A 56377-nucleotide genomic window follows, 5' to 3' on the forward strand; every position below is an offset into this window, starting at 1 on the left:
AACGCCTACAAAGCAATAAGAAAAAGGCAGACAATTCAATAGAAAAATGGGCTAAAGAGTTGAACAGACAAAAGAGGATACCCAAATGGCCAAATAAATACATGAAAAGGAGTTCAACTTCATTAGTCATCAGGGAAATACAGATTAAAACCACAATACAATAGTATTATACACCCACCAGAATGGCTAAATTGCAAAAGGCAGAAAACGCCAAGTGTTGGCTAGGATGTGAAGCAATCAGAACAGATGGCAGGATAAATCATTACCATCACTTTGGAAAGCTCTTTGTCAGTTTCTGCTAAAGGAGAACATACGTAGACCCTTTGACCCAGCAATTCGACTTCCGTATCCAACAGAAATGCGTACACGTGTTGGCCAAATGGCATACACTGCACTAGAAGAGTCATAGCAACACTATTTGTAATAGACCAAACCTGGAAACTACCCAACGTCTGATGGATAAAATACAGTGTGACAAATTCATGCAGTGGGGTACTACACAGCAATGAAAATGAATAATGTGTGGCAGACAACCCCATAGTGAATCCCATAAACACTAAAGAAAAGCCAGGCCAAAAAGCAGACCTACTGCACAGGATTTCCTTTACATAAAGGACAAAAACAGACCATCTGAGAAGTCAGGACAGTGGTTATTTGGGGAGCTGTTGGAAGGGGCCACAAAGGGGACTCATGGGGAACTAGGTATGTCCTGTGCCTTTGTCTGGGTGCTAGCTTAACGGTAAGTTCATTTTGTATACACTTAAGATTTGTCTGTAAAACTATATTTCAAAAAGCAAGTGTAAGTGGCCATGGTAGCTGCTGATGGTAGGGAGAGGGAAGAAGAGGTGTGATGTTGGGGCATTTTCAGGATTTGGAGTTGTCCTAGTGGTGCTGCAGGGACAGATGCTGGACATTGTGTGTCCTGCCATGGCCCACTGGGTGGACTGGGGGAGAGTGTAGACTACAATGTAGACCACTGTCCATGTGGTGCAGCAGTGCTCCAAAATGTATTCACCAGGTGCAGTGAATATGCCATGATGATGGAAGAGTTGTTGATGTGGGAGGAGTCGGGTGAGGGGGGTGGGGGGTATATGGGGACCTCATATTTTTTGAATGTAACATTTAAAAGAAAATAAAGAAGAAAAAAGTAAGTATACTTCTAAATGCATAAATTTAGGTATTCATATGGAATAATTGCTGAAATATCATTTAGTGGCAAAAGCAACATACGGAAATGTATACTGTATACCACTGTTGTTTAAAAAGAGAGGGGTGAATATATACTATATATGTGTATATCCATGTCTACATGCAAATGTCATATATTATCGCTGGAATATGGAAGAAACTGTCATCAGGCACTGCCTTTCAGAAGGGAACTGGAGTCCCACATAAAGTTTTTACTGGTAAGAATATAGTTTAAATTGCTAAATAGTTCACATATATGGAAATGTTTAGAGAAAAATGGGAACACCAAAAAAAATTTTTTAAAAGACCGGTGTTTGGAAAGCACATGAAAGCAGAGAGACCCACAGGGCAAACGGCCCTCTGGGTTCTCAGGGTTTCCCTCCGCGTGGAAGAATTGGAAGGGGCCGGCTCGAGGCTCATCTGCCCCACCCCTGTACAGATGAGGACACGGGAGACCCTGAGAAGCCACAGAGGTCCGCGACCTCCCACCCCCACCCCACGCACATCCGGGCTTTGCTTATGCGTCAAGGCAGTGCAGCTTTGCAGTCAGAGGGGAGTTGAAGGCTGTGTGACCTTGGCAAATCAGTCTGTCTGCGCCTCCGTCTGCTCCCCTGAGAGAGGACGCGTGCGGAGCGGCTGGCGACCACAATCGGATCTCTGTAGGTGGCCGCTACTGCCTTCAGCAGAGCAGGGACGGGCTGGAGCCTCCGTCTGCACTGCTCCCAGGTGGCCACACGGTGGCGCCCGCGCCCTGCAGGTCCCGCGCAGTCCCGGCCTCTGCGGTTGGGAGATGGGGAGGCCGGTCATTGGCTTGGCACAGTGCTGGGCCCTGAGGGTGGAAAGATGAAGGCAAAAGGCCCGGTCCCTGCCTTCAGGGAGTCTGGACTGGAGGGTCTGGGAGGCCCGCTAAGGAGAGGAAAGGGCTGAATGCTCTCCATACGGGCTGTAGCACTTGCCTGGGATTTTGCAGGGGGTTGAATGGCCCGCCCCCCCGCCCCCATAAGATATGTGCACCAGGAGCCTGTGACTGTGACGTTATTTAGAAAAAGGCTCTTTGCAGATATAATTAAGTTAAGCACTTTGAGAAGCGATTATCCTGGATTATCCGGATGTGCCCTAAACCCTATGACAAGTGTCAGAAGAAGAGAAGATTTTTTTTTAAAGATTTATTTATTTATTTCTCTCCCCTTCCCCCCCACCCCGATTGTCTGTTCTCTGTGTCCATTTGCTGCGTGTTCTTTGTCCGCTTCTGTTGTTGTCAGCGGCATGGGAATCTGTGTTTCTTTTTGCTGCATCATCTTATTGTGTCATTTCTCCGTGTGGGCGGCGCCATTCCTGGGCAGGCTGCACTTTCTTTGGTGCTGGGCAGCTCTCCTTACGGGGCGCACTCCTTGCGCATGGGGCTCCCCTACGCGGGGGACACCCCTGCATGGCAGGGCACTCCTTGTGCGCATCAGCACTGTGCATGGGCCAGCTCCACACAGGCCAAGGAGGCCCGGGGTTTGAGCCATGGACTTCCCATGTGGTAGACAGACGCCCTAACCACTGGGCCAAGTCCACTTCCCAAGAAGATGTTTTTTGTTAAATGAATATGAGTTTTGGTTTAGGGTGATGAAAATACTCTGCAAATAGACAGTGGTGAAAGTTACGCAGTATTGTCAACCTACTTAATGTTAAAGATTCATATGGTAATTATTCCATATGAATACATAAATTTATGCATTCGCGGGTATACTTGCTTTCTGAAATACAGTTTTACACAGAAATCTAAAATGTATGTTTTTACCATAATTTAAGAATAAATTAGTTTTAAAGAGAGAGAGAGAGAAGGAGGAGCGTGGAGGAGAAGGTCCTGCGGAAATGGGGCAGAGACTGGAGTGACAAGTGATGCTGTCCCGAGCCAAGGAACACCTGGGGCCACGGCAGCTGGCAGGGCCAGGCAGGGTCCCCCCCCCCCCCCCCCCCCCCCCCCGAGAGCCCGCAGAGGGCGCCGGGCCCCGCCCCGCCTGGGGTTCAGGCCTCCGGCTCCAGAACTGCGAGAGCGCATTTCGGCTGCTTTAAGCCACAAGCTGACGGGCAGTTCTTCCCGCAGCTCTAGGAAACGAATACAGATTTTTCGGCTCTCTTCCTGCTGTTCAGCCTGCTGAGCCCGCCCCCGCCCCAAGCCTGCAGGGTGGCGCCCAAGGCCCCCAACTTCTGGCCCCACCAATTCCTCCAAACCCAAATCCCACCACGCCCCCTGCTCTCCAAGCCCACAGCTCTTTCACACCCCCACGCTTCTGCCCTGGGTGGGCCACCTGTCTGGGCTGCCCTTCCCAACTGAGAACTCCTAAGTACCTTCCGAAACCCTCCTTAAACACCCTCTCCTTCTAAGTATGTTAGAAGATTCCGGATCAGTGGCTCCCGGCACACCTGAACTCATCGCCCTCGGCTTACTGAGTTCCCTCGCTCACTGCTGCTGTCAGTTCAGCTGCGTGTCTTCCCACCAGGCCCCGCCTCCTGGCCTCTCCACCCCCAGCCACTGCCCTAGTTCAGGCCCCCGCATCCCTCACCAGGAGCCTCGCGCCACCTCCCCACTCGTCTCCCTGTTCCAGTCATCACCACTCTGCAGCCTCGGTGCGCTGACCTACCACATCACCCCCCCACTCGGAAGCCTTCCATGGGGGAGCAGATGTGGCTCGAGCAGTTGGGCTCCCGCCTACCACGTGCGAGGTCCCTGGTTTGGTGCCTCCCAAAGGAGACAGCGAGCTGGCATGACGGGCAGGCATGGCAAGCTGATACAACAAGAGACACAAGAAGAAAAACATTATGAGACACACGACAAAGCAGGGAGCAGAGGTACCTGGTGCCTCCTAAAGAAGAGGAACAAGACAGTAAGCTGATGCAACAGGCAGGCGTGGCAAGCTGACCCAACAAGATGAGGCAATAAGAGACACAAGGGAAAAAAAAACATAATGAGAGACCCACAATAAGCAGGGAGCTGAGGTGGCTCCAGCGATTAGGTGCCTCCCTCCCACATCGGAGGTCCCGGATTCAGTTCCCAGTACCTCCTAACGAAACAAGGAAGACGAACAGACGCCACAAGTGCAAAAAATGAGGGGGTGGGGAGAAATAATGCTAATCTTTTTTTAAAAAAAGCCTTCCATGGCTCCCTGCTGCCCTGAAGAGAATGTCCAAAGAATGACAGTTCCTTCAACCTTCCTGCACTTTTCCACCTCTCACTCTACCCGTTCCCACACACCCATGTGCTGCCCCTCGCACACGCAGTACGCTTCACCCAGAATGCCCTCTCCCCATCTGCCAGGCGGGCTCCCACCCACGTCTCAGACAGCTCCTCCCCAGCACCCGCCACTCAGCAATCACATCAGCTAGCACCTCCAGTCCATCCCGAGGCTGCCCAAAGCCAGGCGCTCTTCTCTCACACGCTCAGCCCTTTGAAACTTCTCTTAACAAGTGCACCGCTGTGTCCAGCTCACAGGCGCAGAAACTGAGGCTGACAGGAGAGAAGACACGTTCAGGAGAGGCAGAGGGATCTGAACAGAGCCCACGTGTCATTCTTCCTGAGAGGGGCCCCAAGACACGGGAACTCCCTGGTCTGTACCCCAACCACCCGACTTCTAAGTCATTGCTCCTGCTCCCTGTGGGTTCTCAGCTGTGTAAACACCCCCTCCACGCAGGGTCTCTCCCCTGGGAAGCTCCTGGAAAACTTCACTTCTCTAGATAAGGAGGTAAACCCCTGGGGCAGTGCAGGGAGTGGAATGAATAAAGTGGAATGAATGAGTGAGTGGATTCCAGGGAAGTCAGGACCTGGGGACTTCGAACTTCCTGAAAGAAAAGTAGAAATTATGCAAATTATCTGATCAGGCCCTCTGCCTTCTCCTCCCTCTCGCCAGCCTCTGTCCCACCCCACCAGGTTTCTGGGAGAGTGTCTGGGCTCACCAGAAAGTGCCCCAGGCTCTCTAGTGGCCCATTTCCTGATGACAGCTGAAACTAGGGTTTGAGGCTGGTGAATCACAACCAGGGCGGGTTGCAGAGTTGTGGGGGGGGGGCAGAAGGGAGAGCCTGGCCCCCGCCGACACATGCGCCCCCAACCCTGGCCTGGCTCGCCTGCCCGGGCTCCCCGGCAGTGCAGTCTCGGTGACACGTGGAGGGGCAGGGTCTAGCCCTGGAGAGGTCCAAGCCCCTGCTGGACTGCTCCAGCCCCAGCCACGAAGAACGCATGGCCTGGGCGGTTCCCACACCCCCCCCGCCATCCCTGGGCTCAGCTGGCTCAGTGACGACACCAGGGAGGGGCTCTACGCGCATGTTAGAGGTAGGGAAACCGAGGCTCAGGGAGCAGGGACGACCCGGGACGACCGGACACAGGACGCTGGATGCCCGTCTTCTGCCTTCTCTGGCGGGGGCTGAAGCGGACTGACCATTTCTTCATTGGAGGGTCAGGACGTTGGAAAGCCAGCTCCTGCCTCAGGAGGCCTGGAGGAATTTTACCAAGTGCCCTGGGGCCCCTGAGGGCATTGGGAGAGTACAACACTGGGGTTAAAAGAACACAGCCCAAAGAAAGGGAAGGAAGAAGGGAAGGAAGGAAGGGAGTGAGGGAGGGAAAGAGGACCTGGCCAGGTTCAAATTCCAAATCAACTCCTTACAGGTCACAAGGCTTGTGTGCCCTTGGGCAAGTTTCTTAACATCCCTAGGCCTCAGTTTCTCCATCAGTAAAATGGAGCCACCTAAGTACTTAACCGCGTCTAAGGACTGTTGGGAGGCGAGGTAAGCTAACACGGAGAAGGCTCACAACAGCACCTGACACCGTGTGTGCTCCGTGAACAGGTGTGCTCTCTCACTCTCGTTCTCTTTTTCCCAGAGAAGAAACATTTGGAGCAAATCCTCGTCATGGGAGAGGAATGTTCCCCACACCTGCCTGTTCTCAGGCTCAGGCCTCAGGCTTGGTAATAAATCCAGAAGCCGTTCCCGCCCCAGACCTGCCCCAGCAGAGTTTGGGGGAGGGCAGATGATATTTTTTAACAAGCACCCCAGGGGTTCCTTGAATCAGGGGTCTGGGAACCCCAGGGGGCTGAGGATCAGGTCTTTATTTGAAGACACTTTCCACCCACTTGTCCACAAGACTTTGGGGGAGAACCAACTTTCTCTTTTTCCCTAAATGATAATGATACTCCCTAACCGCGAGTGAGCGCCCACTCGAGCCCCCCGCGCGGTGCTAACGTAACTCGCGCGACCCACCAGCAGCCCCGAGGCAGGCACCCTTGGCCCCGGGAGGCCAGTGACCCCGCAAGCCGCGGGGCTGGAGCGGCCGAGCGGGGACCGCCTTCGGCCGCGCCGCGCCTGCGCACTGGGGAGGGGCCCACGGGGCGTCGGGTGGGGCGCGGGGTCCGCTGCGGCCCGAGGGGCTGGGGTCCCCTGGGGCGCGGGGCGCGGCTCCGCGGTGTTGGAAGCCGGGTCGCAGCCCCATTCCGCGGCCCCGCCACTCGCGGGCCACACCGAATCGCGGCTGGTCTTGACCTGGCTCCTCTCTGTTTTCGGGTCGGGGACCAAAGAGGGCGCTCCGGAGCCACAGGGGGAAGCCGGGGCTGCGACGCGGCGGGGGACGAGTGATCTCACCCCCCCACCCCCACCCCTCCGCGCCCGCAGAGCTCCCCTTGCTGCTTGGCCTGCGCCCTTTCCAACCCCATCATCTCGCTAGCATTTCTCTGGAAATGCCAGTCATACCATTTCCCGACTTCAGGCTCCCATCTGGGTGGGTGGCCTCCTCCCAGAAGCCCTCCCTGACTGTCTCCTCTGGGCTAGCTGGCTCCTCGGGGCCTTCACAGCCCTCCAGGGGCAGTTACACTCAAGCTTGGCACTGCTCACCTTGTGCCCTAAGGGTCTGTCTCCCAGTGCTCTGAGCTGGGGTGGGGCCAGGAGCGGGGAGGGGTAGAGGAGGGAGGCTCCCCAGCCTTCTGGGTTGGGGGCAGGGGCGCGGGACGGGTCTCCCTCGGCCGGTCTCTTCTGGCTGGACAGTGACCTTCAGGCTTTCGGTCAATACCTGTTGGGCAATACCAGGGCTGCCTGGAGGGGGGGGCCGGCAGGGCTGTTTGCTTCCCCGAGGCACTTTTGGCCAGTCCCACCCCTCCACCTGCCGGACCTGGGGCTTTGAAAGTGCTGGAGAGGTTCTTTGAGGTGTGAAGTGACATCTCGGTCACCCTTGCTCAGGCTCCCTCAGTTTCTGGCCCCATCCTCCCATGAGTGGAGGCCGCAGGGAAAAACGATGGAAAAGGGGAGGAATGAGGCTGCTGGAGGCGCTGGTCCATCCCCTGGACCCAGGCCTGAGCGGGATCTAGCTAGAGCTGAAGCCTCTTGGCTCCGGGGTGGGGGCTGTCCCCCAGCCCCTCCCCCAGCAAAGCAGGGTGGCCCTGGTGGGGGGGGGGTGGGAGGCGCGGCCCCCAGGCTGGGGCGGGGTGGGCTGCTGGGGCCCTGGAGCCACAGAGGCTTCCTGCCGACATTTGACTCCCACATTCCTGGCCATTCCAAGACTCCTCCGTCCTCCTCCAGGCCCCCCACTTGGGTGGGGGGAGAGGTCTGGGGCTGCACTGGCTGCCCCGAGCCTGGAGGGGGCGCGTGGGGACTTCTGGGGCAGGACTGAGGTGTAGACTAGACCAGCTGCGGGTGGGGCCCACCCGGACACCACCCTGGGGGTCCCGAGGAGTCTTATAAACAGGAAGCCCCCCTCCCCTCTGCCACAGACAGGCCCGGGCGCTGGGCTCAGGAGGCCGGTGACCTCTCCACTCCGTTTCCTGTTCGCGGAGCCAGAGGAGCAAGAGGGAGACTGCAAAGGCCTGAGACGGGAGGCGGGGTGGGGGGGAAGGGGGGAGGCCAGAAGGAATGTGAGAGCGAGCAGAGGAGAAAAGAGCAGGAATGCCGAGAGGGAGAGGCCAGAGCGGACCTAGCACATAGTAGGCCCACCAGGAATCAAGTGTGCCTGGGGCTGGCTAAGGAGCAGAGGTGTCGCTCTGAGGGGCAAGAGGCTAGAGGTACCCACACCGCTCCCACGGAGGCCTGGCACACAGTAGGTGCTCAGTGAATAGTTGACCTGTGGGGTGGCTCCGGGGAGAGCGGTACTGTCGGGGGAAGGGGCGAGTGGAGCCCCCTGGCCTGGCTGTCCATATGGGTGGACAGCCCCCAAGCCTCAGCACTGCCCCCGACATTGTCCCTGTCTGGCCCCTGCCCCTCCCTGGGCTGGCTGGCCAGGCCACTGTCTCAAGGCCCTTTATTTTTAAAATCCCTGCGGTGTTCCCTCCCCAAACCCAGGGAGCAGTGCCAGCCGCAGCTCGGCCCCGAGGCTTCTCGGCTCAGGGCCCGGAGCGCCGGGGGTGGGGCATCCGGCCACCCCGCAGCTGCCACGGCAGGGCGGATAGGAGGCCCCTGGGACGCCCCAAGCTGCGCCCGAGGCCTCAGCCCTTGGTGGAGGCGCAGTGGCCCGCTAGGCTGGCAGGCGGGTTTTGCATAATGTATTGAATCCAGTGGCTTATTTTTCAGTAAAATGAGTCTTTGTTGCCCCACATCCCACCAGATAACTGTGCACAGCACCCACTGGGTAACGAGGGGGGCATGGGGCTCGGCTTTGGGGTGGCAAAGAGGAAGACACGTTCCCGTTTCCGGAGAGGCGGGGCCTGCAGAAAGCGGGCCGTGCAGTCATGGCGTGGTTCTGGAAAGGGCCCTGGACTGAAACCCGGGACGCCTGGCTGCCCTTCCCGGCCGTGTGCCGCTGGGAAGGCCATCTGGCCTCTGGAGCCGCGGGCTCCTCCCTGTCAGATGGGACAACACAGCTCCCGTGGAAGACTGTGCTCGCTGCCACCAGCAGCCTTTCTGGGCCTAGAGGAAAGAGCCAGGAGCAAAACAGTCCCCACAGGCCCTGCTTACCTTCCCAAGGAAGGTGGTCTCCCCTGTGAACCAGGTCACAGCAGTGGCAAAAGACTCAGAAGGGGGAGGTGGGTGGGACAATGCTGGGGGGGGGTCAGTTGAGGTGACGTCCAGGTAGGCCTTTGAGGCTGTGACACCTGAGCTGGGAAGGAGGCAGCTTGCACATATCTGGGGGAAGGGTGTTCTGGGCAGAAGGAATAGCACTGCAAGGGCCCTGAGGCAGGCGGGGGCATGGGTGACCTGAGACAATGCCTGTGGCAGGCCTTTGCCAACTGTCAAGGGCTGTGCCTGGGAGGGGCGTCAGTGTCATTCCATCCAGTCTGGGCAGGAGACTCATGCCAAGGCCAGAGCGGCCGCTGCATCCTTTCCCCTTCACTTACGCCACCCGGAGAACGCCAGGCTGGCCGGGCGGCTGACGCGCGTGGGCCTTTGAACTTCTAGGGTGCTGACTCCACCCAACACGTTTCTCCTGTGATCCTCCCCACAGCCGGAAGGCCGCGGGCGGGGGTTATTATCATTGTACCCATTGCTCAACGGGCAGAGGGGACGGAGGACGCAGGGGTGGCGGCCTGCTGAGCCCTCCTGGGCCCTTAGTGGCGGCGCCGAGCCCCACTCCAAGGAGCCCAGCTCCCAGGCTGGCCCATCCACCCTGTGGTGGCCCCAAGTGCCCAGACTGACCGCTGACCACCAAACCCACTTCCCAGCCTCACCTCCGCCTCTGTCCCAGCGCCCACAAACCAGTGAGCTCCTCTCGAGCACACAGACTCCACCAGGAGGTGCCAGCCACCCAGCAGGCTCCCGCCAGGGAACGAGGCCCGACGCTCCCCACCGGTGCTCTGGCCAGCAGGCCTTGGCAGCAAAGGGGCGGCTGAGTCAGCAGGCGGCTGAGTCACAGACGAGAGGGGGCTGCCCGCTCCCCAAGCCTCACGCTGCAGGAGACCCTCCCCCTGCACGCCCGGCGCCAGCCAGCCCAGTTAACCCCTGCAGGCCCAGCGGGCCCACGGCCTGCAGTGGATCAGTGGACGGTCGCCCGGGAGAGGGGCTCGTCCTCGGGGAAGGCACTCACTTTTCTGGGCCGGCTTCCTCACTGGAGAGCTCCTCTGCTCGCCCACGAGGACGTCAGAAGCTTTATCAATTGACAAAGGCGCCTCTGCACAGAGCACCACGCCACCCCTCGCGTCCCACTACTGCAAACTGGAGCTGGGTGTGAGAATTCCTGAGCTCCAGGGCCGTGGCTCTGCCCTGCTGCCACGTGCTAGTAGGTGCTCAGTGGGTGCTTGCTGGGCCGTGACAGTCAAGTCCGGGACACAACTCACAGAAGGACCAGGAGCCTGAACCTCCGCAGTAAGTAGATACACGCCCCCAGCCTATGTTGCTCAGCCATGTGCTTCTATCACAGGCTTTATTATTCCCATTTAACGGATGAGAAAACTGAGGCCAGGGAGCCTAGGGGCTAGTTGGAGCCAGGCCTTCTGGCTCGGGGACAGACATTTAGGAAGGGGGAGCAATGGGCCGAGGTAAGTCTGCCTTGTGTCACGAGAAAATTCTCGGCTGGCAGAGCTGTCCTTTGGGGAAATTAAGTGGTGAGCTCCCCGCCACCAACGGGCGTGAGTGGGGTGACACCCCTCAGCCAGGGATGCTTCGGATTTCGGCCCCGGGGGGAGGCGTGTGCAGCGGGGAAGTCCCTTCCTCACCCCTTGACCTTGAGAGACCCAGGATGCCCTCTGCGTGTGGCCGCAGAGCCCGGCCCTCGAGGCGGCCTCGGACACCCACCGGCGTGACCCCCTCCAAGCCGAGAGAGGTTAAGGAAGTGGCTTCCCCTCCCTGGCCTCGGTTTCCTCATCTGCGCCATGGTGTTTTGAGGATTAGAGCGAATGCCAATAAAACACCAGCAGTGCCTGGTCCTTCGGCGGTCCTCAGTTGATGCTCCCTCCCCTATCTCTGATGGTTTTACTCTTCCGTCCAAGAGAAGAAGGAGGGAAAAAGGAGCAAAGAAGCAGTGGGGGTGAGAGGGGAGTCACTGGATGAGCTCCGTCCGGTCTTGGAGCCAGGAGCTCCGACGTTCAGCTCTACACCCAACAGGCTGTGTGTTATAGGGAAGTAGCTTTCCCTCTCGGAGCCTCGACCACGCAAAGGCAATAATGTACAAGAAAGCCCGTCACCAACCCAAGTAGGCAGGCTTTTGTCAGAAGAAAACGACAGGTCCATCTGTCCAGGAAGAAGCCGGTGGTCTGGGGGATTGAGAAAAGAGCCCCACCCACCCCCAGCCCCAGGCAGCGCCCTGTGAAGCCCCAGGGGCTGGGGAAGGTCTGAGAAAGCTAAACTGCAGAGGGTCGGGCCGAAGCAGGGCTGGCCTCCGGCCCACGGACCTATCTCCCCGGCCAGGCTGGATGGCAGAGAATAAGCCATTGTTTGGGCTCCCGCACACTTTTCCTGTCCCGGCCGCCTCCCCTTCCCCCCCCCCTTCGCACCCACCCCCCTTCGCTGCACTGAGAACAAAGGTCTCCTGGAGGACCCCTCCCCGCCGCCCCCAAGAACGCAGCCCCCCCCCAGGATGAGGCGCCGCTGGCCTGACCCTCGGCTGCGCCTCCCCGCCCCCCGCGGCTCCAGGCGCCTCGGGACACCCCCATCCATCCCTCTTGTCCTCCTTAGGGGTGGGGCCAAGGAACTGACCCCACATCCTTCCTCCGCCTCATCCAGCTCCTCGTCCTGTTCTCCAGGAGAAAGGGAGCCTGGGGGGGCGGGGAGGGGGCACCAGGCCAGCGCGCGCCTGGAAGGCTCCGCCTGCATCTCTTCCACAGGGCCCTGTTCCCAGAGCCCGGAATTCCAGAGGCGTTTCCGGCCCTGACAGCTGTCTCCTCCCGGAGCCGTGCTCCCTCTGTGGGCCTCGCGGCCACTGCCTCCAAAAAACCCTCAGGAATTCTCCCTTCTTCGCCCTCCTGCCCCCAAGAATCCACTCACACCCAGGCACTGCCTCGAGCAGGGGCCAGGCGGCGGACAGCCGGGGCTCCTCTGCCACCACCCACCCCCAGTCCCAGGTCCGCGCCCGCCCCCGCTCGCCGTCATCACGTCGGCGGACACCCACGGCCACTGGTCTCGTGGCTCTTGCACCCTGTGCTATGTGCAGCCTCACACATCTTAAAAAATCCCATCCCGCCTCCTCCAGGCAGCCATCCCGGGAGCCCCGCCTCTCTGAGTCTTCACTGTCAGGCTGTTTCTTCCCGCTGGCTGGGAGCGAGGACGCCCTGCTCCACTGCAGACTCCATCCGCTGTGGGCCTCGGGGTCCCCAGAAGCCTTCGGGGACCCTGAAGGCTGCCTCCTCTCACCCCGAGCATTGGCTCTTGGCGCTCAGGGGTAGGACGGAGGGACTAGAAGCCTGAAGTTTCCTTTAGGAGTCTCTAGCCCCTCAGAGCATGTTCCTGTGCCTGAGCTTAGCAAGGGCATCAAAGCTAACAAGGAACACCTAGTGAAGGCTCCTGAGCAGCCCCGAGGCCGGGGATCCCCAGGGCGGCCATCGCTGGGGGAGGGGCAGTGCCCCTGCCACAGCAGGCCCTCCCACCCACGTCCCTCCCCGCCGAAGCCCCCAGGCATTCAGGGCCCCCTTCCTGCCCCCGCCCTCCCCAGCAGAGCCTCCCCAGCTACCTTCTACCCCGCTGGGCCAGAGGACTCCCCGCCGCAGGTGCAACGGCGCCCTGTCCCTTGCGGAGGTTTGCTCTCTCTCCACCTCTGCCTATGGACTGTCTTACCCAAGACAAGAAGCCCAGCACAGATGCCACCTCCTCCAGGAAGCCTCCTTGGACCTCCTCAGTCTTCTGCCTCCCTGGCCCCTTCTACCCCTATTTTGGCCCTTCTTCCCCACTGAAAGTCTGGCTTGTGTCTTCCCCCCCAGACCGGAAGCCTCTTGGGGGCAAGCACTGAGACTCCCTCACCACCGCTTCCTCACCAGGTACCCAGCCCAGGGCCTGGCCCACCCCTTATTCAATGTCTGTTAAATGCAGTTGCCTCCTTGGAAAAGGAAAGTGATAATGATAGCGGTAATAATAATAGCTACCCTTCCTTGACCAGATGCTACCGGTCAGGCAGTGAAATAAGCACTTAAGATGATGCAACTGAGGCCCAGGCGAGGGAGGGACTTGTCCAAGGCCACTCTGCTAGTAAGAGGCCAAGCCAGGGTTGGTACTTAGGTCTGTCTGACTTGGAAATGCATGCTGGGTCACAGAAGTGAGAGCATGGGCTCCAGCCCTCAGCCCCACTGCCAGCCTGCCCTGGGCGAGAGGGCCTCTCTGAGGAGCCAGTCAACAGCAGGAACCTCTCAGAGGACCCAAAGGCACCCTCTTCCCCTGCTACACCCAGGTGTGTCTGAGCCCCTGCCAGAGTCCAACCCACCACGAGGGGCCCCAAGAGGAGGGAAGCTGCCCTCATGGTGGTTGAGGGCAGTGGGGGCCAGAACCCCCCCGGACAAGAACAGCGGTCCTGACCATTCATTTCCCAAATGTGCCAGGTGCACAGAGCCGGCCCAGGCGTCACCGTTTCACTGGAGAGCTCATAGGAATAGAGGACTGGCCAGGCGCCGGGCGAGGGGGCCTCCCTCGGAAGGAGGGCCTCCAGGAGGAGGTGGCTTCTCAGAGCAGCCTTCAAAGATGCTTCACCCAAGGTGATCCCCGGCGGGGGTGAGGGAGGCGTAGGCACGTGAGCATACACACGCAAGATGAGCTCCTGCTCGCAGGTCTGTGCTGGTTGGCAGAGGCCAGGTGTGGGTTGGTGTAAGGGGATCACAGACTGGAAAGGGTGGGCGTGAAAGCATGGATGGACAGATGGATGGATGGATAGGAGATGGGTGGGGGCAGTGGATCAAGAAATGATGGATAGATAACAAAAAAAAGTAAAAGAAAAGATGATGGCTGGATAAAATGGGTGAGTGGGTGTGTAAGTGGATAAATGGAGGGGGAAAGGATGCATAGATGGATAGGTAGGTAAATGGATGGGTGGGTGGATGGATGAATGGATGAGTGTAGGCAGTGGGTCAACGGAGGAATGAGTAAGTAGATGGCTAGACGGATGCGTGGAGGGGTGGGTAGAGGGATGGGCAGGGGTGTGAGCGGTGGTAGATGGATGGATTGGCAAGTGCATACGTGGGTTGTTGGGCCAGTGGACACTTGAGAGATAGATGACTGGGCAGACCAATCGCTGGGCCAATAACCAGATGTATAAACTGACCAAAAACTCTGACTTCAGGATGGAGAGGCCGGGTGCTCCCTAGGGAGGGGCTGGTGTGGGGACTGACCTCAGCGGGGCCTGACATGAGTTGATACGAGCTGGCCAAGCCAACTCATTCAGCTCAAACCTCACTGGAGCCCGGTGGGCAGCCGCTGGCATCCCTGGCTCCCCAAGAGGGGAAAACCCCTTTCCAGACCAGCCCGACCCCTCTCCCCGGCCCGGTGGAGGACTCCCTGCCCAGAAGTTGCCTCCTTCCCTTAAGCCCCTGCCTCGGCCCGCCGCGTCTGCAGAGGTGAGCTGAGGGGGCAGCTGGGGTCTGTGACAATGGTCCAAGGGGTTTCCTTCCCCCAGGACAGGGGAGGAGACGGGGCTCCTGAGTCTGGGCAGCCTATCCCACCTCGCAGCCCCCAGTTCCCAGCTGGGAGGCATTTGTTCTGCATTCTGCACGCTGACTACAGCTCTGCCCGAGTTAACCCCTGCGCTCCTCGGTGCACAGCCTCTTGGCAGAGGAGAAGGCGAAAAAGGAAATTGGGGGAGGAGAAAAAGCATGGGAAAGGGGGGCTGCCCAGCCCTGCGGTCTTCACAGGGATGCTCAGACCTCTCCCTTTCTCCCATTTAAGGGTGAGGTGCACCCTTAAGCCAGGAGTAGACCCAGGAACAGGTATGTATCCTGCACGCAGGAGGCACTTCCATCTGGGGTCAGGCTGGGAATGAGGAGAGAGAGCTTCTTTCAGTCTCAGTTTACCCATCTGTAAAATGGAGCATAGACTTCCTGCTTCACAGGGTTAGTGGAATCAGTGGGCTGGCAGACAAAGGAGGGAGGTTTTCAACCACTGGTGGTTCCCCCTTCTTCCCTGCCCCTCCAGCCAGGGAGTAAAGAGGATGGAGTGGGTGGGGGCTGGGCCACCTCATTAGGACCGCTTTCTTGACCATGTCTCTGGAGCTTGCAACACACCCCCAAGTAGTTAATACCCACACCGGTGTTATACCCATATTATAGATGAGAAATTTAAGGCTCAGAGAGGTCAAGTGACTTGCCCACAGTCACACAGCTGGGAAGAGGCAGGGCCAGGATTTGGGCTCACGGCCTTCAACATCACACCAAACTGCTTCCTCTGCCAACTGCCCCAGGGACCTTCTGACTTGAGTGATGGATCACCCAGTATATATAACCAGGTCATCTTTGAGACTGAAAGGAAGAGCTATTAGCAATTACCCTGGGACCATCTTGGGCAAACTGGGAAGTAGGGCCATGCTGCCACAGCAGCAGGCTTCGGGCACCTTCCTTCTCTGCAAAACGGAGATGATGACAGTATCCCCGAGGCCCTCAAAAGGATTAGCTGTAGCAACGCGTGGAGGGGCTCCATCAATGCTGGCCCCGGCCCCTGCTCTTAAAGGTGATAACCACGGGAGCGCCGGGCCACCTCCACTGCGCTTCTGCCAGTCCATTCTTCACCTCAGCGAGGCTGGATGTCTGGCGCACGCTTAAGCCCCCAAGACCCGGCCCTGTTCCCTCCCGGCCTTTGCCTGTGCCCCCACCCACACCCTCCCTCTCCGGGGGCTGCCCCCCTTCCCCCTCGCCCCATGCTCTTCCAGGTCTCAGAGACTTAGACTGTTCCCGCCCCTCCATGGGACGAAACCCCGCTGGGCCTGACCCCAGGGAAGGAGCCCCTGGCCCACTGGACTCTCAGTCCTACCACAGAGCCACGTGGGCAAGCGCGGGAATTCTTTGTGCCTCAGTTTACTCATCTGCGCAGCCGGGAAAATGACTCCCTCCCTTGGGGGCCGGCTTGAGGATTCAGAGGCCAGGGGAGGAGCCTCAGGACAGAGCCCGCCGCCCCCTCGGGTGTGTCAGTCCAGCTGCGTGTCTCCAGCCCAAGCTGCTCAGGTGCCCTCCAGCCACGCCTGCTTCCTCCATGGTGCGGCAGGTGCACTCCCACTGCCCTCTCCTCTGCCATCCTGTCCTGCAAAACCTAACTCAGGTATCATTCCCTCTAGGGGACCTGTCTGAGCCCCTTCCCCTCTCCTGCATCCTGGCTTAGGGCCCTTCAGTGCCTGTCCCCAGGAGCTCAGAGGGGACGAGGCGTGGTCAGAGGAGGGCCACGAACATGGGGCATCCTCGAGGACGGCAGAAGGTCCTGGGCGGGGCCAATCCCCTCCCTCCATGCCCAGGAGTGGGATGGGGATTCGAGCCAAGGCTTCTGAACCCACATGAGGTGTGTGGCCTCAGTCACCTGTTCAGCAAGCCTCCCAGGTGTTGGCAAAAAGGGGAAGACCTAATAACACCACAGCTGCTGACCCCATTTTACAGATGGGGAAACTGAAGCACAGAAAGGATACGCCGTAGCTGAGGCTGGACAGGCGCCCGGGTTGCCCAGCGCCAGGGCCCACCGACGTGGCCGCGCCACCATACCACACTGTGCACGTGGTCTGCAGGGCCCCAGGCCCCAGCTTGTCTCAAGTGTGTGTCCTGACCCCCCACGGAGCCTGTGTCATATTGAGGGGAATGGAAAGGTGGGAGAAACTGGAGGTCTAAAGAGACCTCTTGGGCATTCAAGGCCTCAGAGACCCGGCTTCCCAGTTCCCCAGACTTCAGGAGGCAGTGGCCGGAGAGCCCAGGATGACAATTCTCAGGCCCAGCACCCCAAAAAGCCCGGGGAAGCCGGTGGGGGAGGCAGTCGGAGGCCGGGGACCAAAGTCACCTCTCCCGTCCCTCCCCCGGCACAGTGCCAGGCGCGCCAGCCCCGAGCGGCCTTCCGGGCCCCGGCCTGGAGCCCCGCACCGCGCGCCCGGCAGGCGCGGACGGCGTCCTGGAGGGGGCGGCCCCGCCCGCGGGCGGGAGGAGGGAGCGCGCCCACACCCCGCCCCCGCCCCCGGATCCGGCCCGCGGAGCCCGCGGCCAGGGCGGCGCAGACCGGCCCAGCCACTCTCGCGGGCTGCGCGCCTGGTCCCGCCGCCGCCGCCGCCGCGAGGCCGCCCCTCACCCCCCGCCCCGGGGCTCGTGGAGAGAAGGTAACCGCGCGCGGCCCGCGGGTCCTCGGGCCCTGGCTCGGCGGCGCCCCCGGGACCCTGCATCCTCCTAGGCTCGCGGGAGCTGGCGGGGAGGACGCGGGCCTGGCCCCCGGAAGGCGCCCTGGGTGCCAGCGGGGAGGCCTGGGGCGCTGGCCGCCGCGCGGGGAGGCTCCTCGGGGGTTTTTGTTCCGTTCCCAGCGGGAGGGCGGAGGGGGCAGAGGACGGCAGGGGTGCGCGGGGCCCGGGTGCGGGCGGAGCGGGGAGCGCAGGGCCGTCCGGGCGTCTTCCTGCGCCGGGAAAGGAAGGGACGCCGAGGGGCGAGGTTGGGGAAGGTCGGACCCCTCGGCCGAGGCTGGCGCCAGAGCGGGGAGTGCAGGGCTGGGGGGCCCTGGGCGCGGAGGACGTGGACCAGGCTCCCTGCCCCCCTCCCCAACTGCCGCATACCAGGCCGAGCGATGAAGTCATCCCGTCCGGTTCCCCCCCCCCCTCCCCGGCCAAGGCAGCCAGCTGTCCCCTTCTTCAGCCTAGGGACCCTCGACTTGCTGCCCCCTCTGTCCCCAGAGGGAAAGTTTTATAACTTTAGCCTTTCTCAGACCTCCCCGATCCCTGCTGCCGTCGATCATGCCATATCCATGCAATTTGAAGCCCATTTTCTAGACTGGGAAACTGAGGCTGGGAGAGCAGACGTGCCTGACTCAGAGACCGCGGTGGTGTGAAGCTCCGTGCTGGGCCTGGGAAAGCCCCGGGCCGCAGCCACTGCTAGTTGCCAGTCAGGAGTTGAAGGCTGATTTGGCTCTAACCTGGGGTGGTGGGGCAGGAAGCACGTCCCCCCTCCCCACCGCGGGTCTTCCCCCACAGCCATGGTTCTCTCTCCTCGTCCCCTGGGAGTCTAGAAAGCCTCTCCCGGCAGTGTGACCACCGACAGCTTGCTAGACAGCTTGCTAACCCTTTCTGCCCTCAGTTTCCCGTCTACCTCGAGGCGGCTGGACATAGAGGGGTCCGTGCCTGGGGAGTTAGCCCCTTAAGCCAGGGTCCAGAGCTGGCCTGGGCAAGCCCCGTCCCCAGCGGGAGGAACGGGTGTTATCCAGCTGGCCTTCCGCGCGGAGAGGGCAGTGTGCCCGCAAGCAGTGGGGAGGAGCCGCAGAGCTACTGGCGAGCACCGCCTGCGGGTGGCCCCCAGGTGAGCTCCAGGGCACGACCCAGGCACCTGCGCCTCCTCAGCAGCCCCTACGGGACCTCAGGAGGCACGATCCCTGCCCTGGACCTGCCGCCTTTGCGTGAGCTCCTGCCATGTGCCCGGGCCCCAGCTGTCCTGCAGGTAGCTGTTGGGACTCTCAGCGGCTGTGTGTGGCCGTTCTGGCGTGGGTCACAGGCACTGACCGCGGAGCTGAGCCCCTCCTGCCTCCCACACTGGCCCTCCGTGTGCTCTGCACCGGGACATCCCGCCCTCCCAGGGCTCTCCTCTAGTCTTCACCCCCTCCCCTGGGGCATTTGCTGTTGCTAACAGGACAGTCCCGGCCAGGTCCCAGCCACCCCACTTGTTTCGCTCTGTGACCTGGGACAAATTACTCCCCTCTCTGGGCCTTGCTTTTTCATCTGTAAGCTGTGTGCATTAGCGGAGTTCTGGGTGGTGTCCCTGAGCTGGGGGTGGGCAGGGGGCGTTGCACCTCAGCACCTAGAGCCCTGCTGATCCCAGAACCAGGTGGGGCGCATCTGATTGCCAGCAGTATCCTGCAGTCACCTAAAGTGCCCAGGGACTGCACTGAGGGTCAGGGTCGCAGGGACCCTGGGGTGAGGACATCAGTGTGAGGGGGTTGGATTTGAACCCAGGGCTGCTGCGCTCCCATGTCTGGGGGTTTCACTGCACCGCCCTCCACCTTTACAGCTCTCCTGGGCGGAGACCCCACTCCCATTTCACAGGTGGGAAGGCAGGCCCTGAGTGGCAGCGCCCTACCCTCAGCCCCAGAACATGGCGGGGTCTTACCGCAGTGGGCAGGATGCGGGTGGCCACTCCTTTTGGGGGTGCTCAGAGGCTTTTGAGAGATGGAATTGTCACCAGATTGGGGGAGAAGCTGGTTCCCCAAGCCCAAGTGGCCATGGGGTTGGGTGGGGCAGAAGCCCCCTTTGCTGGGAGGGGCAGGGCTGCCTCAAAGCCAGGGATTGGGGGCGGGGATAGGGCAGTTGTGGCCACATGACAGCCCCATGGCGCTTCACAGAGTGACCCTCAAATTCCATCCCCTAGGGATTTATCCTTGACCTCTGTTGAGCAGAGAAGACTGGCCCTGGCCAGGTACCTGCTGTGTGACCTTGGACAAGTCCCTTGCCTCCAGACCTCAGCTCTCCTGTAAAATGGGCCAACCCTCCAGCGTGGCGGCGCTGTTGGAGGCTCAGATGACATCATGTAGTGGCTGGCAGGCTGCAGAGCGCTTCATAACTTCAGCAAACATTCCACAGGACTTCTCCGTGCTGGGGGTGCCAGGGGAAGGGATGATTCAAACCCCCCCCCCCGGGGGGGGGAGGAGTTAGGGGAGGGGGAGGATCAGTGGTGGGGAGGGAAGAGAATGTAGTCAGAAAACAAAGCGAGCTTTGTCCTATTGCCCTCTTTGTTTTTATCTTGTTATTTAACCTATTTTGAAATTCAAATAACTTTAGAAGGGCAGTATTGAGGTTTTTATGGTTGGAGGTGGCAGCAAGGGTGTTTAAAAAAAAACGTGGGTGAAACTCAGTCTAGTTGTTCTTATTAAGGGTCATTATCAGCCTTATCAGCTGAGGTCCCAGGCTGCCGAGGTACTGGACTCGCCCAAGGTGACCTCGAGAACAGTGAGTCCCCAGCTTGTCCTCACCATTTTGGGAGGTGGCAGGGGGTGATCCTCTGGCAAGAAGGTTATCACAAAGCTCTCCTGTGATTAAACCCTTGTCGATTTAGCAATTGTTGTGTGCAGAGGCCAAGCTGGGTGCTGGGACCCAGGCAGGAAAATCCAGCCAGCGGCCCCACCCAGTCCAGGGTTGTTCATCTGGGGAGACCAGACCCGGCTCCTTAAGCCAATTAGGGTGACATGAATCAGAGGCTCTGAGTTCAGGTCTCAACTAGCCCTCTCCGTGTGGCTCCTCTTAGACGGCCAGAGAACACAAAGGGTGGACATAGGTACCCCTCCAGCTTGGCTTTTTGTTTTTTTTTAGAGGCCGGGGATTGAACCTGGGACCTTGTATGTGGGAAGCCAGCTCTCAACCACTGAGCCGCATCGGCGCCCTGACTTTTCTATGATACGCATATGGATGGGCTCAGTCCAAGAGGATTGAGGGGCGTAGAGAAGTGTGGGGAGGGGTCAGGAGGGGGCAAAGAATAGCTATAGGCACCAACTGAGCTTTTTCCAAACTATTTGTCAAACTGTGATACAGTCCTTTCTCGCAGGCCTTCTTCGAACTTTGAATGAGCTCAGGCCTGCAGGAGGCAGCTGGGAAAAGCTACTTTTGACCACAGGATCCTTTTTCCAGGAAGCACCTTGAAGGAGAAGGGTTCCAAGGAGCCTCTGTGCCGGCTGTTTACACAGCAGTTCGTGATACCTTCCCCGGGCACCTCCCCCCCTCCTGCCCTCTGGGAGTAGAAGAGGCTTTAACTCAAAGAAGGAAAGTGACTGTCCAGTAGCCAGCAGGAGGCAGTCCCCCGGCTCAAGGCCGTCATGTGTGTGAAATGAGATGCTGCCTCAGTGGCCCCCGGGTAACTGCAGTTTATACCTTTTACTGAGGTCCTAATACCCATCTGAAATACACAGCCCTGTGAATGCTTTGTGCTCCCAGTCACTAGGCACTCAAGGGCAAGCAAAATTTGTTGACCCCGATTTGTTCAGCCTGTTCTTGAACTTCCTGGGGGTGGAGCCACATGGCGTGGACCCCTTTGCATCGGCTCGCGCTCAGCATTGTGGCAGTGGCTCCGTCCGTGCTGCTGGGTGGCATCATTGTCCTCTGTGGCTCTTATCCGAACCCAGGAATCCCTCCCCACCAAGCCTACCTTCGCCTTCCTCTCTGTCCTTCCAGGTCCTGGCGCCTGGGCAGGAGAGGGGCCGTCCTGACTCCAGGCCCCCGCAGTCCCTGGAGAGAGCACCTGCCGCAGCTTCTGCGGGGCCGGGAGCCGGCGCCGGGGAGAGATGAGCCCCGCGCCCCACGCAGTGCCAGCACTTGGAGGAGAGCCGCGGGCCCGCGCCTGCCCGCCCCTGCCCGCCGGAGGTAGTTGCTGAGACGTGGATCCCGAGCCCAGCCCTCCTCACCCCGCACCCCGGGAGGGCGCGGACCAGCAGGTGTGAGGGAGCAGCCGGAGCTGATGCCGGGCCCGCAGGGGGCCGGAGGAGTTCCCGCCATGAGCCTGGGCAAGCTCCCGCAGGTGGGCTGGGCGTCCGGCTCGCAGGGGAAGAGGCGGCTGACGGCAGACATGATCAGCCCCCCGCTCGGGGACTTCCGCCACACCATGCACGTGGGCCGTGGCGGGGACGTCTTCGGCGACACCTCCTTCCTCAGCAACCACGGGGGCAGCTCGGGGGGCACCCACCGCTCGCCCCGCAGCTTCTTGGCCAGGAAGCTGCAGCAGGTGCGCAGGGTCGGGGCGCTGCCCCGGCGGATGGCTTCCCCACCAGCGCCCTCCCCCGCGCCGCCCGCCGTCTCTCCCATCATCAAGAACGCCATCTCCCTGCCCCAGCTCAACCAGGCCACCTACGACAGCCTGGTGGTGGGCAAGCTCAGCTTCGACAGCAGCCCCGCGGCCCCCGGGGACGGCCGCTCCAGTTACGGTGAGCCTGGTTTCCCGCCCATTTCTAGGTGCTTCGGCCGAGCCGCCGCGGGAGGCTTTTCCCCATGTGTGGCCGGTCTCACCCCGCAGTGAGGCCTGAACCCCAGACCAGGGATGGGGAGGGGGGCCCGTGGGGTCGAGAGGAGAGGAAGGGAGTGTGAGGTCTGACTGCCCCTCACCCCCTGTGTGATTTGGGCAGGTACACCCTCCGCCCCTGTCACCAAAGCAGACCCTTCAGTTTGGACAGTGACGCCCCGAGGAGCCTGGGCTCTGGATTCCGATCCTGGTTCTGCCTCATTTCCAGCAGCCCATGGACCTTGGCTGGCTGGCTTCATGTCCCCGCCTGCATCTTGGGTCCCTTAGTGTCTTGTGGTCCAGGGAGATAGTGCGTGGAACGGGCGTGGCCCAGAGCCTGCTCCAAAGTAGGAGCTCGGGACACGTGAGCTGTTTTTGTTATGAGAGGTTCCTGTTGACAAATTTGGAAACCACACACATGGACAAAAGCCAGAGGCCCTTCCTGCCCCGAAACAGAGCTGCAGGTACCGCCTGGGGCGCTCCAGGAAGGAGGACCTGGGACCCGTGGGCCTCTGCTGCCCCCTGCTGGTCGTTCCCTGCCCTGTGGCTTTGCCTCTTCCTCGGAGACTTCTTCCAGTTCTCCCACCCCAGGGAGCTGCTCAGAACCCCACGGAGGACTGTTCTGTCTCAGGCCCCGTAGTCCTGAAGCAGGAGAGTGGAGCAGATAGCCTTTGTAGGGCTGGGATTTCTATGCAGTCAGACGCTGGCTGCTGGTTCCTTCCCGTTGTGCCTGTGTCCTGTGGCTTCCCCTGTAGCCACCGGCCAGTGTCATGACCGGGCCCAGGTTTGCAGTTGGGACTCAGCCAGGAGATTTGAGCTCCACCCCATCAGACTGGCCCTGGGCAAGCCCCTTCTGCTAGTTCCACACTGAGCCTCAGTTTCTTCATCTGCGAAATGGAAATGAAGATTCTGTCAATTTCCAGATTCTAGGGTTGATAGGAAGGTCAGGCAAGAGACCCTGGGATCCATCCATAACGGAAAGATGGGAGAAACTAAGGCCAGAAAGGGGAGTGACGTGCCAGCGGCCACACAACAAACCAGGGTTGGTCTTAGCTCTCCTTTTCCCACCTGTTAGGGACCCCAGCTCTGACCCTGCTCCCCATTTCTCTTCTAGGCTTGGACTCAGGGTTCTGCACCATCTCCCGTTTGTCCCGCCCGGAAAAGCCTCGTGACAAAGACTGTGATGGTTCCTTCCCCTCTGAGCCTGAGCTGCGCCGCTCTGACTCCCTCCTGTCCCTCCGCCTTGACCTTGACCTCGGACCCTCCCTCCTCAGTGAACTGCTGGGGGTCATGAGCCTCTCAGAAGCCCCAGCAACCGAGACCCAAGCCCCCGCCGCAAGCCCCCCAGTCCCTGCCGCAAGCCCCCCAGTCCATGGACACTGCCCCAATGGGGTGACCACGGGGTCAGGCCCGGTGGCTGAGGCGAGGGCCAGCCTGGCAGGGGAGCACCACCATGTACGGATTGACCCAGCCTCTGGCAGGTGCTGGGGAGCGGGCTGGGATGTCGGCCGGTACCACACAGAGAGGGGTGCTCGTCGGGAGCTGGTGGAGGTGCTTCCCCAGGCTCGGGGCTCCTGGGAGAGCCTGGACAGAGAGTGGGGAGCCGCCCAGGAAGGCAGCAGGGCCCCTGTGCCCAGCACAGTGCTAGCGAACACCTTGGAGTTTGCAGACGCTGAGGAGGAGGAGGAGATCAAGGTGTGAGTGGCCGGGTGGAGCCTGGAGCCGAGGTGTGGGGCCAGGCCCCGGGCTGGCCTTGGGGGACCTGCCTTCCACGAAAAGGCTAGGTGCAGAAAAGAGCTGGGGAGACCCCGAGCTGCCTGCAGCCCCCCACGCCTCTGCAGGACAGACATGGGAGGAAGTCCGGAGGTGACCCGGGTGCTCCCAGTGGACCCCCAGACTAACCCGCCTCCCCCATCCCCCACTACTCGGGCCCAGGGGCCATTCCCTAGGTCCCATCCCCACCCAGTGCTGCCCCCGCTGGCTGCAGGGCCCTGCCTCACAGTTGGGCCTTTGTGCTGGGAAAGCTGTCCTCGTGGGGTGGGGGGCAGGGGCATGGCACACAGGGCCATTGTCTCCTTGTCTTCCAAAGGAACCACTCTTGCCCCCAGATCATCCCGAAGCTGTCTCCTGCAGGGTCCCCGTTGCTTCCCTGAGAATCCCAGCCCCCCCCCCCAAGCCTACTTCCTCAACAGCCCACCCCAACTACTCAGCTGTCCCAAGAGCTGCAAAGAAAGGTGTGACCTCGCTGGGGGGCGGGGGAATCCCACCTTCCTGGGCACCCCACGCCTGCCTTGGGGGGCCTGGTTTGAAAAGGGTTTTTGTGGTAAAACATGCCCCGCAAGATGCTTGTCAACCAGAATAGTATCCGCTCCACCTGCTTAAATACCCTCCCCACCAGGAAGTTTGGAAAGCCAGGGACCCCCCGCAGGGCCCCGGGGAGGGCCGAGGCAGGCCTAATAGGTCAGCAGGCTGAAAGGGCCTGCGATAAGAGGCCAGCTGCAGCCTTATCTGCAGTTCCGCAGGTGCCTGGAGCCAGCGTCTGCATCTTAATTCCACAGACGGTTGGCAGTTTCTCTGGTGAAAAGAGAGGAGGGGCGGGCTCCGGAGAGGTTGGGAGCACGGGCTGGGCCTTGGCATGCCACCGCAGTTCCCCACCTGGTAGTCCTGTGACTTTGTGCCTCAGTTTCCTCTGTATCACGAGGATGCCATGAATATTAAAATACATGAAAAGCTGTAACCACAGACCCTGCCACAAAGGCTAACCTTGGGGAGGGAATATGGGGCCAGAGAGGACCGGGGAGTGGGGGACCGCTGGTCCTGGCGTGACTCAGGAAGACGTGGGTGGGGTTCAGGCCTTTTGTTCTGGTGGGTGCTGCCCACTCACTCAGACTCAGGGAGGAGATGCTGAACCCATCCTCTATGCTCAGGTAGGGCAGCTGGCTGTGCCCCAGCCTGTTAGGGAAGGTGAACTGATACCCATCCGGCAGTGTCACCTTGAATCCGTCCCTCTCAAAGGCCACAGTGAGCTGCAGAGGGAAGGAGGGTGTCAGGGAGGCTGGGCTCCCCTTGACATCCTCCCAGGCCCCCTTCCCCTTCGACCTCACTGTGATCTCTGGCCCTGGGCAAAAGCACAGGTGCTTCTCCCACTGCTTCTTCCCCCAACTGCCATTTTTCACGATGATCCCTTGTTACTGTCCATTTGCTCCCCAGTTTCCACAAGACAGGGCAGGGACTGGATTTCTATAGAGTGGGAGTGTCCCACACCTGCACTGGTGCAAAGGGAGGGTCTCCACACAGGGTCTACAAAGCCCATTCCCCACCTTGCAGAAAAGGCCCACATTTCACATCCACAATTGGAGGCTGAGCAGGCACCAAAGATTTACCTAATTTGTGGCAGGACTCTTTATTTAGGAGGTCCCAGGGATAGAATCCAGGATGTGGCCCATGGAAATAGGAGCTACATCTGCTACCCAAGGAGAGTTGCTGTTTTCATTTGTTTTTAGGACGTACCAGGGATTGAACCTGGGACCTCGTAAATGGGAAGCAAGTGCTCAACCAATGAGCTGCATCCTTCCCTGCAGACCATTTTTAAAGTCTGGGATTTGTTCAGTGACCAGCCCTGTTCTCTGAGGAGCATAACCCGTGAGCCCTGAAGCAGCTCCCTGGACAGGGGCTACTCCCAGTGCTTCAAGGACAGTGGCTGCAGGAGGATGACCCCCACCCCCCAGAGCCACCACCTTCCCAGGAAGGAGGACTGGGAGCTGCTCCTTCGCACAGGGGGTAGGACGGCAGGATGTTGACCGACTCCCCCAGAGGCAACAAGTGTGAGAAGGTCAGAAAGAGGCGATGGTGGCAGGTGAGACAGGTGCCTGAGAGCAGGGCTCTGGAGCTCAGGACTTCACATTTGGGGTCAGGACTCTGCTGGGGGTGGGGAGGCTGCTCTGTGCCCTGTGGGGTCTTTGCGGCACCCCTGGCCTCGGTGCCAGCAGCCGCCCCCACCCCACCCCCGCCAGGCTGTGCCAACCAAAAACCTTGCTCCAGCAGTGCCAGATACTCCCTGGGAGTAGAATCTGCCCAGGGCAGATTTACTGCCTTAGAGGAAGTGGGATTGGGAGGCTGGAGGCACAGCTCTCAGATATTACAGAAACCGCCAGGTCTCAGTGCTGGGAGGGGCAGCCTGGATTAAACTCTTAGTCTCTTACTGCCAGACAAGGAACTGCAGGGCTTGGAGATGCGGGTACCCAATGAGGGTGATGATGGGACCTTCCAAAGGGCAGACCTGGGGAAGCGGACTTGGCCCAGTGGTTAGGGCAACCGCCTACCACATGGGAGGTCCGCGGTTCAAACCCCGGGCCTCTTTGACCCATATGGAGCTGGCCCATGCACAGTGGTGACACATGCAAGGAGTGCCCTGCCATGCAAGGGTGCCCCTGTGTATGGGAGCACCATGTGCAATGATGCGCCCCATAAGGAGAGCTGCCCAGCATGAAAGAAAGTGCAGGCTGCCCAAGAATGGCACCGCACACACAGAGAGCTGACACAAGATGATGCAACAAAAAGAAACACAGATTGCCAGCTGATAAGGATAGATGCTGTCACAGAAGAACACACAGTGAATGGACACAGAGAGCAGACAACTGGGGGAGGGAGGAGGGAGAGAGAGAGAAATAAAAAATAAATCTTAAAAAAACAACAAGAAAAAAGGGGGCAGATATGACTGAAGGGACGGACAGCAGTGGCCTGTGCCTGCCACAGAGCAGCGCCTGCCCTGCCTAAGGCTGGGCGGCCTGGGAAGACCAGTCTCCCGTCTCCTCCCAGGGCTTTGCCTGTGCCGCCCACCCCCTCACAAGACAATCTGGGTGGGGGTGGGAGAGCGAGAGCTGGAGCTGGGGTGCCTCCTGGGGTTGCCTGGCTGAAATAGATGAACCCGAGCCCCAGATGCGTCTGCACAAATAGGGTGTCAGATCCTTTGGAGGGTGCAGGATGGCATCCTCTTTCCACTCAACAGAGACTGCGGCCTGGGGTGGGGCAGGCAGAGCTGTGGGGGGGTGGGGGGTGGAAGTGCACGGAGCTGCGGGCTGGACTGGGTGCAGGCAGTGGGGTCTACTCCCAGCTCTGCCATGACTGGCTGGGTGCCCTGGGGTTACCCCTGCCCCTTTCTGGGTCTCACTCACCATCTGTGATAGAAGGGATTTGGGCTGGGTGGTCTCTGGAGAAGGAGGAAGAGTGGAAAGCAAAGGGGACGGGTGGGTGAGGAGGGGAAAGGAGAAGGTCCCTGGACCCCAAGATCCTCCTTCGGGGGTGAGGGGACATCATCCCTTTCACACATGACCCTCTTGAGTCTAAGCCTCGGGTGGCACTGATGATCCCATTCCACAGATGGGAATCTGAGGTCCAGAGGGGGGCTGTGACTTACCAAGACGACACAGCAAGCTCTGGCAGGGCCTGGTTTGGAATCAAAGAACCAGGAGCCTCCAAGAGCATCCACTCCACCCCCGCAGTGTAGTTTCTCACCCTGGGCTATTCCACCCCTAGCATCAGCGTCTCCCTTTTTTAAAAGCTCAGTAGACTGTAGCTTTTAAGATCATGATGTCATTATTCTTACAGGTGAGAAAAGTGAGGCTGGAGAGGGAAAGAGACGCGCTCAGGCTCCAGCCGCAGGTGGCAGCAGGGGAGGGGAGAACCCCGAAGCTGAAGGGCCATGGGGGTGACAGGTGCCTCGTCCTTGCTGTACAGTCGGGGAATCCAGGGCCCCAAGAGGAGCAGCGATGCTCTCCCCCAAAGCCTCCCGCCCCCTGGCCCGGGTAAGGGTGAGAATGAGGGGAGGGAGGTGGGCAGTGGGGGGCCGGCGACCTCCCGACATGGCAGCGGCCTCTGGGGCAGCGTCCTCGGTCCTGCAGGCCAGCGCTCAGGTATCACTTCAAGGTCCACCTTGTATCTCAGACTGTTATCTATTACCTCGCCCAGGGCTGGGCTAATGGGCAGCCAGGCTGGAACACACCTGGGATAAGAGGCCCAGCTGGGAGCCTCATCTGCAGATCCAGGGAACAGCCCTGGCCCATGATCCCACAGGACAGGTGACACTTTCTCTGGTGAAAAGCGAGAGCCCTGAGGAGGGGCGGACTCTGGAGAGGTTGGGAGCATGAGCTGGTTCCTGCATCCTGCCCCAGTTCCACACCTGGTCATCCTAGGACCTTGTGCCTCTGTTTCCTCTGTATCATGAGGATGCCCTGAGCATTACAGTGCATGGAAAGAAAAAACCACAGATCCTGCCACAGAAAGGCTCCGTAAAGGTGGGTTTTTAAAATTTGTTCTAAAACTTGGTGAAGGAAATTGGACCAGAGGGGGCTGCTGGTCGTGGCAGCATGCCGTGACTCAGGAAGACGTGGGCGGGGCTCTGGCTGGGTCTTTTATTCTGGCGGGTGCTGCCCACTCAGTCAGACCTCAGGGAGGAGATGCTGAACCCATCCAACACGCTCAGGTGGGCAGCTGGCTGTGCCGCTGCCTGTTAGGGAAGCTGAACAGGTGCCCGTCTGGCATCGTCACCTTCAATCAGTCACTCTCAAGGGCCACAGTGACCTGCAGAGAGAAGGAGGGTGTCAAGGGGAGGGCTCCCCTTGACATCCACCCAGGCCCCCTGCCCCTCGGACCTCACCTTGATCTCTGACCCTGTGCCAAAGCACAGGTGATCTTCCCAAAGCTCCTCCCCCCAGCTGCCATCCCTTGAGTTGCAGATGATGGTGGACTGCTGAAGCAAGGGTTGAAGTGCAAGCCCAGGTTAACCGCGAAGCTGCAGGGGGAGGGTTCAAGGGCCACAGCTGCGTAGAACAGCTTAGGGGCAGGGAGTCGCAGCTGGAAGAGACACTAAAAAAAAGTTACATTAATCAAGGTCTATGCCCGAAAACAAGGGAGGTGACCACGTGGTCAGACCCAGCCCTGGGGGCTCACGTTCCATTAGGAGCATGGACCAAGGCTGTTGACAGGAGGAGAACTGAAAACTTTAGGAGCTGAGGGTGCCTGTCCTGGTGATCTGAATTGTCTTCAAGTATCTGAAACCATTTGAGTTTCCTTAAGGTGGTGAGCTCCCCGTCAATGCAGGTATGTTTCAGAGTTATGGGACCTCGGCAGGAGCACTCCAAGAGTCTGGGTTAGGAATCTGTGGTCCCTGGGAGAAAGAGCTTTCTGTTTCATGGGGAGCCTTCATTCAGAGGACTCAGGCCATGAGCACCCCACATTTCTGTAGCTTTGAGGGACCCAAGTAGGAGAAAAGAATGACTTTTCTCTTGACCCTACCTGGGATATTGACAATGAAAGGCTGATGCGGGTCAGTCCCCAGAAATGCTGAAATCCCTCAGCTCACAGGCGCCCCCTGGAGGCGGAGCTCTGCCTCTGCTGGGCTCTAGGACAGGGGGCCGAACACCATCGGTCAGCGCCCCCTGGAGGTCGGCCCTGGTTTAACGTGCATGGACAGGGGGACGTTGGGGCTGCTCAGTCTTTCCAGGTCGGGGCTTGCAGGGGAGGCCCCGATCCACTGGGCACCGGGCAGAGCTCCAGGAGCTTCTCCTCCTGCCCCTACAGTGGCTGCTGGGGACAAGGAATAGAGACGTGGCACAGCGTGAATTCTGAGGGCCCTAAACCCAGGTGCAGAGGTGAAGGCACGTCCTACCGTGAGAGGAGCCAGCAGGGGTGTGGGGTGACAGGCTGCCAGGATGTGGAAAAGGCCGCTTGGCCCGAGGTTTGGGCCCCGAGGCTGCCTCCTGCCCCCACCTGCTCCCTTCCCCGAACTCACCGATCAGCATGTTTGGCAACTTTCACCTTGACCTTGAGGGTTGTCCCCAACTTCTTGGCCATATTCATAATCTCAAATGTCTCCTGGGCAGTTAGGGCAGAGAGAGACGTTGTACCTGAGGCCCCTCAGAAGACCAATCCCCCGTGGGCTGGGCCCTTCAGCACATGAAGCAGCTCCTGTCTCACCCTCCCCCTGCCCAGGTGGGGTCCCAAGCCCGGGAAGTGCTCCCCACAAATGCTGGGGAGGGAACGTCCAGAGCTCCAACCAAGGCTTCCCCTCACCCCTGTCCTGCCCTAAGTGCTTCGCTCCCAGCCACCCCCACAGGCTGCATCTGGGTCTCAGCGGGGAAGACTCAGTTTACCCAACCAGAAATGGGTAGACTGCAGCCTACTGGCCTCACAGTTTCCCTGAGCAGAACCCCAGAAGCAAGGTTTGATTAGTTTGGCACCAAACGGTACCTGCAGAAAACAGGACCAGAAAATCTAAAAAATGCCACAAGTCACGTGTCTGAACGTGTCCCCTAAGTCCCTCTCCAAACCTCACTTCCCTCGTCCTCCCACTGGCTCACTTCATCTAGTCATCCAAGAACAGTGGCCGAGCCCCTGCTGTGGGGCGTTTGGAGACACTGAGGCTGGGAGCAGCCTCCCTCAAGCCGGTGGGGACTACTCGAGATACTGTTGGCAAAGCCCCGAGCAGAGGGCCCAGCAGGACTGACGGCCACGGCGGGCGGCCTCACCATGATCCCTTGTCACTGTGTATTTGCTCCCTGTTTCTGCAGGACGGGGCGGGGACTGGCTCTCTGTGGAGCGGGAGGTTCCCAGGGCTGCGCTGGGGCCAAGGGAGGGTCACCACGCAGGGCTGCAGAGCCCCTTCCCCACTGGAGAAAAGGCCCATTGTTCACATCTGCAACTGGAACCTGAGCAGTGATGGTTTTGAGCAGGTGCCAAAGATTCACAGTAATTTGTGGCAGAATTTTTTTTTTTTTAATTTTAGGTGGAACTGGAGATAGAACCCAGGACCTGGTCCTTGGACGCAGGCATTCAAATACTGAGCTACATCTGCTCCCCAGTGAGGTTGGTTTTTTTCATTTGTTTGTTTGGACTGAACCCAGGGAAGCAGGCGGTCAACCCCTGAGCTACATCTGGTCCACGCAAACCATTTTTAAAGTCTGGGATTTCTGTTCAGTGACCAGCCCTATTCTCTGAGGGACATAACCTGAGAGCCCTAAAGCACCTCCCTGGACAGGGACTCCTCCCAGGGCTTCAATGACAGTGGCCGCAGGAGTATTACCCCTGCCCCCCAAAGCCACCACCTTCCCAGGAAGGAGGACTGGGAGCTGCTCCTTCGCACATGGGTAGGACAGCAGGATGTTGCCCGCCTCCCCCAGAGGCAACAAGTGTGAGAAGGTCAGAAAGAGGCGATGGTGGCAGGGAGACAGGTGCCTGAGAGCAGGGCTCTGGAGCTCAGTACCCCACTCCGGGTACCAAGCCATAGTAGTCAGAGTTCTCTAGGGAAACAGAATCAACAAGAGACATCTGTCAATAATATGCGATTCTGTAAGAGTCTCTCACGCAGCCGTGGGGATGCACAAGTCCAGGTTGCGCAGGCAGGCTGCGACCAGGGGCTGCAGTGAAAGTCCAGTGAAGGTTCATCACGAGTTCTGGGAGATGTTGGCTGTCCGAAGACGAGCTGGGAAATTCTCTCCAAATGCGGGAATCACTTCCCCTTTTAAGGCATTCAACTGATTGGGTTAAGCGTCACTCATTGATGATGGCAATCTCCCTGACTGATGTAATCATTTATCTGTGATTTACCACTGCAGTAAGTCATTGGAGACTAAGTCCATAAATGCCCTTGTATTACACTTACCCCAGTGTTTGCTTGACCAATTCCTTGCTTAGACACATTTACCTGGGCGAGTTGACTCGACAGCCTACCCATCACAGTCCAGCCATTTTCAACTTGGCAACCATACACGTTACCTTAAACCATACTTAGTCTCTAAGTAAAACTATACCAGACATGCATATGTATATATATCTGTATCTGCCTGACGATGTTCAACTCTACAGCGTATACCAGAAAAACATTAATTTCATACAGAAGAGGGTGCAAGGTCTTGGGTAATATTCAGTGTGAATCTTGATAACCTCAAATATTAGTACATGAAACGGTACAACTTGTTATATGATAAGGGGAGAGTTTGAGGAAGAAGACGAAGAAATTCGTTATGTGCACATAAACAGTCACCAGCAAAATGAAACAAGGAAGAAAGATTCATGACCATCATAGCACACTGGGGGCCTCAGGACTCTTTGCTGGGGGTGGGGTCTGCTCTGTGCCCTGTGGGGTCTTTAAGCGCCCCTGGCCTCTACCCACTCGGTGCCAGCAGCCCTCCCCACCCCACCCCCACCAGGATGTGTGAACCAAAAACCTCGCTCCAGCAGTGCCAGGTGTCCCCTGGGACTAAAATCTGCCCAGGTCGATTTACTGCCTTAGAGCAAGTGGGATTGGGAGGCTGGAGACGCAGCTCTCAGATCTGAGAGAAATCGCCAGGTCTCAGTGCTGGGAGGGGCAGCCTGGATGAAGCTCTCGGTCAGTCTCTTACTGCCAGACAAGGAACTGCACCGCCTGGAGATGCGGTTATCCAATGAGGGTGATGACGGGACCTTCCAAAGGGGCAGATATGACCAGAGGGATGGACAGCAGTGGCCTGTGCCTGCCACAGAGCAGCACCTGCCAAACCTAAGGAAGGGCGGCCTGGGAAGACCAGTCGCCCGTCTCCTCCCAGGGCTTTGCCTGCCCCTCCCACCAAGCCCCTTCCTGCAAGACAATCTGGGGGGATGGGACAGCAACAGCTGGTGCTGGGTGCCTCCTGGGGTTTCCTGGCTGAGATAGATGAACCCGAGCCCCAGGATGGGGGGAGCTGAAGCAGGTGCTTCTGCACGAATAGTGTGTCTGATCCTTTGGAGGGTGCAGGCCTGGCATCTTCTTTCCACTCAACAGAGACTGCGCCCTGGGGTGGGAGAGGCAGAGCTGGGGGGTTGGAAATGCACGGAGCTGTGGGCTGGGCTGGGGGCAGGCAGTGGGGTCAACTGCCAGCTCTGCCATGACTGGCTGGGTGCCCTGGGGTTACCCCTGCCCCTTTCTGGGTCTCACTCACCACCCGTGATAGAAGGGATTTGGGCTGGGTGGTCTCTGGAGAAGGAGGAAGAGTGGAAAGCAAACGGGACGGGTGGGTGAAGAGGGGAAAGTAGAAGGTCCCTGGACCACAAGGTCCTCCTTGGGGAGTGAGGGGGCATCACCTCATTCACACATGGCCCACTTGAGTCTAAGCCTCAGGGTGGCACTGATGATCCCATTCCTCAGGTGGGAATCTGAGGTCCAGAGGGGGCTGTAACTTACCCAAGACCACACAGCAAACTCTGGCAAGGCCTGGTTTAGAATCAAAGAACCAGGACCTCCTAGAGCATCCACTCTGCCCCCTTTTTTAGATTGTCACCGAGGGCTATTCCACGCCTGTGCATCACTTTCTGACTTTTTAAAACGCTTAGTAAACTTTAGTTGTTATTATCAAGATGTCATTATTCTCACTGCTAAGGACAGTGAGGCTGGAGAGGGAAAGAGACAGGCTCAGGCCCCGGGCGCAGGTGGGTGGCAGGGGAGGGGAGAACCCCGAAGCTGAAGGGCCATGGAGGTGATGGGTGCCTCGTCCTTGCTGTACAGTCGGGGAATCCAGGGCCCCAAGAGGAGCAGCGATGCTCTCCCCCACAGCCTCCCACCCCCTGGCCCAGGCGATGGAATGGATGAGGGGAGGGAAGTGGGCAGTGTGGCCCGGGGTCCTCACTGACATGGCAGCGGCTCCTGGGGCAGCGTCCTCGGTGCTGCAGGACGGTGCTGGGGTGCTGCCCTACGGGCCATTGTCTATTTCCTCGCCCAGGGCTCGGCTCACGGGCAGCCAGGCTGGAACACACCTGGGATAAGAGGCCCAGCTGGGAGCCTCATCTGCAGATCCAGGGAACAGCCCTGGCCCAGGTGCCTGGATGCAGCCTCTGCCCCATGATCCCACAGGACAGTTGGCACTTTCTCTGGGAAAAGGAAGAGCCCTGAGGAGGGGCAGACTCTGAAGAGGTTGGGAGCATGAGCTGGCCCTGCATCCTGCCCCAGTTCCCATCTGGTAATCCTGGGACATTGTGCCTCAGTTTCCTCTGTATCATGAGGATGCCCTAAGCATGAAAGTGCATGGAAAGGAAAAACCACAGACGCTGCCACAGAAAGGCTCCGTAAAGGCAGGTTATTTTATTTGCTCTGAAACTTGGGGAAGGAAAAGTGGGACCAGAGGGGCAGGAACTGGGAGTTGGGGAGTGGGGACTGCCCCTCCTGGCATGACTCAGGAGGACGTGGGTGGGGTTCTGGCTCGGCCTTTTCCTCTGGCTGGTGCTGCCACTCAGTCAAACTTCATGGAGGTGATGGTGAACCCCCCCTCCACGCTCAGGTAGGGCGCCTGGGAGAGGCCCAGCCTGTTAGGAAAGCTGATCTGGTGCAAGTCTGGCAGCGTCACCTTGAATCCGTCACTATCAAAGGTCATTATGACCTGCAGAGAGAAGGAGGGTGGCAGCGAGGCTGGGCTCTCCTTGGCATCCTCCCAGGTCCCTTCCCCTTTGACCTCACCGTGATCTCTGACCCTCGGACAAAGCGCAGATGATCTACCACAACCTCCTTCCCCCATCCGCCGTCAAACGAGTTGAGGACAATGACAGACTGGTCGTAGCGAGGGTTGAAGTGCAGGCCCAGCTTCTCGGGCCCTTCACCCAGATTAATCGCAAAGCTGCACGGGGAGGGAAATAGGTGAGGGTCAGGGGCCACCGTTGCATAGAACGGCCTGGAGGCAGGGAGTCGTGGCTGGAAGAGTCACTAAAGACAAGTGGTCTTAATCAAGGTCTCTGCCCTAAAACAAGGTGGTGATCCTCTGAGACATTCATAATGAAAGGCTGACAGGGGTCAGTCCCCAGAAATGCTGAAATCCCTCAGCTCACAGGCGCCCCCTGGAGGCGGAGCTCTGCCTCTGCTGGGCTCTAGGGCAGGGCGGCGAACACCATCGGTCAGCGCCCCCTGGAGGTCGGCCCTGGTTTAACATGCATGAAGAGATGGACATCAGGGCTGGTCAGTCTTTCCAGGTTGGGGTTTGCGAAGGAGGCCCCCGATCCACTGGGCGCCGGGCAGAGCTACAGGAACTTATCCTGCCCCTACAGTGGCTGCTGGGGCCAAGGAACGGAGACGTGGCACAGAGTGAATCGTGAGGGCCCCAAACCCAGGCACAGAAGTGAAGGCACGTCCTACTGTGAGAGGAGCCAGCAGGGGTGTGGGGTGACAGGCTGCCAGGATGTGGAAAAGCCCGCTTGGCCCGAGGTCTGGGCACCGAGGCTGCCTCCTGCCCCCACCTGCTCCCCTTCCCCCAACTCACCGATCAACATCTTTGGCAATTTTGCCCTTGATCATCAGGGTGGTCCCCAACTTCATGGCCATATTCGCAGCCTCACATGTCTCCTGGGCAGTTAGGGCAGAGAGAGACGTTGTACTTGAGGCCCCCAGAAGACCAATCCCACGTGGGCCTGGGCCCTTCAGCACACGAAGCAGCTCCTGTCTCACCGTCCCCCTGCCCAGGTGGGATCCCAAGCCCGGGAAATGCCCCCCACACCTGCTGGGGAGGGAACGTCCAGAGCTCCAACCAAGGCTTCCCGCACCCCTGTCCTGCCCTAACTGCTTTGCTCCCAGCCACCCCACAGGCTGCATCTGGGGGCTCACTGTCCATTTGCTCTCCTATTTCTGCAGGACGGGGTGGGGACTGGCTTTCTATGGAGCGGGAGCTTCCCAGGGCTGTGCTGGGGCCAAGGGAGGGTCTCCACACAGGGCTGCAGAGCCCCTTCCCCACTTGGAGAAAAGGCCCATTTTTGACATCTGCAGTTGGAGCCTGAACACTGATGATATACACCAGGCACCAAAGATTTAGAGTAATTAGAGGCAGAACTTTTCCTTCTTTTAGGAAGTCCCAGGGAGGAACCAGGACCTGGTACATGGAAGCAGGTGCTCAAATATTGAGCTTCGTCTGCTCCCCAATGACAGTTAGTTTTTTCATTTGTTCTTTTCGATTGTTTGGTTTAAGAGGTACCAGGGATGAACCCAGGACCCCCTAAATGGAAGCACGTGCTCAACCCCTGAGCTACATCCTTCCCTGCAGACCATTTTTAAAGTCTGGGATTTCTGTTCAGTGACCAGCCCTGTTCTCTGAGGAGCATAACCTGAGAGCCCTGAAGCAGCTCCCTGGACAGGGGCTCCTCCCAGTGCTTCAAGGACAGTGGCCGCAGGAGGATGATCCCCACCCGCCGAAAGCCGCCACCTTCCCAGGAAGGAGGACTGGGAGCTGCTCCTTCACACAGGGGTAGGACGGCAGGATGTTGCCCGACTCCCCCAGAGGCAACAAGTGTGAGAAGGTCAGAAAGAGGAGATGGTGGCAGGTGAGACAGGTGCCTGAGAGCAGGGCTCTGGAGCTCAGGACTTCACATTTGGGGTCAGGACTCATCGCTGGGAGTGGGAGACTGCTCTTTGCCCTGTGGGATCTTCACGGCACCGCTGGCCTCTACCCACTCGGTGCCAGCAGCCACCCCCTCACCAGGCTGTGCCAACCAAATCCTCGCTCCAGCAGTGCCAGGTGTCCCCTGGACTAAAATCTTCGAAGGGTGATTTACTGCCTTAGAGCAAGTGGGATTGGGAGGCTGGAGGCGCAGCTCTCAGATCCTAGAGAAATCGCCAGGTCTCAGTGCTGGGAGGGGCAGCCTGGATTAAACTCTCCGTCAGTCTCTTACTGCCAGACAAGGAACTGCACCGCCTGGAGATGCGGTTACCCAGTAAGGGTGATGACGGACCTTCCAAAGGGGCAGACATGACCGGAGGGACAAAAAGCAGTGGCCTGTGCCTGCCACAGGGCATTGCCTGCCCCGCCTAAGGCCCAGTGGCCTGGAAAGACCAATCTTCCATCTAATCCCAGTGCTTTGGCTGCCCCAAGCCCCTTCCCAAGAAAATCTGGGTGGGGGTGGGAGAGTGAGAACTGGGGTGCCTCCTGGGGTTGCCTGTCTGAGAATGATGATCCGAGCCCCCAGGATGGGTGGGGCTGCTGCAGGTGCGTCTGCACAAATAGGGTGTCAGAGCCTTTGGAGGGTGCAGGCCGGGCATCGTCTTTCTACTCAACAGAGACTACGTCCTGGGGTGGGGCAGGCAGAGCTGGGGGCGGGGGGTGGAAGTGCACGGAGCTGTGGGCTGGGCTGGGTGCAGGCAGTGGGGTCGACTCCCAGCTCTGCCATGACTGGCTGGGTGACCTGGGGTTACCCCTGCCCCTTTCTGGGTCTCACTCACCATCTGTGATAGAAGGGATTTGGGCTGGGTGGTCTCTGGAGAAGGAGGAAGAGTGGAACGCAAAGGGGACAGGTGGGTGAAGAGGGGAAAGGAGAAGGTCCCTGGATCCCAAGGTCCTCCTTGGGGGGTGAGGGGGCATCACCTCATTCACACATGGCCCACTTGAGTCTAAGCCTCAGGGTGGCACTGATGATCCCATGCCACAGATGGGAATCTGAGGTCCAGAGGGGGCCTGTGACTTGCCCAAGGCCACACAGCAAGCGCTGGTAGGGCCTGGTTTGAAATCAAAAAACCAGGAGCCTCCAAGACCATCCACTCAGCCCCTGCAGTGCAGATTCTCACTTGGGCTATTCCACCCCTAGCATCAGTGTCTGCCTTTTTAAAAGCTCAGTAGACTTCAGTTTTTAGGATCCTGACGTCATGATTCTTACTGGTGAGGAAAGTGAGGCTGGAGAGGGAAAGAGACGGGCTCAGCCTCCGGGCGCAGGCGACAGACCCCCGAAGCTGAAGGGCCATGGAGGTGACAGGTCCCGCGTCCTTGCTGTACAGTCGGGGAATCCAGGGCCCCAAGAGGAGCAGCGATGCTCTCCCCCAAAGCCTCCCACCCCCTGACCCGGGCGAGGGCGTGGATGAGGGGAGGGAGGTGGGCAGGGGGGCCGGGGACCTCACCGACATGGCAGCGGCTCCTGGGGCAGCGTCCTCGGTCCTGCAGGCCAGTGCTCGGGTGTCACTTCAAGTCCAGCTTGTATCTTAGACCGTTATCTATTACCTCACCCAAGGCGGAGCTGCACCTGTCCTAAGAGGCCCAGTGGGGAGCCTTATCTGCAGTTCCTTTTTTTTTTTTTTGGTGGTTCCATCATCTGAACTTACTTTATTGATACTCATGGTGAATAAAATTTTATTGTGGATTTCCAATGCTTTGCAACACACTTTCTGTGGTGGCTGCACAATGTTTATTATTTATTTGTTTACTATTCTAAATACTGCAGTCTCCAAACTGCAGATGCGCTCACCGGCACGTCCACTGTGGCGCTGGGTGGCCTCTCCTTTGGAATTCACCAAGTGGTCCGCTCAGCCCGCGCTTTGCTCATTCCCTGCTATCCTACCTGCCCCTCGAAAACACACTCAAATGAAACATGGACGTGACCAGCGAGCGCGCACACAGCAGCGAGGAGTGCCCAGAACGGCGCTGACCTGCACCCTCGGGTCAGGGAATCAGCAGCCCGAGACCCTGGAGATGCGGGTACCCAATGAGGGTGATGACGGGACCTTCCAAAGGGGCAGACATGACCGGAGGGACGGGAAGCAGTGGCCTGTGCCTGCCACAGAGCAGGGCCTGCCCCACCTAAGGCCGGGTGGCCTAGGAAGGCCAGTCTCCGCTCTCCCCCCAGGGCTTTGCCTGCCCCTCCCACCAAGCCCCTCCCTCCGCAATAATTTCTACCTGAGGGTGGGAGAGGGAAACTAGAACTGGCTGTCTCCAGGGGTTGCCTGGCTGTGATAGATGCACCTGAGAGCCCAGAATGGGAGTGGGGATGTGCAGGTGCCTCTGTGCAAATGGGTGTCAGCTCCTTTGGAGGGTGCATGCCTGGCATCCTCTTTACACTCAACAAATAGAGACTGCGGCCTGGGGTGGGGGAGTCGGGCCTGGATGGCGTGGGTGGAAGCTCACGGACCTGTGGGCTGGGCTGGGGGACTTGGGGTTTCCCCTGCCCCTTTCTGGGTCTCACTCACCATCTGTGATAGAAGGGATTTGGGTGGGTGGTCTCTGGAGAAGGAGGAAGAGTGGGAAGCAAAGGGGACGGGTGGGTGAGGACGGGAAAGGAGAAAGTCCCTGGACCCCAAGGTCCTCCATGGGGGGTGAGGGGGCATCATCCCATTCACACATGACCCTCTCAAGTCTAAGTATCTCAGAGGCACTGATGATCCCATTCCACTGATGGGAATCTGAGGTCCAGCGGGGGCTGTAACTTACCCAAGGCCACACAGCAAGTTCTGGCACAGCCTGGGTTAGAATCAAAGAACCAGGAGCCTCCAAGAGAATTCACTCCGCCCCCTGCAGTGTAAATTGTCACCTTGGGCTATTCCACCCCTAGCATCAATGTCTGCCTTTTCAAAGCTCAGTAGACTGTAGTTATTGGTATCATAATGTCATTATTCTTTGTGATGAGAAAAGAGAGACTGGAGAGGGAAAGAGACAGGCTCAGGCTCGGGGAGCAGGTGGGCGGCAGGGGAGGGGAGAACCCCGAAGCTGAAGGGCCATGGAGGTGACGGGTGCCTCAGCCTTGCTGTACAGTCGGGGAATCTAGGGCCCCAAGAGAAGCAGCGATGCTCTCCCCCAAAGCCTCCCACGCCGTGACCCGGGCCAGGGCATGGATGAGGGGAGGGGGGTGGGCATTGGGGGGCCAAGGACCTCACCGACATGGCAGCGGCTCCTGGTGGCCAGTGCTCGTGGTGCTGCCCTGGGGGCCATTGTCTATTACCTCGCCCAGGGCTGGGCTAATGGGCAGCCAGGCTGGAACACACCTGGGATAAGAGGCCCAGCTGGGAGCCTCATCTGCAGTTCCAGGGAACAGCCCTGGCCCAGGTGCCTGGAAGCAGCCTCTGCCCCATACACCCGCAGGACAGGTGACACTCTCTGGTGAAAAGCGAGAGCCAAGATGAGGGGAGGGCTCTCTGAGGAGGCTGGGAGAATAAACTGTGACATGCGTCCTGTCCTAAGCCCCCACCTGGCAATCCTATGACTTTGTGCCTCAGTTTCCTCTGTATCGTGAGGACGCCCTGAGCATGAAAGTGCATGAAAAGCAAAAACCACAGATCCTGCCACAGAAAGGCTCCGTAAAGGCGGGTTCATTTATTTGCTCTGAAACCTGGAGAAGGAAAATGGAACCAGAGGGGCAGGAACTGGGAGTGGGGGAGTGGGGGCTGCCGGTCCTGGCGTGACTCAGGAGGACATGGGTGGGGTTCTGGCTGGTCCCTTTCTTCTGGCAGGTGCTGCCCACTCAGTCAAACTTCAGGGAGGAGATGCTGACCCCCCCGCCACTCTCAGGTAGGGCAGCTGGCAGAGCCCCAGCCTGTTGGGGAAGATGAACTGATACACATCTGGCAGCGTCACCTTGAATCCCTCACTCTCAAAGGCCACAGTGAGCTGCAGAGGCAAGGAGGGTGTCAGGGAGGCTGGGGTCCCCTTCACATGCCCCCGGCCCCCTGCCCCTTTGACCTCACCGTGAATTCTGACCCTGGGCGAAGGGGCATGTGTTTCTCCACATTCTCAGGCCCCCACGTGCCATCCCATGGGGTGCAGACAATGGAGGACTCGTCCAAGTGAGGGCTCAAGGTCAGGCCCAGCTTGTCCCGCCCCCGGCCCAGATTAATCGCAAACCTGCAGGAGGAGGGTAATAGGTGAGGGGCAGGGGCCACAGCTGTGTAGAACAGCCTGGGGCAGGGTGTCTTGGCTGGAAGAGCCACTAAAGATAAGTTGTCTAACACAGGTCCCTGCGCTAAAACAAGGGGGGTGAGCCCCCAAGACATTCACAGTGAAAAGCTGATACAGATCAGTCCCCAGAAATGCTGAAATCCCTCAGCTCACAGGCGCCCCCTGGAGGCGGAGCTCTGCCTCTGCTGGGCTCTAGGGCAGGGGGGCGGACACCATCGGTCAGCGCCCCCTGGAGGTCAGCCCTGGTTTAACGTTCATGAACAGGTGGACATCGGGTCTGGTCATTCTTTCCAGGTTGTGGCTTGCAGGGGAGGCCCCGATCCACTGGGCACTGGGCAGAGCTCCAGGAGCTTCTCCTGCCCCTACAGTGGCTCCTGGGGCTAAGGAACAGAGACGTGGCACAGCGTGAATTCTGAGGGCCCCAAACCCAGGTGCAGATGTGAAGGCACGTCCTACCGCAAGAAGAGCCAGCAGGGGTGTGGGGTGACAGGCTGCCAGGATGTGGAAAAGACCGCTTGGCCCAAGGTCGGAGCACCGAGGCTGCCTCCTGCCCCCACCTGCTCCCTTCCCCCCAACTCACCGATCAGCATCTTTGGCAATTTTGCCCTTGATCTTCAGGGATGTCCCGAAAATGCGGAGCATATTTGTAACTTCAAATGTCTCCTGGGCAATTAGGGCAGAGAGAGACGTTTCACTTGAGCCCCCTCAGAAGACCAATCCCACGTGGGCCTGGGCCCTTCAGCACATGAAGCAGCTCCTGTCTCATGTCCTCCTGCCCAGTGGGGTCCCAAGCACGGGAAGTGCTCCCCACACCTGCTGGGGAGGGAACGTCCAGAGCGCTCCAAGCAAGGCCTCCCCGCACCCCTGTCCTGCCCTAAGTGCTTCACTCCCAGCCACCCCACAGGCTGTATCTGGGGGCTCAGTGCGGAAGACTCAGTTTACCCATCCAGAAATGGGTAGACTGCAGCCTGCCGGCCTCACAGGTGCCCTGAACAGATCCCCAGAAGCAAGTTTGATTAGTTTGGAACCAAACTGTACCAGCAGAAAACAGACTGGACAAAAAAACCTACAAATGCCAGAAGTCACGTGTCTGAACATGTCCCCGATATTACTTGCCAAACCTCACTTCCCTCGTCCTCCCACTGGCTCACTTCATCTAGTCATCCAAAAACAGTGGCCGAGCCCCTGCTGTGGGACGTTTGGAGACACTGAGGCTGGGAGCAGCTTCCCTCAAGCCGGTGGGGACGACTCGAGATACTGTTGGCAAAGCCCCGAGAAGAGGGCCAGCAGGACTGACGGCCACTGCGGGCGGCCTCACCATGATCCCTTGTCACTGTGCATTTGCTCCCCTGTTTCCTCAGGACTGCGCGGGGACTGGCTTTCTATGGAGCGGGAGCTTCCCAGGGCTGCGCTGGGGCCAAGGGAGGGTCTCCACGCAGGGGCTGCAGAGCCCCTTCCCCACTTGGAGAAAAGGCCCATTTTTCACATCTGCAACTGGAGGCTGAGCCGTGATGATGTGGACCAGGCACCAAAGATGTAGAGTAATTAGAGGCAGAACTTTTTCTTGTTTTAGGAGGTCCCTGTGATAGAACCCAGGACGTGGTACATGGAAACAGGCTCTCAAATATTGAGCTACATCTACTCCCCAATGAGAGTTGTTGTTGTTTTTTTTTTAATTTTTTTATTTAATTCATTTTTTTAAAAAACATTACATTCAAAAACATGAGGTCCCATTCAACCCCACCACCCCCACACCCCACTCCCCCCACAGCAACACTCTCTCCCATCATCATGACACATCCATTGCACCTGGTAAGTACATCTCTGGGCATCGCTGCACCCCATAGTCAATGGTCCACATCATAGCCCACACTCTCCCATGTTCCATCCAGTGGGCCCTGGGGGGATCTACAATGTCCTGTAGTTGTCCATGAAGCACCACCCAGGACAACTCCAAGTCCCGAAAACACCTCCCCATCTCATCTCTTCCTCCCATTCCCTGCACCCAGCAGCCATCATGGCCACCCTTCCCACACCAATGCCACATTTTCTCTGTGGACATTGGATTGGTTGTGTCCATTGCACATCTATGTCAAGTGGGGGCTTAGATTCCACATGGATACTGGATACAATCCTCCTGCTTTCAGTTGTAGGCACTCTAGGCTCCATGGTGTGGTGGTTGACCTTCTTCAACTTCATGTTAGCTGAGTGGGGTAAGTCCAATAAATCAGAGTATAGGAGCTGAAGTCTGTTGAGGCTCAGGGCCTGGCTATCATATTGCCAGTCCAGAGATTCAAATCCCCTAAATATATCTTAAACCCTAACACCAACTACAATTCCAGTAAAGTGTCATGAAAGTCTTGTGAAAAGAGATCCCATCTGAGTCCAGTTCCAGCACGCAGAAATACCAGCTCCAAAGAAGGGCCATCTGACATGGCAGTGAACCCCATCTGCCATGACCATAGAACCCTCGGGTCTCTTTATCCCTCAAAAGAACCAATACCTGGGGTTGTATCTACTTTATCTGTCTCTGAGACTCTGCTCAGGTGTGCATAAGGGCAATCCTTCTGACAACCTCCAGACTCTTTTTTAGAGACTCGTAGCCATATAAACTCATTTCTCCTTTCCATTTCCCCCTTACATTAGGTCAAACAGGATTTTAAAGTCATGTTATTATATGTAGACAGGGATATTCTGCTGATCTGCATTGAACCTTTAATTCAAGGTCATTTTCTAGTTGCATCTTCAGCTGGTATTTGGTAGTGATCCCTCGGTGCCAGGGAGGCTCATCCCCGGGTGTCATGTCCCACGCTGGGGGGAATGCACTGCATCTACATGCTGAGTTTGGCTTCGAGACTAGCCACATTTGAGTAACATGAAGGCTGTCAGGAGGAAACTCCCAGGCACAATGCTGCTCTAGGCCTTGTTCTTATTGCAGGCATATAGGCTCACAAGCATAGTCATTAGTATCAGGAGCCCACTGTGGGACCCTCATTGCTTCCTGGTTCTTACCGTTGCACCTGGGCGACTGCCGCTGCTCCCCTAGGGACCACGACAGAGCACCCCCGGCCAGGAACCCAGTACCCCCCCAGCTGTTGTTTTTAATTGTTTCCACTATGAGTATATCTAAACATTACCATGCACCCTGGACATATGCCCTGTATAACTCCCTGTCAACCATATATAGCCTGTCAATAACATCCCATACCAGTATTCCTCCGCCGTCATTGTTGAACCACTCTGTGATCCAAAACTTCCTGTAAAGTGAATCCCAATATAATGTCAGGTTCCCTTACTAGTAAAATGGAATATAGCGATGAGTTTAAAGGTTAGATCTAGAGTACATTTTGATTTGGAAAAATTTCTACATCCTGTCGTTTTCTTTTCTTTTTTCCTGATTATTGAGCTTCTCTTCACAAGAGTCTTAGATCACAGTAATTCATATATACAATATACAGTACTCCCACACATTCACCATAAAACCTTTTCCCTTCCACAGCGATAATCTTTTAACTTATTCATATCATATTTACTGAAACTGATGTACAGACGCTGAAACAATAGCTTTCAAACAAGGTGACATCTGTGCTTACAATGTGGTCCATACTTTAGGATATACAGTTTTCTAAATTTTTAAGTTATCCTATGTTTTACATTATGGTTTACATTATTAGTCTGTCGTCCCCTGTATGTTTTTGGTGTAATATTACCTGTTTTATATTCATCCTCTTGTACTCTCGCGAAACTCCTCTCTTGCCCCCACATTTACCTTGGTTCCATCCATTCAATATCCATTTTCCCCTCCCCTTGGGGCCCACAGCGACAGCCAATCTCCATTTCCCGAGGAGCCACGTCCAGAGATACTTGCAACAGTTTTCAGGGCCTGACTTGCTCAACTGCCCTAATGCCCTGGGAGCCATCCTTTCTCTCGAGAGATACAGTTCCCTCTATTTGATGGCATTAGTCCTCCCCTGGAGGTGGGACCACCCCAACTCTCACTTCTTGGGTCTCTACCCAATGGTACAACCCACCCTGGCAAAATGAGCATTCAGACATTCCCCAGGAGTCCGTCGAGCATCAGGCCATCCCCTCCGAGCATCCTACACAGGTAACCCTCCTAATTATATTTTGATACAATTTTCTCAGCATTTTACTCTCAACCAACACCTGACACTCTCCTATGTTCGTATATTGCCCCTCCCTCCCCCCAATTTTGTGGGCAATATTACCCATCCGCCCATCCCCAGCCCCCCTCAAACCCGCAAAGCCCCACCCAAAGGCAACCCCTTGCCCCCATTTTATCTCTTCTTTGTGCTCATACTTACCGCCAGCTCATCATAGATTCCACCCCTGCAGACGTTGGCTCACATCCTTCCTCCACCCCCCGATTTCCTGTAAGCCTATTTTCCAGTCTCTAGTTCTCTGAGGCAGCTTGTTTATTTCATATCATTGAGGTCATGTAGTATTTGTCCTTCAATGCCTGGGTTGCTTCACTCAACATAAGGTTCTCAAGATTCATCCATGTTATCACGTGTGTTTGTAGTATTTGTTCTTACAGCCGAGTAGTATTCCACTGTGTGTATATACCACATTTTGTTGATCCACTCGTCTGTTGATGGGCATTTGGGTTGATTCCAACTTTTGGCGATAGTGAACAATGCTGCTATGAACACTGGTGTACATATATCGGTTTGTGTCCTTGTTTTCAGTTCTGCTGGATATATACCCAGTATTGCTGGGTCATATGGCAAATCTATGGTTAGTTTTTTGAGAAACCGCCAAACTGTCCTCCAGAATGGTTGGATCCTTCTGCATTCCCACCAGCAGTGGATGAGTGTTCCCCTTTCTTCACATCCTCTCCAGCATTTGTATTGTTCTGTTTTTTTCACAGCTGCCAATCTTATGGGAGTAAGATGGTATCTCATTGTAGTTTTGATTTGCATTTCCCTGATAGCTAGAGATTTGGAGCATTTTTTTCATGTGCTATTTAGCCATTTGTATTTCTTCTTTGGAGAAGTGTCTGTTTAAATCTTTTTCCCATTTTTTAAATGGGTTATATTTTTATTTTCAAGATATAGAAGTTCTTTATATATGCAAGTTATAAGTCTCTTATCAGATATATGGTTGCCAAATATTTACTCCCATTGTGTGGGTTCCCTTTTTACTTTCTTGACAAACTCCTTTGAGGTGCAGAAGGCTTTATTTTGAGGAAGTCCCATTTGTCTATTTGTTCTTTTGCTGCTCGTGCTTTTGGTGTGATATTCATGAAGCCATTTCCTATTACAAGGTCCTGTAGATGTTTCCCTACACTGCTTTCCAAGGTCTTTATGGTATTGGCCCTTATATTTAGGTCTTTGATCCATCTTGAGTTGATCTTCGTATAAGGTGTGAGATGGTAATCCTCTTTCATTCTTCTACATATGGCTATCCAGTTCTCCAGGCACCATTTGTTGAATAGGCCATTCTCTCCCAGTTGAGAGGGTTTGGTGGCTTTATTGAATATTATATGGCCATATATATGAGGTTCTATATCAGAACTTTCAATTCGATTCCATTGGTCTGTGTGTCTCTCCTTAAGCCAATACCATGCTGTTTTCGCTACTGTAGCTTTGTAGTATGTTTTGAAGTCAGGAAGTGTGATTCCTCCAATTTCGTTTTTCTTTTTCAGTATGTCTTTGGCTATTCGGGGCCTCTTTCCTTTCCAAATAAATTTCATACTTAGTTTTTCTAATTCCTTAAAGAAGGCTGTGTTGATTTTTATTGGGATTGCATTGAATGTGTAGATCAGTTTTGGTAGGATAGACATCTTAATAATATTCAGTCTTCCTATCCATAAACAAGGAATATTCTTCCATTTATTTAGGTATTCTTTGATTTCCTTGAACAGTCTTGTATAGTTCTTGGTGTATAAGTTTTTTACCTCTTTAGGTAAATTTATTCCTAAGTATTTGATTTTTTTATTTACTATTGTGAATGGTATTTGTTTCTTGATTTCCTCCTGAGCTTGCTCATTATTGGTGTACAGAAATGCTACTGATTTTTGGGCATTGATCTTATAACCTGCGACTTTACTAAACTCATTTATGAGTTCTAGAAGCTTTGTTGTAGATCTCTCAGCGTTTTCTATGTATAGGATCATGTCATCTGCAAATAATGAAATTTTGTCTTCTTCCTTTCCAATTTGAATGCCTTTTATATCTGGTTCTTGCCTCAGTGCTCGAGCAAGTACTTCTAAGACAATGTTAAATAGGAGCAGAGACAATGGGCATCCTTGTCTTGTTCCTGAATTTAGAGGGAAGGATTTTAGGATTTCTCCATTAGAAACAATGTTGGCTATAGGTTTTTCATATATACTCTTTATCATATTCAAAAAATTTCCTTGTATTCTGATCTTTTGGAGTGTTTTTATCAAGAAAGGGTGCTGTATTTTGTCAAATGCTTTTTCTGCATCTATAGATATAATCATGTGATTTTTTTCCTTCACTCTGTTTATATGGTGTATTACATTGATTGATTTTCTTATGTTGAACCATCCTTGCATACCTGGAATGAATCCCACTTGGTCGTGGTGTATAATTCATTTAATGTGTTGTTGAATACGATTAGCAAGTATTTTGTTAAGTATTTTTGCGTCTAGGTTCATTAGAGAAATTGGTCTGTAATTTTCCTTTCTTGTGGTGTCTTTGTTTGGCTTTGGTACTAGGGTAATGTTGGCATCATAGAAGGAGTTAGGCAAGGTTCCTTCTGTTTCAATTTTTTGGAATAGTTTCAGCAGGATTGGTGTTAGTTCTTTCCGGAATGTTTTGTAGAATTCACCTGTGAAGCCATCTGGCCCTGGGCTCTTCTTAGTTGGGAGGTTTTTAATAACTGATTCTATCTCTTTACTTGTGATTGGTTTGTTGAGATCATCAATTTCTTCTTTCGTCAATATGGGCTGCTTATGTGTTTCTAGGAATTTGTCCATTTCCTCTGAATTGTCATTTCTGTTGGAATATAGTTTTTCAAAGTATCCTCTTATGATAGTCTTTATTTCTGTGGGGTCAGTGGTGATATCTCCTTTCTCATTTCTTATTTTGTGTATTTGCATCTTCTCTCTTTTTTTCTTTGTTAGTCTCGCTAAAGGTTTGTCAATTTTGTTGATCTTCTCAAAAAACCAGCTCTTGGTCTTGTTTATCTTTTCAAGTGCTTTCTTATTTTCTATTTCATTTAGTTCTGCTCTTATCTTTGTTATTTCCTTCCTTTCGCTTCCTGTTGAATTACTTTGTTGTTTTTTTCCTAATTCCTCCAAATGTGCAGTTAGTTCTTCAATTTTTGTTCTTTCTTCTTTTTTGATATATGAATTTATGGCTATAAATTTCCCTCTCAGTACTGCTTTTGCTGCATCCCATAAATTTTGGTATGTTGTGTTATCATTGTCATTTGTTTCAAGGTAGTCATTGATTTCTTTTGAGATTTCCTCTTTGACCCACTGTTTTTCTAAGAGTGTGCTCTTTAATTTCCAAATCATGGTGTGAAATCTGGGCCTCTCACCCTTGCAAATTTCCAGCTTCACTCCACTGTGATCAGAGATATTGTTTTGTATGATTTCGATCTTTCTGAATTCATTGAGCCTTTCTTTGTGGCCTAGCATATGGTCTATCTTGGAGAATGATCCATGTGTGCTTGAGAAAAATGTATATCCTGCTGTGTTTGGGTGTAATGATCTATATATGTCTATCAGATCCAGCTCTTCTAATATACTGTTCAAATGTTTTGTTTCTTTAGTGATTCTCTTTTGAGATGTTCTGTCCAGAGTTGATAGTGGTGTATTAAAATCCCCCACTATAATTGTGGATGCATCTATTTTTTCACTTAGTTTTTCCAGCACTTGCCTCCCATATTTAGAGGCACCCTTGTTAGGAGCATAAATATTTATGATTGTTCGATCTTCTTGACAGATTGTCACTTTCACTAAAATGTAGTATCCTTCTTTGTCTCTCACAATTGTTTCGCATTTAAAGTCTATTTTGTCTGATATTAATATAGCTACTCCTGCCTTTTTTTGGATATTGTTTGCTTGTATGATTGTTTTCCAGCCATTCACTTTCAACCTCCATGAGTCTCTGGGTCTAAGATGTGTCTCTGGTAGACAGCATATAGATGGGTGATATTTCCTTATCCAATGTCCCAGTCTGAATCTTTTGATAGGTGAGTTTAATCCGTTGACATTCAGTGTTATTACTTTCAAGGAATTATTTGTGTTAGCCATATTTTGATTGGATTTGTGTTTGTCATATTTTGTTTGTATTTTTTTCCTTCTATTTTTGTCTTTTTTGTTGCTCTTACTCTCCTCCAACTCTGCCTCTCCTGTTTTTTCCTTTCTTCCTGCAGAACTCCCTTTAGAATTTCTTGAAGGGGAGGTTTCTAGTTGGTATACTCTTTCAGTTTCTGTTTATCTGCGAATATTTTGAACTCTCCATCATTTTTGAATGCTAGTTTAGCTGGATAGAGTATTCTTGGTTGGAAATTTTTTTCCTTTAGTACCTTGACTATATCATACCACTGCCTTCTTGCCTCCATGGTTTCAGATGAGAAATCAGCACTTAATCTTATGGAGCTTCCCTTGTATGTGATGGTTTTCTTTTCTCTTACTGCTTTTAGAATTTTTTCTTTGTCTTGAGCATTGGATAATTTGACAAGTATATGTCTTGGGGTGGGCCTGTTGGGGTTTATGACCAGTGGAGTGCGCTGTGCTTCTTGGATATGTACATCTGTCTCTTTCAGTAGATTTGGGAAGTTTTCAGCCATTATTTCCTGCAACACTCCTTCTGACACCTTTCCCTTCTCTTCTCCTTCTGGAAAGCCTATAATACGTATGTTTAAGCGTTTTGCATTATCATTCAGGTCCCTAAGTCCTACCTGGATTTTTTCTATCTTTTTATCGACCACTTCTACTATCTGTTTGATTTCCGATGTACTGTCTTCCACATCACTAATTCTCTGCTCTGCCTCTTCTAGTCTGCTGATATTTGCTGCAAGTGTATTTTTGATTTCTTGAACTGTGGTGTTCATTTCCATCATATCTGTTATCTTTTTGCGTATGTCTGCAATTTCCCCTCCAAGTGTTGTCTTCATGTTTTTAACCTCTTCCTTTACTTCATCAAATTTGTCGGTGATAAATGTTCTGAGATCTTTCATTGCTTGTGCGAAGTTCTGCTCCCCTTCCTGATTTTTAGTTTGTTGATTGGATTCAGCCATGTTTTCCTGATTACTGGTTTGGTTTGTAGATTTTTGTTGCTGTCTGGTCATCATTTTTTCCCTTGACAGGTTTAATCAGTTCCTTAGCTTCTTTGTCTAGTCTTGGAGATTAATTAGCTGTTGTTTTTGCATAAGTGTTATATCTTCTCTTTGTCACTTTGTTCTTCTTATTCTAATTTCTTATTGCTGGTTAAGTTCACTTTAAAGGAAAGTATTAGTGCCGGGGAAAGGCAATTGTGTAAGCAAGGAAAAAGTGTGAAGTAGTATTGGTGATATATGTTAACAAAGCAACAATATGAGATGTGGGAGGATGGAGGTTAGATTCATGTAAATTGTGTAGAGTTATAGCAGTAGGTAGAGTACCTATAATGAAGTAGATGACTGAATATGGGAAGAATACGGTATGAACTAAAAAGCTATTGTTTTCATGAGAGAGGGAAAGAGAAAAGAAAGGTAATAGTTTCAAGAGTGGATAACAGACAGAAAACAAAACAATGGTATTAGAAATTAAGAGTCAGACATGGGCTTCCCTGTTAGTATCACCTGCAGGGAGTCGGCTGGGCGGCGTTGGAGACTCTTTGGGACCGGGCTGTTTCGGGATTTTTGCTGGTCCGGAGGTGTCTGGACATCAATTTGGAGGGAAGGAAGTTTTGGATCACAGAGTGGTTCAACAATGGCAGCGGAGGAATACTGATATAGGATGTTATTGACAGGATATATATGGTTGACAGGGAGTTATACAAGGCATATGCCCAGGGTATACAGTAATGTCTAGATATACTCATAGTAGAAACAATTAAAAACAACAGCTGGGGGGGTACTGGGCTCCTGGCTGGGGGGTCACTGTCATGGACCCTGGGGGAGCAGCGGCAGTCCCCCAGGTGCAACAGCAAGAACCAGGAAGGAAGGAGGGCCCAACAGTGGGCTCCTGATACTAATGGCTATGCTTTTGAGCCAATACACCTGCAATAAGAACAAGGCCTAGAATAGCACTGTGCCTGGGAGTTTCCTCCTGACAGCCTTCATGTTACTCAATTGTGGCCACTCTCACAGCCAAACTCAGCATGTAGATGCAGTGCATTCCCCCCAGCGTGGGACATGACACCCGGGGATGAGCCTCCCTGGCACCGAGGGATCACTACCACATACCAGCTGAAGATGCAACTAGAAAATGACCTTGAATTAAAGGTTCAATACGGATCAGCAGAATATCCCTGTCTACATATAATAACATGACTTCAAAATGCTGTTTGACCTAATGTAAGGGGGAAATGGAAAGGAGAAATGAGATTATAAGGCTATGAGTCTCTAAAAAAGAGTCTGGAGGCTGTCAGAAGGAATGCCCTTATGCACAACTGAGCAGAGTCTAAGAGACAGATAAAGTAGATACAACACCAGGTATTGGTTCTTTTGAGGGATAAAGAGACCCACGGGATCTATGGTCATGGCAGATGGAGTTCACTGCCATGGCAGATGGCCCTTCTTTGGAGCTGGTGTTTCTGCGTGATGGAATTGGACTCAGATGGGATCTCTTTTCACAAGATTTGCATGATACTTTATTGGAATTGTAGTTGGTGCTGGGGTTTAAGATATATTTAGGGGATTTGAATCTCTGGACTGATAATATGACACCCAGGCCCAGAGCCTCAACAGACTTCAGCTCCTACACTTTGATTTATTGGACTTACCCCACTCAGCTAACATGGAGTTGAAGAAGGTCAACCACCACACCATGGAGCCTAGAGTGTCTACAACTGAAAGCAGGAGGAGTGCATCCAGTATCCATGTGGAATCTAAGCCCCCACTTGACATAGATGTGCAATGGACACAACCAATCCAATGTCCACAGAGAAAATGTGGAATGGGTGTGGGAAGGGTAGCCATGGTGGCTGCTGGGTTTGGGGAATGGGAGGAAGAGATGAGATGGGGAGGCGTTTTCAGGACTTGGAGTTGTCCTGGGTGGTGCTTCATGGACAATTACGAGACATTGTAGATCCCCCCAGGGCCCACTGGATGGAACGTGGGAGAGTGTGGGCTATGATGTGGACCATTGACTATGGGGTGCAGTGATGCTCAGAGATGTACTTACCAGGTGCAATGGATGTGTCACAATGATGGGAGAGAGTGTTTGCTGTGGGAGGAGTGGGGGGTGGGGGCAGTGGGATTGAATGGGACCTCATATTTTTTTAATGTAATTTTTAAAAATAAATAAATAATTAAAAAAGAGTTAGACACTTTGTGGATCAAAGAAAGGGAGGTGGAATATAGGAGAGATAGTAGATGATGGTGGATATCAAGATGTAGGAGGAAAGGAGATAGTGTAGATAGCCAAAATCTATTCACACAGAAATGAGGCAGTGGAGGATGAGGAAACCCATCAAATGTGAGGTGTTTCCTGCAGTGCGGTCACCCCTCGGGCTGAAATGTGGTTTGCTGGCCTGGCAGGGGAGCGGCCGCGGTAGGCCTAATTCCACTGCCCCCATAATAGGGTGGCTGGTCGGACTCACCGCCACCCCTGAAGGAAGCTCGGCATGGGCGCAGAGTGCCCTCGGGTCTCCCCTTCTCGGCAGCCATGCTTCCGCGGCCGCCCCTCCTCCCAGATGGCGCCACCCGATGCCTTGTGGGGCGGCACCCTTCTTCTTCCTTCTCCCTGCGCAGGCGCAGGGCAGAAAATTCCAGTCTGCCCTTTTCCCCTCCCCCGACAGCAGCAACAGCCAGGTGTGGGCGGAAAAATCCAGCCCGCCCTTTTCCCCTCCCCCGACAGCAGCAACAGCCAGGCGTGGGCGGAAAAATCCAGTCTGCCCTCCACCCCAGCAACAGCAGCCACCAATCCCTAAACCCTGCCCCTTCCCCCAGCAACAGCGACAGCCAATCTCTAACCACCACCCCTCCCCCGTCCAGTACCGCCCACTGACCTTTCGCCGGCAACCAATCAGAACAGGGCGTGGCTTCGACCAATCAGCCTTCCCCAGCCCCTATAAAACTGTTGCCTCTCCCTCAGTAAAGTGGACTTGCGTGTTTACCTTGTCTCCGCGGTAGTTCTTCTGCCGTGCGCCCTCCAGTCCTGAGAGCCCCCGACAAGGGCCTGGCCTCCCTTGTCCCCAGTTCGTCGCCTGCTTCTCCGGGCGACCCCTTCGTCGCCGGCTTCACCGGGCGACCCCTTCAGCCGAACCGCGCAACCCCTTGTGAGACCGATCCCTCGTCTGCTGCCGGACCGACCCCTCGTCCCAAGTGGGACCGACCCCTCGTCCCAAGCGGGACCGACCCCTCGTCCAGAGCTGGACCGACCCCTCGTCCGCAGCCAGACCCCACCTCTACCGACCGAGCAAGCCGCCGCAGTTGGCGCCCAACGTGGGGCAAAGCAACCCCACCACAGCACAACGTGGGGCAAGGCAACTCCACCACAGCCTCACTCCATAACCTGGCGCCCCCCCCTCATCTCTTCTCACCTTGGGACTTCTCTCGTGCAACATTGCTGCTACCTGAGCCTTGGCTACCTCATATGATCCACGGCGGTCTGGGAGAATCGCTGGATGGCTTTCTCCTTCCATGTCGGGGGCTTATACCGACCCGCTATGATTAAGAGGAGCCTTGGATTTCTCGGGAGCACGCGCTTGCACGTCTGAAGTAACCCTACCATAGCCCTACACTCTCCTCTTTTCTCACCCCTATCTTTTTGCTCTGCATTGCTGCTCCTGAACCTTGGTGACCTCATATGATCCACGGCGGTCTGGGAGAATCGCTGGATGGCTTTCTCCTTCCATGTCGGGGGCTTATACCGACCCGCTATGATTAAGAGGCACCAATAAAACTCTCAGGAGCACGTGCCTGAGCACCTCCTCTCCTGCCTTCACCTCTGCCTCCTCCCCTCCGCGCTTGCTCCCCTTTGCCTTGCTCCACTGCTCGTCGTCCCGCCCTCCCCTCGTCGGGGCCTTCTCTTGGCCCGCGACCACCGTCGGAGTCCCACCGGCTCCGACCCCTCGTCTCACCGCGCACCTCAGCTCCCATCGCCGCGCTCTCAAGGTAAGGGCCCCTTTTCTTATCGGCTCCAAAAGGCCATTAGCAATGGGTAACATCCTATCTGCTAAGCAAGCCCCACAAGTTCGGGCCCTCACCGGTCTCCTAGACACTCACCGGTGTAAGATCTCTTTCAAACAGCTTCAAGTATATCGGGACCTTCTTCTCCCCTTTAATCCGTGGCTTACCACGTGTCAGCTTTGGGACCCGGACACCTATACTCGCCTTATAGATAGGGTCACTTTTGCTGTGGAGCAGGAAGGTAAAAGATTCCCTCCTGGCTTATTACAGGCAACATGAAGTCCAGAAGAAATCTTGAAGGGTATAATCTATGATATGCTATATAAAAAAGGATTTAAAAGCAGCTATACCAAGAAAGTAAGAATTATGAGTCAACTGTAAATAAATTATATATTTCTGTTAATGTGTTGTAATTGTTCTGTGTTTGTCTGTCTGTTCGTTCAATGTCAACATATATTGTGATACCTCCGGATGGTAAATATAAATTACTAGAAATCTTTAAAAGAGCTCTATTCAAATGGCCAAAAAATAAATAAGCACTTATATTAATACTTAAGTTTATTATATTAATACATAAGTTTAAATGTTAATAAGATATCTACAATTTAAAAAAAAAAATTGTAAGTCTTAATTAACAAAATTAACTGTACGTCTTCATAAAAAGTTGTTCTTGCCTAGATTAAAATGAATAACTTATTTTTCTTCGCAGGATAATATAAAGAATGTAAAATTTATATGAATATTAAAAAGGTTAAAAGTTTGTAAAAATGCTAACGGAAATGTAATAAGTTTTGCAAAAAGACGTATTTTGTCCTAAAGTAAGATGGCTAATTTTTCATAAACTCTTTGAAATTTAATTTGCATGCGGCAAGTGTAAAAGGTATTGTGATAACTTTACGTAAGGGAATGTGCTCTGTAGAGATAAAGTTTATCTTCAGTAGTTTACATTAAGGTATTAAATGGCTAATTCCAAAAGGTCATTCTTAAATATATATATATATAAAACTGAATTGATGATAATAATAATAAAAGGTAATTTTATAACAGGAAAGATTAACAGCAACCAAGCTCCCCTGCCAACTTGCTTTTAGGAAACGGTTTCTAATATTGCATGCTACTAAGTATTTAAAGAAAAGTTATTCTTAAGGAAACAGAAGATGATTTTGTCTTTGCAGCCATTGTCTACTTAGCAACACCCCTCGCTATCGGCCTAGCCACTGTTGCGCCGGACGATTGGAACCTTAAACAAATACTCCTCCTCACTGTCATCTTCCTATCTATCGTTACTATATTTACTGCCCTCATTCTCCTTCGTTTATAAAGCAGTCTCCTACAAACCACAAAGCTTCTGTCTTAAACATACCATTCTCAACCCTATCCTCTAAATGATCTTCTCACTTCCCCCACAGCCTTTAATACTCTATTTCTTCCTCATAACCTTTGCTTTCTTGATAATATTTCCCGCCATCTGTCTAGCCACTACCACCCCAGAAGATTGTAACCACGGCCCCCCATGCCGCCATCGCTCTCAAGCAGCTCCAGCCCCGCGAAACGGCCCGCAACCTGCTTTCCCCGGCCTGCGGCCTGCTTTCTAGCATCTAATAACGTTTCTGCTTTTAACAGCTCCCCATACTTCTGCGGAGCTTCCTCCTGTCTCGACCTCACTCCTCTTCTCAGCCATCCAAAGCGTCCTTTCTCGTCCCCCGCCCCCCTCCTTTTTTCGCTTGAACCCCTACTGCGTTGCAGATTGGGCCGCCCCATGTCGGCCCGCCCCATTAACATCGGCCTCTCTCGGCCTGTGGAGACCTTGGCCTTCTTGTCCTCGCCTACGTCTCCACCACTCCCGACGCTGCTGCCACCACCGTCGCTGGTGCCCTGACGCAACTTGTCCTCACCACTGCGATCCTCCAGACCATCACACAGTCTGCCTCTGCCGCTCTTCGCCACCAAGAAGAGATCAACCACCTGTAATGCGCTATCATCCTGGACTTTTAACAACAGATAGACCTTATAGCCACCGAGATAAATGAGAATTGGACATTGGCCACCCTTGCTTGCAACGGCAAGATACTGCCCCCCAAATTGTACATTTGTATCCCCGTCATACTCACCTCCCTCTTCAGCCCCGCTTCCCTCATTGCTTACTGCCTCTTGGGCCTCAGCTACTTGTTGCTGCTGCCATCCTGGCCCTTATTTGAAAAGAAGGGGGAAATGCGGTCACCCCTCGGGCTGAAATGTGGTTTGCTGGCCTGGCAGGGGAGCGGCCGCGGTAGGCCTAATTCCACT

General features: G+C 55.3%; 4 protein-coding genes across 6 annotated transcripts; 1 reads left to right on the plus strand and 3 right to left on the minus strand.

Moving 5' to 3' along the window:
- Positions 1-10099: 10099 nt before the first annotated feature.
- On the plus strand, positions 10100-24921 carry CDC42EP1 (CDC42 effector protein 1). 3 transcript variants are annotated; one of them, XM_004480020.5, is made up of 3 exons: positions 10100-10443; positions 21365-22110; positions 23299-24921. In XM_004480020.5, exons 2-3 carry the CDS (start codon positions 21648-21650, stop codon positions 23883-23885), a joined length of 1050 nt encoding a protein of 349 aa, XP_004480077.1. In that variant the 5' UTR covers positions 10100-10443; positions 21365-21647; the 3' UTR covers positions 23886-24921. The 3 variants fall into 3 exon arrangements, with proteins under 3 accessions (XP_004480077.1, XP_004480075.1, XP_004480076.1); XM_004480018.5 differs by lacking the exon at positions 10100-10443 and adding an exon at positions 17199-17329; XM_004480019.5 differs by lacking the exon at positions 10100-10443 and adding an exon at positions 20825-21047.
- On the minus strand, positions 24638-30035 carry LOC101424940 (galectin-2-like). The gene is made up of 5 exons (XM_058309125.1): positions 29974-30035; positions 28840-28974; positions 28745-28763; positions 25069-25210; positions 24638-24663 (listed from the first exon to the last, which is right to left on the minus strand). The coding sequence occupies exons 1-5, from the start codon at positions 30033-30035 to the stop codon at positions 24638-24640; spliced, it is 384 nt and encodes a 127-aa protein (XP_058165108.1).
- A 4217-nt stretch (positions 30036-34252) lies between these two features.
- LOC101424189 (galectin-2-like) lies at positions 34253-38134 on the minus strand. The gene is made up of 4 exons (XM_004480021.3): positions 38053-38134; positions 35438-35520; positions 34645-34801; positions 34253-34567 (listed from the first exon to the last, which is right to left on the minus strand). Exons 1-4 carry the CDS (start codon positions 38056-38058, stop codon positions 34421-34423), a joined length of 393 nt encoding a protein of 130 aa, XP_004480078.1. The 5' UTR covers positions 38059-38134; the 3' UTR covers positions 34253-34420.
- A 2259-nt stretch (positions 38135-40393) lies between these two features.
- On the minus strand, positions 40394-41458 carry LOC131280715 (galectin-2-like). Its single transcript, XM_058309126.2, has 3 exons — positions 41397-41458; positions 40606-40762; positions 40394-40528 (listed from the first exon to the last, which is right to left on the minus strand). Exons 1-3 carry the CDS (start codon positions 41456-41458, stop codon positions 40394-40396), a joined length of 354 nt encoding a protein of 117 aa, XP_058165109.2.
- Positions 41459-56377: the final 14919 nt, after the last annotated feature.

The sequence above is a fragment of the Dasypus novemcinctus genome, chromosome 12, assembly GCF_030445035.2.
Source record: "Dasypus novemcinctus isolate mDasNov1 chromosome 12, mDasNov1.1.hap2, whole genome shotgun sequence".
Lineage (NCBI taxonomy): Eukaryota > Metazoa > Chordata > Mammalia > Cingulata > Dasypodidae > Dasypus > Dasypus novemcinctus.

Coding starts and splice junctions, on each gene's coding strand:
- CDC42EP1 (XM_004480020.5), top strand. CDS start 21,648: ATGCCGGGCCCGCAGGGGGCCGGAGGAGTTCCCGCCATGAGCCTGGGC. Junction 22,111..23,298: donor GGACGGCCGCTCCAGTTACG/GTGAGCCTGGTT, acceptor TTTCTCTTCTAG/GCTTGGACTCAGGGTTCTGC.
- LOC101424940 (XM_058309125.1), bottom strand. CDS start 30,035: ATGGCCAAGAAGTTGGGGACAACCCTCAAGGTCAAGGTGAAAGTTGCC. Junction 28,975..29,973: donor GTTGCCAAACATGCTGATCG/GTGAGTTCGGGG, acceptor CTCCCCCTGCAG/CTTCGCGGTTAACCTGGGCT. Junction 24,664..25,068: donor CATCTCCTCCCTGAGTCTGA/GTGAGTGGGCAG, acceptor CTCTTATCGCAG/GCCCTTTCAGCCTGCTGACC.
- LOC101424189 (XM_004480021.3), bottom strand. Junction 34,802..35,437: donor ATTGCCAAAGATGTTGATCG/GTGAGTTGGGGG, acceptor CTCCCCGTGCAG/CTTTGCGATTAATCTGGGTG. Junction 34,568..34,644: donor TCCGAGGGTCAGAGATCACG/GTGAGGTCAAAG, acceptor TTCTCTCTGCAG/GTCATAATGACCTTTGATAG.
- LOC131280715 (XM_058309126.2), bottom strand. CDS start 41,458: ATGCTCCGCATTTTCGGGACATCCCTGAAGATCAAGGGCAAAATTGCC. Junction 40,763..41,396: donor ATTGCCAAAGATGCTGATCG/GTGAGTTGGGGG, acceptor CTCCTCCTGCAG/GTTTGCGATTAATCTGGGCC. Junction 40,529..40,605: donor GCCCAGGGTCAGAATTCACG/GTGAGGTCAAAG, acceptor TTGCCTCTGCAG/CTCACTGTGGCCTTTGAGAG.